The sequence below is a fragment of the Varroa jacobsoni genome, unplaced genomic scaffold, assembly GCF_002532875.2.
Source record: "Varroa jacobsoni isolate VJ856 unplaced genomic scaffold, vjacob_1.0 scaffold_908, whole genome shotgun sequence".
Taxonomy (NCBI): domain Eukaryota; kingdom Metazoa; phylum Arthropoda; class Arachnida; order Mesostigmata; family Varroidae; genus Varroa; species Varroa jacobsoni.
In genome coordinates, this window is record NW_019213810.1 from 77,412 (window position 1) to 149,500 (window position 72,089).

Sequence of the window (72,089 nt, forward strand, 5' to 3'; positions counted from 1 at the left end):
ACGTACTCTCTATGGGAAAAAAAATTCTGTTTTATGCGAAATTTCGGTTCAAGGCACCATGGAACCATTTTTCTATCATTTTACCATTCTTCTGGAAATGTACAAACAGTCAATAATGAACGGTACTGTGACAAGATAACCCAGTTTAAATATGCCTTAAATGAATAGGGTGAATCATGTGTTGCATCAAACAATATCACCATTTCCTGAAATATATTGTGAGCATGCGATGCTCCAATTAAGCAATCGAATTGCCTATCTAGATTGTGCGATATAATGCTTTCACACTTTTCAGTTATTTTTTTTAGGTACAAAATTCATGACGACGAGCCCAGAACCACTCAAGCCTTAACGAAGGGATAAGACGTTGAGTCACTGAAATTTCGCCACAACTATGACAAACCGAGATTCGAATTTTCTTAAAAAAAACGTAATATGCCAGCGAAACCAAAAAAAATAGTTATTAAATGTGAGTAAAGCTAAACCTGTAAACCAGACAATTGTAATTTGTTTAATTCAAAATTTAGGTATTAAATTAAAATGAAAAATTTTATTCCGAATTTGAATTTTTCACTATTGATGAGATACATAATATTTGCCAAGACTACTTCATGCATTTTTCTTATATAGTTGGTTTGAAGCTTTGCTCACTGAGTTAGTGCAAAACTCCTCTGCCTGTTGCGTGATTGTTCATGCCTTCCTATGTATATGTATCAGTCTTTTCTGTAAGCAGTCTTTTCGAGTTGGCCTGTGGCGCTACACTCGTTTGCAATATTTAAAGATAAGTAATATATTTACAAGATTTTTTCTGACTGTTTTGCAATTTGTTCCTACAATTTTCTGTCACATTTGTAATCTTACAGTGTCGTTGATTACCGATGTGTATTATTCAACAAAGAAATTTTTATATAGGATGTAGACCCAGTATCAAAAAGTTTTTGGATTGAATTAAATAAAGGGCCAAACTTTTCTACCTATTATATATTTTTATTAGACTAAAATCGGTTGTACTATTAGAAGGTTACTGATTTGAGGAACGTTGTGTTTTTCTCGTAATGACGTAAGTCTTTAGTGGGAATAAGATGCTCATGATTAAAATAAGAACACGCGAGAATGTTGGAAGAAAACGTAATTATATTTGAAGATGACTATTCAAATACATGATAATACCGCTTTAAAGATGTTGCTTTCGGTAAATAAATTATAATTTACCTGTCTGAGATGGCTTCCCAAATGAAGAATACATACCGATGTTTTTAATGGCCACGTCCGCGAAACCTGGAAATAAAAAAGCGTGAGAAATTCAATCAAGACGTTCTCGCCTGTCAAGGTCAGGCCAACGTACGCAACGTTTTTTAGGCTCTAATGGACTACAAAATGTCGTACTAGAATAATAAGAAACACAAAAAACAAGTCATTGCAGGCCTTTGAAATGGCCAAAGCTTTTTTTTTCATTTCAAAGGCAGGAATACCGTGGGACAGAAAAAAAAGCTAGAACAAATGCACAAATCTCGTAGTCAAATACCGCTATAACGTTAACCCGTGCAAAATCACAAAAAACACTACTTCGTTTATAATGCTGGCGCGATCAAAGTTTCTAGAGAGAGAATAAGGCCTTTTTCATCTATAAATACTCCCGCTCTCGATTTTTCGCTTATCGAGTTCACTGATGAACAAACCAGAACAACTGTGACAGTCGCTCAAATCCGAGTCGGTTCCAACGGGTACAGACAGGAACGATGCTGGCAGCTAGAATTACTGAGTTAAAAATCACAAACTGCGCGCGTTTCGGTGTGGCGGTGCACCTTCTCGAACACACAGGATGGCAGGTAGATAGATACCACCTGACAAGACTAACAGCCGCAGCATCTTCGCCATCTCGATCTCGAAAAACTAGGCGATTGCAACATATTCTTCACTCAGCTACCTGTGAATTCCTTGCTATTTGCTGAATACGTCTTCCTAATGAGCTTCGACTTATACTGGATTGTCCACCGCGTCAACAAAATGTGTTTACGTCTAGATCTATTTGTCTCCGAAATTCTCATGCTTTAAGTTAACCACGGAAGCGGACTGTCTTAAAAGCACAGAGAGTAACAATTCTATGCATATTAAAGATGGACATCCGCCTGTACTGTTAACCTTTTTCTCAAAAAAGGTAAGATATCTCCCATCGTTTAATCCCCGCCAAGCCAAATTTGGCAAGTGAACGGCACGTTGTCTTATTGGCAAGGATGATTACAGACCCATCCCTCTGGAACTAACTGGCACCAGCGATGGATAAACTGGTGGACGACGCCACTACGCCCTAGCCACCTTCGCAGACGCGAACACAGCAACAGCAGTATCGGCAGCTTCACACGCCGTAGTGAAGTCGCAGGTTTCTTCGCTTTCGAACACTGTGAACCCGCAGTACTACGTCCGCGGTTCGGCAGCAGCTCATTCAGTCAGCTGGTCAGGTCAACAGGACGCCGTAAATTGCAGTGGCGGGCGTCCACGCTTATCACGGCAGAACTCAACAGGGCCAGCTGTGCCAGGCGCAGGCTGTGCGCAAACAGCTCACCAAGATCAGCTTTCTTTTTCGCCAAGCAGCAAGCACACCGCGCTTTCATCACCACCACGATACCACGACCACAATCGCCACCATATAATTTTCAGGCTGAGCTGGCCTCTCTCCGCGCTTTTTCGTAGGCTTCACCACGTCACGCACCTCGGCGCCGCGTACGCTTGCACCACCAACACCACCGAAACACCACGGCAATGCCTACAATACAGCATTTCATCTTAATGCCATAGTCAAACCAAAGTTGTCAAAAATGTTGTGCTACTACCAAAACCTGTTCTGAAAAGTAGGTTGTAGTAGTAGCACAACATTGAAAAGTTTGTCTATTTTGGTATTTAGTATTTTCGACGTTTCTGTTTATACGTATACAGAAAAGGCATAACAGTGCAGACTAAGTCTAAACTAGGTTTTGCAATAGGCAGGTGGTACATGACAGTTATATATCACAAAGGCTCTCTGTCTGCAGTTTGGGTAATTAGTCACTAGAGTAGCACAGCTGAGAGAAAATGTCGATCTTGTTCACAAAAAGCGGAAGAAAGGCATAATATCTCCTAGAGATTACTTTTATCAGTTAATACTGAACTTCATAGCACTCAACGAATATCATACAAAAGTACCGACTTGTGCACCCAATCTTAAAAACCAATTCAATACGCCACCGGAACCCATCTTTGAAAAGTCGTAGTTCGACTATTGCTATCTTTATTGCTACAAAAGGTCGTCAGCTGCCACTGCAACCTTTAGGGTTAGTAGAGAAGATAAAGTGAACCATTAGCTTAACTCGTTCAAGCAATAAGTATTTTGAATCGCTTATGGTTGTCTACGACGTATTCTCAAAAAATGAACTGCCGTGTCCATCTAACAAGCATCTTAATAAGCTTACCATTTACGGCACTTCTGTCCAAGAAGCTTGTATGCTTGAAACTATCAGTGAACAATTACGGTCGAGAAATCTGCACATTTTGAGATCACTGTGAGGCAAACTGATCTCATCTTCAAATCGGTCGTTCCGTTTTCATTCACTGACACGTCTCCCGCTGTCTCTTTCCATTACTCTGCCATGCTGTCGACAACGCGTCAGCACCAGCTTCTTGCTTTCTTTTGAATACCATACCGTGCTGGCCGCTTTTTCTTTGATTTCGCAACGTGTCAGCTTGATATTATCTCATTTCAATTCACACCCGTTCATTACAGCCCTCCTCAAATTTTCCTTTTCCGTCTTACGGATGTCCGGGTTTTGCCCTCATTTTTTGGTCGTCATCAGAATATAATATATTCGAATGCTTTGGACTTCTTCGCGGATTTCAATCGTCTCTGTCGTCACGAGAGCCCTCAGGAGATCGGCTATGGTCTTCGTCGTCATCGTCGCCAGCGTCACCATTACGCTCCTCCGAATCCCGCTGTCCCTGTCTATCAATGGGTGACCTGCTTCTTTCTCTGGAATCGTCCCGATCTCTTTCCCGTGATTCATCATCGCGGTCCCTAGATCGATTATCCCGGTCCGTGTCACGGGTGGGCGATGTGTCATCCCGATCCCTTGACGCTTCTCGAGAGTGTGACCGATCATCGCGCTCCCTGTCGGCGGAGGCGTCTCGATCCTTTGATCGTGACCTGTTTCGATCTCTGTCGCCTGACCTTGAACGATCGCGGGACTTGTCTCGAGATGAACGGTCTCTTTCTTTCGATCGCGATCTGCGGTCGTTACGATCATCGTCCTTTGACGTGGAACGCTTACGAGAATCCGAACGCGATCGGCGCCGGTGCGAACGCGAGCGGGAACGTCTAGAAAACAGCGAGTAGGAATTGAAAGAGTGAGTATTTTAATGAAGATAGCTGATTACTAAGCTGGTGTTTATTCAATTTTAAGAATTCATACAAGGGTTTATTATTCCAAAGCACGACTCATGTTTGATTTGAACATTGAACTTTGACATTGCAATAGAACGCTTTTTTACCCAACTTTTGGAACTGTATCCGAATATAAATGGAATACTAAGAATGGAATCGTAGGAATTTTATATATATATATATATATATATAAGCAAATAGAAATCAACACCGCATTAAGTTAAAAAGCCTGTAAAACTGGAAAAATAATGTAACAATATCGATTTGCTCAACGTTTAATTTTGGTAGAACTTTGCCAGAAGAGAACATGTTCTCACCCAGCAAAGAAAAAATGTTCAACTTACACAACGCACCTCTCACACCTTAATGATAGCCATGGCAAAAAATTGCGGTTTAAGCTAATTGACTAATGATTTTACTTGTTTGATCTGGCTCTCGGCGATTTTTTTGTTTCGGAACAGGAAAATACGTTCGTAAAAGCATATTTTTACAGACTACGATACTATTTACTATTTGAATGAACTAGAGAGAACTGTGCATCATTGAAAAGGGTGAATATACCTACGAGTAGACTCCGTCAAACAGAAAACAGTAGAGAAGTAAAACAACATTTAACAAAGGAAAAAAAAAGACCGTTCTGTGTCATTGAAAACTCTTCAAACTGCCGACGTACATATAATATTTCAGCTTACCTGTCGCGAGAGCGGGAACGTGTTCGGCTTCGCCGCCGACTGCGGCGATCCCTTGAACGAGACCTCTCGCGGCCGCCGCGACCACCCGGCCGTGCGTACTTGGCCATAGCGATACGGAGCTCGCGACCGTCCAATCTGAAAAAAGGATCATGAACATATACAATAATGGTAATAAAGCTTACTAAAAAATCAGAGGAATGGAACTAAATAAGTGCAATACTCATTAAATCAAATAAAAGCGCGTTTCAAGAACATATCAGACAACGTTTTTTTAAGTCTAGGGAATGAGCGGCTAAAAACATCTCTTTACATCTATCTAAATCTCTGAATCAAACAAAAGCACTTCGTTTGTGGCCATTTATAGCTGAGCAAGACCAATAATCGCGCACATGGAACAGTACGGCCAGTAGTTGGAACTAGCTGCCGGAACAGTAAATATACAGCAGAGACTTAGATACGCAAAGAATTAGTCTCGATAAACTACACATTAGCACTGCAACAAACCCAATAAAGCAGTCCTTACGAAGAAACGTACCTGTATCCATCCAGACAATCCATCGCCTCTTCGGCATCTCGCCGGTCGTAAAACCTTACGAAGGCAAAGCCTCGCGACTCATTATTGCGCGGATTTCGTGGGATATAAACGTCTCCTACATCGCCATATTTTCTGTATCCGCAGCAACGTGTATAGCAAATGGTTATTTATCAGATAACACTATGTATATATATTCCTAGAAACCTGTTAGGTTGTATAGCAGTGTATTAATTATCTATAGCATGATTTTGTCCGAAACCTTTAAATGCTAATCCAAGTTAAATCATCGCACACGTTTCGAAGGACTTATGGGGCATGTACAGGCTTAAAAAAATCAAATCCACCATTATTGTTGGTAAACAATTATGTTTTTCATTTTCATCAGCTTTTTTAATCATCGTAGGTAAGATGCGCTCCGGGCAAATTCGGCACAATTAACTGCGGCAAATTCGTGGCAGCATCGTTTTTTTCTATATGCACATGCAGACAATGACAATATTTATTCAACTACATTGAATAAAAGCCTATTTAAAAATGTTATTGGTTCGTTAGCACACTAATTAGTTGAGCGACTCGCTGTATAGATATTTAGTTTTTCAGGTACGCACACAAAGCATTAAATTCCCGACACGAACCTAAATACACGTTTAAGGTCTTCGATCGTTGTCCGATAAGTTAGGTTATCCACTTTAAGGGACACCATTCCATGGATGTCAGGGGGACCTCGACCTCCTCGTGACATACTTTGCTTCTATCGTATTTTGAATACGAAGATCTTCGACCCGTATATGGTCAGCAGGAACTCACTCAGTCTATTGCCGAATTTGTTATCAATGAAGTATTCACTGCTTTGCCGTACTACACGAAATGCGCCAAGAATCAGAGAGTCAGCAGTATACGAGTCTGGTGAAGTCTGACTATGGCTAGCTTTTCTAATGTAAAGGACGCAGTCTTGCGTAGCGGCAACGCACTTGGAGAAGACCAACGCCACTACGACCACAACATAAACGCGGAGAATTGATTGACCCGGCGGGCACGCGACGGCGAGTCTGTTTGCGAGATGGGTAAGTGTGCATAACTAATTCAAAAGCGCGACGCATCAAAAGTTCGCTTGTCTGGGATTGCAAGCAGACGAACAGCTCGCACGCCCGGGTGGGCGCGCTTAAACCGAGAGCCTCTAGCAAGCGAGCCTATTGTAATAAAATGATACGAATCCTCAAGATCCTTAACGCATTTGTCTACAGATATATACTCGTGAAGCTGTATAGAAATGCATCGTAGTATGTGCATGCATACATCATATAAGTTGGTAATTGATTTGAAAAACGGAATCATATTTGCATTACAGTGCTCGATGTTCATCAAGCTTGTCTTCGAAATGTACAATTCAAGCATGTTTCTAGTTTTTCTTACGGAGGTTGTTACTTTAAAACGTGTTGCTACATTTCGTGTGGTGGACCCTGCCCACGAAGCCTCATCAACCGTCTAGCTAGCAAGCTTTTACGAGTATTCATGATGCCCGCTTTATTAGCATGAGTCGCGAAACATAAGCAATAGCTGAAGTGTCATGTATGGGAAATGGCCATCAAGCTGAACAAAATAATTCTTTCTTCTCAGGTTCGTGTATGTTAAGGCTTGTTTGGGTCGGGATGTTTATAAATGTGTGCTTTCAGCAAGTCCATACATTTAAATGTGGCAAGTAGAAATTAAAAATTGCGAATTAAGTTTTTCGCAATACTTCATCTATTTTTACCCGTCCACGTACAAGAAGTGCGGTCGGCGGTAACCTTTATCCGCTCTACAAATAAATCAATGTGTTAAGTATATAAATGTTTTCCATTTCTCTATTGTTGCCGCTGCTTGCTAATGTTATGGTCGTTGTGCTGTTGTTCAATTGATTAAAATATTTTTGTCGCTAATGAATGTGCCTACATTGATAACAAGATAGAAATTTTGCATGATTACAACTTTTTTCAAAAATTGTATAGTAACATTATTTATATTTTTTTTTTAGCTTAGAACCTACAAGCGTCATAATCAGGATAGTTCAAAATGGTTGAGATAAATGCAGACATTGACAACTGGATAGAACTTGCCAAACAGTGCAAATATCTACCCGAGGCAGACCTAAAGGTAAAAAAACTGGTTCAGGTTACCCGTGATTTGAGTGTTCAGGTGTTTTGCTTGTGTGGTGAACTTGGCATATTTGGTCAAACACTATTTAAAGCGTTACACTTAAAAAAAACATCGATCCACAATAATAGTGGACAGATGGACGGCGCCACACTGTAACTGCTCGTCTTCAGTAGCAATTATTCAATTATATGTGTTCTCATTAATTATCCAAGAATCGTTGTTTTTACATATATTCCTGTAAATAAACAATTTGGTTTAATTTTTGAGTTGAATTCAATCACATAGTCTTCACAAATAAAACGAGAAAATTTATTAGCGTGAAAATGTGAACCATATGATATTTGCCGAAATACACACATCAAAATGTTTTATCTAACGCGTTTTGCTGCTATTTTTTAGAAACTTTGCAATATGGTCTGTCAGATTCTGATTGAAGAGAACAATGTACAGCCAGTATCATCGCCAGTTACGGTTTGCGGGGATATTCATGGCCAGTTCTACGATCTTGAAGAGCTATTCCGATGTGGAGGACATGTTCCGGACACCAATTATGTATTTATGGGCGATTTTGTTGATCGAGGATATTACTCGCTGGAAACCTTCACCCGGCTTCTGACTCTTAAAGCGAAGTGAGTGCTGCGATTTGATTAAAAAAGGACAGCGTACCAAATTGTTTTTCTATGCTTTCTCTCGACGTTAGATAGCAATGCGTGTGCAAACGTGCGCAGCCAAGTCCAGAAAACTTTAAGCGAATTCTCCTCTCTCTTAAACATCTACCGCTATCATTTACTGATGATACTGAATAAATGTTATTGGAACTGTTTGAACTTTTCATTCACTAAACCTAGCTTTAGCAGAACCTTGCCATTGGTTATTCTTTAGGAGCCGTAACCCATTAGCATTTGAAGTTCATAGGTGGCGCTTCGTAAAACACAAAATTGGAAACTTTTCGTCCGAAATTAGAAGCCCATCCCAAAAACCACACACAGTATACGTAAATGTGGTCCAGTAGATGATGTTAAATATATTTCTATACTAATCTGAAATATCTAGGTATCCAAAAAAGATGACATTGCTTCGTGGAAATCACGAATCTCGTCAGATCACGCAAGTTTATGGATTTTACGATGAGTGCCAGCAAAAGTATGGAAACGCCAATGCATGGAAATACTGCTGTAAGGTTTTCGACTTACTGACACTAGCGGCGATCATCGACGGAGAAATATTTTGCGTTCATGGGGGACTTAGCCCAGAAATTAAGGCGCTTGATCAGGTTTGTACATCTTGAAAAATGGCAACAATTTTTGCATCCGTTAGTACAGTAAAAGCATGCAATCTAGAACGGAGTCAACAACTATCGTGATTCCTCATCATTCTTGGTTATGTTGGAGACATTCAGTAAGACAACTGTCATATAATTACATCAATATGTTTATTCCTGCGTCCACTTTGTTTTCCTTTTACAGATCCGCACAATTCAACGGAACCAGGAAATCCCACATAAAGGCGCGTTTTGTGATTTGGTGTGGTCGGATCCCGATGAAGTGGAGACGTGGAGCTGCTCTCCGCGGGGAGCCGGATGGTTATTCGGAGCAAAAGCAACTCATGAATTCATGACTTACAATTCTCTTAGTCTCATTTGTCGAGCTCACCAACTTGTCCACGAAGGGTACAAATATATGTTCGAAGATAAACTCGTTACTGTCTGGTCGGCACCTAACTACTGTTATAGGTAATAAGCTTTATGCAGACACCCGTCTAAAGTTTGCCAATAACCAATACATAAGTACGGTAGAGTTGCAATGAGATTCGATGCTTAAGCAGAAGCTAACGCTTCTGTACAACATCAATGAAAGTATTCGTTTAATGTTTATAGTTTGCTATTTACTGTGTTCCGTTCATTCTATTTTGTACTACAGATGTGGCAATGTGGCCGCCGTGCTGGAGATCTCGAACGATCAGAAGAAAAATCCAAAGATCTTTAATGCGGTTCCCGATCACGAACGGGTAATTCCAGAACGTCATATTGCGCCATATTTTTTGTAGATAGATAGGTATAAAAAGAAATTTAAGAAATTACGGCGACGGAGGGGATCAGGAAGCTGACAAGAAAATGAAACGATGAAAACTGATGAAGCTTATACACTCCTATAGTACGTATAGTGGGAAAGTAATTATTGCGCACCATATACCTGCTATAATTATTGAGCTCTAATTTGTATTTAGACCAAAATTAACATTTAGTAGAGAGTCGACAGAAGGAGCTGAGTCGTTGCAGTCGCTAACACTGTAAGAGGGATGCAGATTCACTCGTGTGTTCCATTAGAGTAGGTCTTGTAAAAAGCATGATCCCCAGCACACGCAGCGGTTCCAGATCTAGCCAAAGAACAGACGACTTTATTGAGTTCGAATGCGGGCGATGTTGTTGCTCATGTCTAAATGATAAACGATGTTAATAGGTGTCCTCGCAGGGGTACACACCTGTCCCCATACAAATAGTGTGATTAGATAGAGAGGGACGCAATTTTGCAGAGAATGAAATTTTTTATATTGATTTAAACTATTGAAAAATAAATGCTATGTTAACAATATTTACTCAAGCAGAAATTGACATAAAGTAATATTGACTCGGCGCTAGCAGACGACAGTTCCCTTTACAAACCCTGTAGAAATCTTAGCTTTGCTTTTACTTTGTATTAGTGTTGGTGTCGTTATTGCAGATAAGCCAAAAATGAATTTTGAAAAAGAAATATATGCATGATAGTTATAATAATAAGCGCTGGTACGCAAAAAAAATAGAAAATGAGCGCCAAGAAGCCTCTAATCGACAAAAGGAAGTACTCTAATCGAAGATGTACCCTATTCAAAGCACAATTATAGACAGACGGAAGTATTAAACAGTATCGTACTAACTCTCAGCAGACAATACAAAGCCGCATACTATCTATAGACACATTTCGTTAATGTAGAGTAGTACTATAGGGTGAAGAAATAGGTGCTGATTAGATCTGGAATACAGATACATAACACGAAAAACAAACAGGGGGTACAAAGCTTAGCAGATATCCATGTGGATAAGCAAAGGGTGGGTGATGGAGTCAGAATGGTATCAAAAGGTTCACAGAATAGCGCGAAAGCTCATCAGGAAGGCTGGTCACGTGTGTAGATTATTCTCCAATCTGTTAAATATTAATAATGATTATAATATTAGTGGTGTTCAAAGGCAGCCTTCAAAGGAGCTGAACTGAAGTCTGATGTGCGTGTATGTGTTTTACAATGGCGACGTACAAGCGTATATAAATTTTGAGTAGCATATTATATTGCATTAAATTAATGTTATTAGCAGCAATGGCCGTAAATCTGTAGAAAAAACACAATGTGCTATCGTTTGAGTTTGAACGTGAATATTGTGATAATTTAGAAATTAATTAATAACATTATGGTTATAAATAAAGAGAATAATGAGATAACTTTGTGGAATTCGATTTATCTAGATTCGACTACTATTCCTCTACACAAATTACACGGTTTTTACTCGCCGTTCCGTAGGCAAAATTGTACTACACAGGACTAAATTAAGTTAATAGTTCTTCGACTAACAAGAGTCTGTATTAACCTTTCGATTCATATGTAAGTAGAAAAATGGCTCTTCTTACATCCCGCATAACAGTGAACTGAACCCATTTTGTGTGAAATGTGTTTTCAGTGGTTTGGAAAAGGTAGTTACGATGTTAGTGAAAAAATTTTATATTGGTATATGCTCCAAGGCCCCACGGGAGGGTTGTTTGCCTACAGTGATGAGCGTAGAGCATCAAAAGTCGTTGAGTTGTTAAAAGCTGGAAAGGTAACAATTGAGCAGTACTGAACTGCTAGAAAACGATTTTGTCTTGTCAAACTTACCCATAGCAGTCCTAGACGTTTCAATATTGGCATCTATTTATCATAGTGACATGACAAAGGAGAACAAAAGAAACTCTTCTGCTATTAGCCAATTTTTCGCAATGGCTTCAAGTAACGACGGTCGGTTATAATCAGAAAAACACGCCCTTGCAATTATAAGAAATCAAACAAATTGTTTAAAAATGTACAATTTTAGCAGCAATTAGAAAATTACATCAGTCAATAAGTCAAAATAAAAAAGTAGAAGGCAAAAAGACAAAAAAGTAAATTTTATGCTAGGAGCTCGCAAATAGTGGAAATTAATACAATCTGTTAGTAGAAAGAGGGGATTTTTTTAGTTGAATAACAAATTAAGCAGCTGTAAGAAAGCGCTTTAAAAAGTAACTGATAGGTGTTCTATGGGTTAAGTCTTGTCAAGTCTCATGGATTACTCGTCTGTTACGGCCTCGTAATCTGGGTTTCATTGTGCGTTTTTCACCGTCAAATTACTAAATGAGAAAAAAAACAAACTTTCGCTAGGTTCAAACGACAATTTATTTTCAAAGGGTAACGAAACGTATCAATATAAATAAATAAGTACCTATGTAGGATTGATATAATTCTTATATATATATAATTTCTGCATGATTCACGATATCAGATAATTAACAATCATCAATAATCAGACAACGTTGTATACAAATCATTCAGTTTTTGTGTAAAAAAACGTACCATTTGAACTTTCTTATATAAAAAAAATATTGAATATATTGCTGTGGATATCTTCTGTTTTCATATATACGGCTTATTTCTATAAATACACTTATATCTACTTTGTTTCTGCCGTGAAGTAACAAAAGAAATAATAGCAAAAATCGTAACCATAACAAACAGAAATTTATCTATCTAACTTCCTGCATTTGTACGGAAATTAAGGACTTAAATTTCTTTCTTTCTTCTAATTTTGCTCTGAACAATTGCCTATATTATTTGTGCATTTTGCATACAGGCTGATTATTGCATTTTAAATCTAAAAAAAAGGCTTTCCATTATCTGTAGAGCTCAAAGACAACGTCTTCAACTAAAATATTAATATTTCAACTTAGCTAAGAATATATCCACACCTGATTCAAGGGTGTGCAAAAAAAGTTTACCAAACAATGACCATCGATAGCGTTTTCGCATTGGCCCCGCATTGGTAATTTCATCACAAATATTTTCCTAGAATTAGACTTGGTAGCATCAAATACGTTTTGAATAATAGTGTGTGTCTTTTAATTCGGATTTTTATATTACGACACAACTAAATCTTGCTACATCGCATTAAGTCTTTTCAAAATTAAATTCAATTTAAGTATGTAGGTTATTTGTTCTACGGCTCTTTACGTTTCAAAGTTTTTTGTATGAGGATGCCGGAAACCATGCTTCAGTGAGCCTTTTGTACCGATGGCATAATAGAAAAAGTTTCGGTTCCTTAGCGGATTAAAATTTTAGCATTTGGATTAAAAAATCTCAAATTATTAGCACAGTAGGCAAACACCTCTGGCGAGTATATGAATTTGTTATGTTACCACGCTTCACAAATAGAACACTTAAGTTTATTTCCAGTACACACGAATTTATTAATTTCAAAAAATATCATAAAATATTACCTAGTATATTTGTTTAAATTAACTATGGATGACTATGAACCCCGTTGTCATTTAAAGGTTTTTGACTTAAGTAACTGGTTAGCTCGTACTTGTTAATGCTGTCATAATCTAGTTATATCAGAGGTCATTTTTTGGTGGCTTTCTTCGGATCGGTTTCGCTTCGGCCGTTGAAATTGGTCATAGAACTGTTTATTAGAGTTGTCGCTAATATTTTCTTCGTCATTTGCTTCCGCTTGTCTCAGTCCAGTTGTGTTCCAGGCCGTTTGTTTAGTCACCGTATTACTCAGCGAAGCTATGTTTCCGCCACGTATACGTAGAGCTTTCGCACGACCCTCCATCCGCGCCGGCTGTGCCTGGTTTAGTCAGTATATATCGTAAGTATTGTCAGGGGAGCTTCTCGAATTGGTCTCCGGCGTAGCTCCTCCACACATAAAACTATTACTTCGAGTTTGTCGGTAGAGGATAGCAAGTAGCACAGTTACAGCGACAAGTAAGGCTAACGCGACGGTTAACATGGAGTAGGCCAGTGTTCGGTACACCGGATCAACCGATGTATGGCCTGAAAGGGCCACCTAAGACGCACACAGTTAGCATTTCTATAGTTTATTTCACCACTTTAACGAAGTTTATTGAAAACTATAAACCCAATTCATCTAATTAAATGGTGTTATATCTAGTCATTCCTTAGCAAGGGAAAATATAGAAATCACGCTAGAGGGCGCTTGATCTGCGATCTTTCAAAGAGATCAGATATTTTGTATGAAAAATTTGCATAACAATAGCAGATGGAAACAACAATGAGGATTTATATTTAAATAAAAATAAAATGCACACCGAAGTATATCTGTAATAGTAATAATCTTCGAATAATTATCATTATTTCTGGGTCGTTTGCATGTCATTTTCTGTATACGTTGATTCAATACAACGGTATGGTTGCACATATAATAAATATGACATTTGACTATTATTTTTTTTATATTCGAAACTAACTATTCAACTTAAAAAAAAGGTGTACATAAGCGCAATACGTTGGAAGCTGAGGAAGAACGTGTGTACCTAGTAACATAGACGAACAGAATGTTAGTGGGACATACAGCAAATAAACAGACATGAAGAATCACTCTACGTTTGATTCCAACTCACCTGTTCAACTTGTTTAGTGTTGTCCGTCATCTGGGGAAGCACTGACCTGAAGACAGCGTAAGGTGTTTTATTCGCTTTAGAGATTTATAGGCAAAGAATCTAAATTAGAGATTTATCGTTTTTGTAACGCATAGGTGTAGCAACAAGATAAACCAGAGGAATGACACAAAATACGGTTACACGAATGATACGAATGAACTAAACAATTTTTGATACTATTCTTTTTGAGAAAAATATAAGATTAAATACTATTTGGTTTAAAAGCTTTAACTTTGAAGCACAGATTCAGTGATTACGCATACATAGCAAACAATCGTGTTGCATAACATGAGCGTAATTAATGAGAATGTCATTCAGAAAGCCCAACCTAGGACACCATACTTTCCTATGTGTTGTTTAACCAACCTCCACAAAGCTACTGTGTCGGCCTCCTGGGGTTCGATAAAGTGAGGTCGAAGAGATCGGCCCAGTTGATAAATGGTAATATTTGAAGGGCTGGAAGGTGACCAGGGTAAGTATTCCCGGTCGGGGGACGGTACTGGAGCCCTATTATTGCCAAAGATTCATACAAGGTTAGTCGCAGATTAGGTAAGAGCTGTTTAAAATATTTAGTCTATTCGGTATTTTTTAAATCAGTGTAAGCTTTAACAGGCAGCTTTAAAACATGTTTATAAGTGGTGTTATGAAAGGCTGAGCATACAGGTAATCACACGATGCCTTTACGCCACATTTAGAAAAATCATCTCATCTAAGTAAACTGTTTTTGCGCGTGAGAAATAAATTCAAATGACTCATTCACGTTAGGTTTTATGAGCGACACTCGAGCGTTGCGAGTGACAAATTCAATATTTGAAAAAACAATAATAGAAAATTCGTTAAAATGTTAACTGCTCATTGAGGACTGCTTCAGAGTAGACGTGTACGCCCGTGAGAGATAATAACATAGCATTACTTACAGCAATATGTACATCACATAGAATCTGTCATTAAGCTGTCTTCTGATCAGTTGAAAATCTGTGTATCCACCTATATTCATGTCTAATCCGAGACAATATTCGCCAACGTCTACTATAGCATATGAGATGCAGGGTAAACAATGTTCCAAAAAGTAGTTACCCTCAGAATACAAAAGATACGCGGCGTGCTCTGTTCTCAAGCTCGAGAGCAAACGTATCGCCACATCGCACTTCGGAGGACGTGCGAAATTTACAGTCTTACTTATAAAAACGTTTTCATACATGTCGATACAGCTCCGTGTGAATACTTGTGCACAAACCATTACACAGGCTGTGTATGGGCTCTCATCTTTGGCGGATGAACTGGCCTGGTGTCTGTTGCTCGCTAAACTGTAAGATGGGTAATGTCTGTAATGGTTTACTTGTTATTCGTTTAAGGAAAAGCTTTGAGAAGTAGTCTCTTCGGATGATTCATCACAAAAACAACTGAATATTGCCGGTTATCGAGTCCAGGTAATACATATGACCGTATCGAGTCACAATTAATAGAAGCATCATTACAATTTTCCAGAGTATCGATAATAAAAATCTATAAGGCTCACAATATTAAGACGGATCAATCGTAATAGCTACGTACTTCAGCACAAGCACTGATTTCTCCAATACGACGCGTTACATTACACGGTCGCCCACAATGTCATTCGCTGTCGCCCTTGCCTTTTATTAGTGAACCAGTATTACACTCTTGGATGAGCTTTCGACCTGTCTATATCAAAAGTCTGCGTAATTCCCATAGATGCTTCCTTCAGGTTGTATCGGTCACTTTCGCTTAGTTTTCTTAACTTTTACCGTTTCACCGATTTTTGTTGTCTACTCCACCCAAAAGGACTAGTAGCAGCGTTTAATGTATCGCTTTTTTTGTAAATAGATGATGGATGCATAAACCCTGTCCTGTTGATACAGGGGCAAGTTGTTAGAGATTTATGAAGATATTCAGTTAACTGCGTAAGGCATACATGAACAATCTAATGAGTGAAAAATCTGGATTTAGTAGTTTCCTACCACTTTTTGAAAGCTTTAAGTTTCCATTGAAACGAAGGCTTCTCTGTTATAATCGACATGGATTACAGAGAGTGTGCCTCTTATATAGATTTATCACCGCCGATAGTTTTGTGCTAATCTAATTTCATGCAAAAAAGTAGCCTATAATCATTATTTGTTATTTCACTGACAACTTTATATCTCTGCATTATGTTTATAAATATATTATAATGAAACGAGTCTGAGAATACGACGTAAACGAAACTCAGAGACAGTACGAGAACAATAAAACTAATACGTCTTACTGTATTTCATAATACTGTATGTTGTGCACCTTTTATACCGAATATATATACTTTAACTTTTATACCGAAGCTTTTATAACTTATTTGGCATTGACTATTTTACGTGTGATCGCCGTACGTATCCTGATTACTCACATGAGGTTGATACTTATATTCCTGTCGTTAAAAATCAATAACTTTTAGTTTATTTGACACTTTAGTTTATTTGAACTTTTAGTTTGTGACACTTGTTTATTGTTTTTTCCGACATGAAAAACAGGGGAAAAAATCTAATGAATCACTACATTTCTCCGACTAAAAGATCGTGGTTTCAAAAATAGGTATTATCAAGTTATCACCATTCTTGAAATATGTATGGTTTAAAAAGCTGATGCAGCTGAGGTTATCTGTGACTAAGTTTCAAAAAATGGGACCACTTACCTCAACTAGGTATCATCTTCTATGAAACTACAAAAAAAGTAAACTGGCTAATTTCCACAGTCTTGTCTATTCCACACTGAAGGGGTATGTAAGTTACTGCAATATATTGCTTGACTATTCTGGAAGCAATATATATAAGGGTGAGATAAAATTATATAGGCCATTGTATAAAACAGGATGTCGTAGGTTGCTTATTTGATCGAAACATTAAACAACAAACCTGCCTCAAAAACAATGCAACCTAGTTAGCGCATACACATGAACACTTTATTGGTCCAAAAGTCTGCGTCAGAAATTCAATGCCTCGGAATACAAGGCAAAAGCGAATGTTTGTGCGTGTCCTTATTCTCGTTTCATCTCAACCCGCACCTTTGACCTTCACTACGCACGGAAAGCAACGTCAGCCAAACCTCCCCCTAGGGACCGTTGGCATGACCTCATTTGTTTCACGCAACATGACTTTGCATATTTTGCAACCGATTTTATCGAGTACTTCATGAACGCAATATTGCAGATTATCGTCTTTACTATTACTAGGATTTCTATTGGGGGATACGACTATGTTTTTATCCAGGATAAGGAGTCTCTCAGATCCTGAATTACTTTCGACACAAAAAACGGAAAGGAATTAGATTATTGGCGCGGAGTGGTCGTTCTGTGTTATTATTTCGCTCCTAGGCTAGCCGATTTGGAAACGTAATTCCAAGGAAATTGCTTATTTCCTCTCGGTGCGACAAATTGCCCTAGTTTTTCGATACCAAAGGACCGATAACTACGATCCGTAGGAAAGTTCGCAACATTCCACCATGGCTCTTGCCATCCATGTGCCACCACGGCCATTCCATCGTCATATTCGAACGAAAAAAGCCTAATAACGCGTCCGCTTCACAAACTACACACACATGACGGTCTTGAGTCTGTAATTGTTGAATCCATTGTATCCTTTGAGGATGGAGATGCAAGTTTTGCCTTAAATGCGTTTCCCCTTCGATGGACTATATGAGGAGCACGAGGTCGCATTGAAGTCCTTGGATCGGTATCCACGACAGATTTCATTTGCCTGGCCTCAGTTTAGCTATACTACCCTTTTCATATCCTTTGATCGCTCGCCTCAGTGTTACCCCATCAATAAAGGAGTGCTCTGCATTGCACTGTGTAGAGTAATGGATTTCTCAATTCTATACGTAATTTTTACGAAAACCGAACGGTGTTCCAAGGTGTATTGCAAACACAGAAAAGAGGGACAAAGTCCTGTAAGGACTTTGGGGCCGCTTTCTATATTAATTAATCGTGTACTCGTGCCTGCTCTGCCCATGTCTACGTTGGTTTTTGAAACAAACTATGAAGACTTCGGCTATATTGTCAAGACTAACCGGTATTGCTGACAAACACCCTACGTTTGAGGCGATCTTTATTATGAACCATATTTAATTATGGGCAATTGTATAATACCATAATGAGGATTAACTAAGACTCGGCTGCGCGGGCTTCAGTCTGCGGCTTTGTAACGCAGCGTAGGATTGAAATGGCTTTGGAAAGTGGCGCACGCATTACTTCGATGTGCCTGTACTTTTCGTACAAAATACAACCTGTGGAGATGCTAGTATTTTTATGGAGAGCAATTTAAAACCAGACATTGCCTCTTAAATGTTTATAAGGATCCACAATATTCCAGCACTGTATCCTTACCTACCTTACGTACGCTACCTTGTGCACAATGTAGGTAACTTATGGCCACTATATTACCATGAATACCTAAAATAGACGAATCATGGTGCTTTGCTAGCATGGATAAAGTAATTAAAACACCGCTTTCCCTAACCAGGGTCAAAAACAAGAATTTTTCCTACAATTTATAGACTTATTTGCACAAAATGGTTAGTGGCTCGTGAATCACTGTTGGCCTATGTGACTTGTCGACGGTAGGGCGATACGGCCTAAACCCAGATTTTTTTACTTTTGCTACCTTAGGGTTATAGGGTCGGAAAACATTGGGCAAAGAAAATACGTACATCTTTCTTTTGGCGACAGTAGTCCTTAACATGCACGTTAAATAATTTTTGATCTGTGGCGTGCTGTTCTTATGATAACGCAGTATCTAGTGTGTTAATTTAAAAACATTTGGTGGTCCATGTTCGAATGGTTCCTAATCAGAGTCAGCTATCAAGACAAAACCCCTAAAGTACCAGACGTAAAAAAGCATCTTTTGGTTTACATAGCTCAGCTCAGCTTGGCATGCCTAACTGAACATGACAAATTGATAGGATAAAATTTAAAAAAAAAGCTGATTTGTGAACAACAATGAAAATCCAATGAAAAATACAATGTGAAAGATAATAATACATTAGAACATAAGTTGTCCATAACTTTATTGTTAAGCTCATAAAGCAATCGTTATGGAAAGGGCTTATTGTGAATGCGTTTCTAGAATAGCAAACGCTCTTTCCGCATTTTTTCTAGTAATCCAGTGAAAGTGTTTAGCTCTTGTTCAATGGACATCATGTTATAAGTGAAAATAGCCTATGTATTCTAGGCCAAAGGAAAATAGAGAGTTCGTTTTTAAATAGGATAGGCTAAAAATAATCGTACTGATTTTGGCTTATTCATCGATGTGTTTATCAGTTGTATATGTATTTAACAAGAATCGAAAGCAACTCATAAAAGCTAGCATATTTACTCGATGTACTGCAGACTTATGCAAACGTCCAGTGTTTTCAAAATTACACGGAAACTTTGAAGTACTTCGAATTAATCATCCCCTGTGTATGGTATAATACTGTTTGCCGACATACATGTGGCGCTTTTATATGTTTCGTACATATTCCATCGACATCGGATAGGCCTTCATGGAGGTTGAAATGGATGAATTACGCAGACCTATCTGAGCCCTCAGAGTGTTACGCTATCTGGCAATATTTGTGTCTGCAAGAGAAACGAGTCTTAACGGTAACAAGCGTATTATAATAGTAGTAGAAGCCATAGGTACGGAAGGACAGAGAAGTGAATGCAGAACGGTGGCTACTGGACGAGAAATGCACAACTGGTAATAAAATACAACGGCTGAAGCGGCAAGGCCGGCAACAGTGGGGTTATTGAAGGCGCAGCAAAAGGGGATCGGGTTGAACATATACGACGCCGGGGACGAACCGACGAAGCAGCCGATGGATCCTTCCAGGTAACCGTTAAAGAAACCTTGAAAGGGTCACCGAGACGAATTCGACGGAGGCTGCACAAACGCTTGCCATTGACGCGTTTGCACATTGAAAAAAAGTGGAGAGAAAACGGAAGAAAGGAAAAAAAGGGCAAATAGGTGAATATGGAAAACTCTGAGACAAGAGCGAAAACAAACGATGAACACGTTACTGATTGAAAGAGGAATTAAGCTGACTGTTATTAAATGAAATTGGTTTACGTAACCAATTTTTTTCTTCTATATTCCCCTTCCGGCTTATCGTCTGGCAGGGTTGACAACGATGATATCTTCTTAATGGTGTTATGCTAATGAAAATATAAATATGATATGTTTGATCGATTATGTTGCGAAAGTTTAGTGTAGCGGCATGATGTCGTCTTTTACAATGTTCCCAAAATATACATGAATATAATTAAAGCCATCGTGTAACTGCAACTGAATTAAAAACTGGGCAGTACGTCTGCTTGCATCATATATGCGAAAAGATGCTCTACACGATGATACGTGGGTTCTGACCTGACACGCGGTCTGCTCGCCGCACCGAGAATAGCTTTGTGATGAAGACGTAGATTTTTATGAGTTCGGCAACCGGGGATACTCGTTTATCTTACTTTTATGAGTTTTAACTATCTTTAGGCTGAGATGGAGCTCTCATTGATGGACCAACTAGCTGGGAATATGGATAGCCTCATGGGGGAAAAAATCTATATGGTACAGTTCTCCTTCTACTTTTATGTATGGTGCGTATATTCATTGCTTGGACAGAAATTAAAGTTTATTGCTGCACTGCAAGCACAAAGTACAAGATCGACTAATCTCGGTTTTCTGCTTTAAAGGCCGACTAGTACTACATCTGCAGTAGTGCTAAGGCGTATCAATCGTTTCTGTTAGTCTTCCGATCGAAAATTTTTCTGCACGTTATCCGCTTAAGTGAATGCGGTCACTTCCAAAATAGAATGAAGCATTTCGATTGTAAAATAAAAATATAATTTAATCACCGATTGAATTCGGTTCCGTTGTATAAGCTGATGTATAACGGTGGAACGCGATCCAACTAGGAAGAGCTACCCCCGCAAAAATCGACCTAGCTTTAGGCTACACCACTGACAATTACAACAAGCATTCCAGCCTTATTCGTTGACCCGATATAATTATGATCTGATAAATTAGAGCTGCATGAATTGCAACGGGACCTGACATACGTACGTATGTCTAGTTGGTACCGCTACATGCTTGAAATTCTGTTACCTTCTAGTCACTAAGTGTTCGAGGTTTTATACGTTGGTGATAAACGATGGGCGTAAGATTCACTATATTTCATCTATATATCAGACTTTATATCACCTAATAAATAGTCAGCCAGATTTTTCACACGTCAGTGAAAACAAGGGATACTTATTCTATCTTTAGTTGACCTTATTAGGCCTTTAATTGAATTTTGGTGTGTATATGCGGTAGCAGTGCGAAGGGATGTGATCATGCGCTGGGACGCTCGTAGCTTCGAAGTCCTCGCTACATGGAAGTCCTCGATATGCTTATTTTAAGATAGGCATACTGGGCGTATGCTGTCCTTATGATTTCTATGAACTTCTAATAGAGATTTATATATAGCGTTTGCCGCATCTATTTTATCATGTTTAGATGTTACTATGGGGAAAAATGAGGCGTCTTTTCATTGTCACTGCAGTGGCCCTTGATACAGATGTTTACAGAATATTTGCTCGCAGACTGCACTTTCTCTTGATTGGTGTGAATTTATTTAATTTTCTATTCGTATGTACTTTTAAGGGGGTTTCAAGCTGAGATAAGATGTCGACTTAGCATCGCATGAAAGTAAACCATATGGATAGAACACAATTTGAAGAAAACACTGTATATTCCGCGAATGTAGGTTATTTTCATTGCTATACAGGCAGATAGTTTATTACAGGTCGTTTCTGTTCTAGCTTTCTTTTCTCTGACGAATCTGACGCTAAGAGTGCAAGGGGCTATTAGTTTATAATGGCAGATTCTTGTGAGCGCACTTGTTAAGCGACAAGGTTAGGTGTTATAGGCAACATTATTATTATTATTACTACTTGAGTGAGTAGCCGGGGCCTGGGCTTTTCAATCAATGTATACTTTTAAAGCTGAATCGTTATCGTCTTCCATGTTTACATATGTACTATCGTACGGTTAGATAGCTATTGTGGTTGATAATATTAAGAAAATGTTTCAGGCGTATACATTTACTTTGCTGCGCCAATCTTGTATACAGTATGAATATATACAATAAAATTTTAGTTATCGGGAATTTACCCGATAATTTTCCGTGTACGTGCGAATAATTAATTTAATTAGGTAATTTAATTAGCAGCGAGGCCGGTAGGTCGGCAGTTAGATCAGGATAATCAAGCATTACGAAAGTAAGTACTGCTGTTTTAATTTTAGGATTGCGACTTCCTTATGGGCAGTGGTAAAGTACTAGGAACAATCCTACATACTCTGATGAACAGCAAAGGTACGCTCGTCTGAGACTATTTGTGACACCATTTGAAATACTTGCACTGCACACAAGCTTCAGGGCATTAACAGTGTTTGGTAGAGTAACAACTACTGAAATTGAAATATGCATCGACGCCATAACCCTACCTGTCAGAGGGCACAGATATTGCATTAGATCGCACACTGTTGGTGATCCGTACAAATAGTACGCATGATTCTTTTTATTTCTTCGTCTCGCAGCATTTCCTCTCAGCTAAATATGTAAAAACAGCATAGGTCTTGGAACTAAGTAAGGTCACGCTTCGTTTAAGTTCAAATTGAGGAAGACTTTTGTTTGATCTTGAAAAAAATCTCCTAGACACTGCTAAAATCATCTATAACCGAAATTACAGACATAAGGAGAGTTAAACACAGGTGGTCTCGCTCAACGCGCATCCCGATGAAGACGATTATTTCTAGCACATAAGATGCATCTCTTGACTAAAGTATTCCATTGCCCATGCAGGATCTCCTGCAGCTCCCCAATGTAACAGGAAAATCACAGACTAGAAAATTATGACAGCGTCATTGTTTTTGTGTCGTTTATTATCATTGTCATTGCTGATAACGGCAGTTCTATCCGATTGTTATTGTTGTTGCGCTGTAATCACTATACGCGAAGATGGCATGCAGCCACTGCCATTGTCACAGCGTTGAAAGGTGCGTGAACATATTTAAGACAAGCGTTAGTTTGCATTGGAACTTAGCTCAGCTTGTGTACAGCATTATGAAACTTGGTAATATCGTCACCACATAGTAATCCAAAGCAAAAAAAGTGTAGCATAAAAAATTATACATGTAAATACGCAGTATGCATATACTTCGGCTGAATCGTGTTAGAGCTACATCATCCGTTCCATCTTTATATAGCTCCGCAAACTTAATATGCTCACTTTTATTGTTAACTCACTTATTTCCTATGTCATTGCCGACATATAATTATAGAAACACGATAATGTTGTTTTCTTAACTATATAGTCGATCTAGTAACAGCGTGAAGCAGTATTCACTTTGGATCATTTCACAGAGACTGGTTAATGTGGTGAGCCTAGAAATACATTCATTACAACAGGAATCAGCAACTGCCAATTTTTAATTTTGCTTAAAAATTTATTCTCAACTCACCCCACTCGGGAAAAATCACTCCACATTTTTATCATCCGTCGTGAAACCATTTCATCAACAAGGTTCGTCGAGGGCCGAAGACCGCTTCCGATCACCTAATGAGGAATATTTAAGTGAAGCCAACAAACGCGAGTGCTACACTATACGAGTTAACGTAAACATACGTATTTGGAAGAGCTAAACGTCAGCGCCTCGAGGAAAACAGCAAGATTATAAATGGATAGGAAAACACGTTTCAGAAAAATGTACTGAAATAAATTATTTGAAGAATCCGAATCAGATAGAAAAAAAAACTGCTTCGCCATTGGAGAACAGAAGTTTCTTTGCTATAAGAGCTACTATAAGGACTCAGACGTACCTGGAACAGATAGAGGAGCTCGTCTCCATGAGCGGGCCCTAAATTTACTCGACGGGAAGCACTGCAAAATTTGTAAAAAAATATTATAGTATAAGTAATATACTAATCAGTTTTGTAAAAATTTATTATTTCATTCGCAACTGTTGTTTCACCTCTTTTCCCTTCATTGCCGTTGCCCTCAACGACCGTCTGAACTTGATATATACGTGAATGCATGTTGAAAGCCCGGCCATTGCAGTATAGATAGATAGTAAGATGGAATTTTTATGAGATTGTCAGTAGAAAGGAGAAGATATTTAGTTTGTATTGTGCCCAAAAAGAATGGAGACTCCGCATTTGCTATGCTGCTAAACAGCCAAAGAAGAAACGCAATAGATGTTTTTTATACTGGTTCTTTTTTTTTTTTTCATAAATATTCTTCATCACTAATGCGGTCTGGACTGTACCCGATAATGATTACTGGAATCTGACGCAAATGTGCGAGTCTGTGTGATGCTATCCAGTAGATAGTTTCAATGATATATTTCGGCCTAAAATTAACATGTTATCCTTAGCGAGTACTTTACGAATCAGCATAACGACATGACAAAGTTATTCCTATGTGCTATACCACTACATACTACATATTTATGTAGCAAAACAACTTAGTAAAGAAAACGTGTTTGTCCACCTTTGGCCTAGCTTTGAGTCAAGCATACTGATGTCGCCACGATACGAAAAGGAGTAGACAAATGTCGAAGGAGATGATCTGGCCAGCAGCACAACTGTCTCAAGGATGGGAACAACAAAGAGCGCTGATGTTGACATCTGCAAATATGAAAATGCTTGGAAACTGTATAATTCTGCCAAATATGGTTCATATTTCTGTATCACATGCCTTTAGCCGAAGTTTTATTTTGTATTTTCCCATTATGTAACTATATCTTGCCCGTTGTCATATATGAGTCATCGTTATTTGTATGACAAAGTTCTAAGGGGGGAACCTAATTTTCGGTGCGGAGTTCTCTTATCTCAATATGTCGAGTTCTCGGTATCCAGAACCAACGCAGGCCTAGCACTAGGGCACTTTAGAAATTTAGACACTAGATATCTCGCTAATCATTACGGGATTAGCGTTACAGACAATCACGCCAGTGGACCGTATAATAGGGCCTCTTAGATGAATACAACACATTCCTAAGGCTTGTCCCTTAATCCCACTGTTCTAGAAGATTTGCTTGGCAAACAGCTATAGGTCAATAATGAGACCAGGAGAGAATTTATGTAGCTATTCCCACGCAGCATCTCAGGCTTCACGGTAACTAGTAAACAACTTGGGTGCTTAAAACGATCGGGACCAGTAACTGTAGCTATGACGTTGTTACCCCTCTATTTCAGCGCTGAACTTTGCGCCGTTCTTCATCTGGCGTATCGTGACCCCGCTGTACAAAGCTGTACAAAACCAAGTACCTACAGTCGGCAGTGGTTACTTCGAAAGGGCATACATCCGATAGAGAAAACATTGTTGTGTGGAAAATGTTTTCTTTACGGGAAATACGTTATTCGTTTAAACATGCTTCATGCCAGGGGTCTCATGAGATGTTCTTTTCACCCAGAACTACAGTAGAACTTGCACATTCGCGAGGTGCGCTACCGTAGTTTATCTATAAAACCTGCGTCACCAAATGCTGCAAGGGACGCTGTAGACGGAACAAAGGGAACCATTCAGATATATATTAATTTTTTATGCCAATAAGTTTCAGATCGACATCGCGCTTATTAGATTAGATAGCTTGAAGCCTTAATATAAGATAAATCAGAGCAGTATTTCCTATTGATGGAGGCATTACCTCATCGATTTCCCTTACCACTGGTAATATCCATAGTCCGAATAATATCGATTTTGGTAGACTGTAGGTGTAGTACTATGATTTTACGACGGCTGACAAGAAACCGAAACCTCGGGAGAGCGAAACTAGCAAAATTAGTGGAATTTGATTTTAAGCAAATATCCTCAGTGTGTCTAGAGGGTGCCTGATGGCGTGCCGATTGACAGACCTGTAGTCATTCCCTCGTTGTTTGACCGAAACCTAAACTTAAGTCGATTTCCTCACTGCTAAAGATTTCCCTTCCCAAAACAAATCATAGCATTAATAAACAAATAGAAAAGCGATTTTTATTGTTATTTTAAGTTAGATTCAATACCTAAATGGCCATCTGCAGGCACAAAGCTTACATTCACAAACGCCTGAATGATACCATCATGATCCTTATAGTTGGTCCCAGAAAAGTAGCTGAAACAAATATTTACGAAAATATATTTCAGTTACATGAAATCATGTTTGTATTTATTAACAATGTAAAAATGGAGTCACGCAACAGTTGTTACTACTAGTAGCTGATTCACTATGAGCTGTTCTTTGTTACACGCTAACACAGGTTTTTTTCGGTTTATGTCGTTGGAAGTATGAATTATTTCACATTAGTGCGGCGACCTGTGCGTAACTACATACATCTATGTATTTGTAGCGGTAATATTTGTTTTATATATCAAATGCTAGTCAATGGACGCTTTTCTTGCAACTACTATCAACTCGTTTAAGAGATTAACCAGCATCGCTTCACTTCTATGACAGTATAACAAAGTGTTTTCATCATACTCACTTTTCATAAACGTCATCGAGTGTCTCCTTAGAGAAATCGCGAATATTGAGCGCTGTCCGGAAAAATTTTGGCAGGAGGATATTTCTTACATAATCTTGGTCATCCCCGAGTTCACTTCGAAGTAAAGCTAGAAGTTCAGGATACAATACCGCTGTCTCATCTCTGTTATAACTATAAACACATAGATAGCAGAACAGATGGTATGATCACTTTATATACAACTACATAACAATCATAATTTCCGTCTTTCTTTCTAAACCCTCAAAGATCATGACTGTCAACGGTTTAATGCATTACGGTTCCCTAGTTTAACGATAGATAGTTTCTTGAAGACATTTTTGTATGCAAAATTTCTTCTTTATTTTTTCCAGGCATGCCCGTATCAATTGCTTCGATGCCTGCATATATGATCTCTGAGTTGACTAAACTGTCGGACCGGACACTTCGGTTTATTTGCGACAGCAAGCGTCGTTTGCAGCACTGCGTGTTTCAGAAACGTGTGTGCTATTGAGAACGGCTTGTAGAAAAACGTTAGGGTTCATTGCTTTTCCATCAATTGGATTTCTATGATGATTCCCCGTAGACGTGAGACATAGTCCAAGTATATAAGGAACGTACCCAATTATTATGGGCACCTTGGCAAAGTTTCCCGAAGCAAGAAGCGCTGTTGGGCTGGTGGGGAGCATGGGCTCATGAGAGTCGGGGTCGATGCGCGGAGTAAATTTCAACGGGTAGTCGCCAAGTATCTGTGGAGTAGAGGGGCACGAAATCAGTATTTCTCAATAACATCAGGTAACGCATTTTCCACTCAGTAGAACGCACACGAATCCGCCTACATGTACCCGATGGAGACAAAGAAAAGTTTAATACTATGTATGCACAGTCAAATGCTGAGCGCAATTAAAAAATATGAAAAATAATGGGTTTTTAAAAATTCGGAGAATGCGGTACGTTTTACAAAACATCATAAGTCAGTAATCCTCTTGTGTCCTCATCCTATATAATATATTTAGTAATACATAAGAAAGTCTTCTTGGCAACTACTTTTTCGCGGCCATTGTCGTATGCTCTATTAAACAAGCGTACCCCGCGTTAGTTTGCTGGCTAAACTTGTGCGTCGGCAGGACGCGTAGCCTTCGCTGATGTCAGTTAGTTGAGAATGTTTGTTAAGGTCAACACAGTAGTCTCACTGTAAATATTAGGTACAATGTACAATGAACAAGGCTTAGCTTGAAAATGCATTTCTTTGCCCTAGATTTAAAATTGTAAAATAATTTACCATAATTTCTTTTAATTAGTAATAATCTAATAATTTATGCTCGGCATAATTTGATTGACGCGGAAAATATAGCCATTGAGCTCTTTGCGGCAGATGGCAAATATACCGTTATATATATATAACGGAAAATCACGGGTTCACATAGCTGCGTGTAGAACAGTTTTCCGAAAGAACTACGTAATTAATGACTGACAATGGCTTTATTCTTTTATTAAATATGTGCCCATTCAGAAATGCTTGATGTCAATTTGTTACAAAAAAAAAACAACTTTTTTGAAGTACCATGCCATTTTAAGCAGCTATAAGTTTCTTTAAGGACCTATTTGGAAAAATCTTAATGTTTCTGTCTACCTTGCCTTCCTGCTGTGTACGTAGCAATTCGTGAACTGGTATATTGTATAAACAGTCCCGCACGTCATGGCTCGAAATCACTGACGAACATCCCAGGCTTAGGGCCGCCGATTGGGTTGCTTCTCGGACAGACATGTGAAGCGACCCCTCCGAAAGGGGAGTACCTGTAAGGATAGATAATGCACTGCTATTGATGTTGTCTCACGCAGGAGTGCATCGAAGGCATCTCATCTCTTTTCTATCGCCGTATTTATATGAATGTTTAAATAAAAAAGTTTAACGTGAAATGATCAGTAATTGTCTCTTATGACATCCACGGATGTTGTTCCTGGCTAAAATGGAATCTGCATAGAGAACGCCGTCTATTAGAAGTCTAATGGCCCATTTGACGTAATGAACATAATAATTATAATTTGTATATACGTTCCGATAACGGACCGTTTTAGATCGAGTATTTCAAAAAAAAATAGCACTTTATAAATATCTGTGTCAAACAATAACTATTAGAAATCTAAAACAAAAATGCTAAAAAATCAATTATCAATTATTATTGAAATGATTATCCAAGCTGACAAGTTGACGATAGTACGTTGAAACCTGTTTGAGTCTGCTGTTGAATTTTATAAGTGTTATATTAAGTAGCCGAATCCCGATTTCCATATATGTGCGTGGCTATTTACGCTATTAGGTGTCCTTTTGTACCTTCCAATGTGGTACGATTAATATTCTTATACGATAAGAGATCAAAAATATACTTTGTTTCGCATTAGGGAAAAGAGTCAGCCGTTTAAGCCAGTTGTTTATGGCAGTATCTGGCGTAGGGATCGAAATATTATTGAACTTGACTGGCCAAACCAGAGTTCCGAGATATTTGAATTTTAGACAAAAATTCATTGTCCTCTTAAATTTTTAGAAATCGCGGCAAGGACGTTAGAAAGTAAAAACTATGTTAGTGTACCGTCAGGAACACACAATTTGTCCGACAAGTCAATATGAACGTGGGCTTTATTTAAAAAAAAATGTTGCCTCTTTTACCACGGCTATGTTTCCAGTGAGAAACTTTCCGATTGAATGTTCCCGGATAATAATATCCATTCAATTTTCAAAAGTTTTCTAGATAAACCAAAAATTCTTATATGCGAATTTGAAAAAGCTAAAGGTCAAATAATGAATAAAGGGTTAGATGTAAAATGAATTTTAAAAAACTCTGCGAATCCTTCAGTCTTCGTAAGTATGCATCAATATTGGGCGAGTCTGGTCATAAATGTAATACACAGATGGACTGTTTGTACTTATTGTGCTGTACGATGAGAGCATACCTATCAGTATGTTATTTGAATGGCACAAACATAAAAACGTATATAAGAACAACTTTAGGAGAAAAAGTTGTCGAAATCGATTGCAATTTAGAGCCGGCGGTACATCTAAATATTATAGAATCTATCTAAAGGAATCATTAAATTTGTATAAACCACACGTATCCGAGAATGGTAAATAAGCATTCTAAGAAGGGTGACGCTAGTAAAGATGGCGAGCGGTCATACAAAAGCAGTGTGTTAACTACTGAGCGGATCTCATTTGCGCAATAGTTATCGCACAATACTATACCCTATCGCTTTTTATAGTTCAATCTATAATCTGACTACGCTTGTAATTATCTTGTTAGCTTTACTTTTCCATTTTAATTTTACCTACGTCGTTCTCTGACCCCTCTATTTTGTAAACTCCGTATGCTGCCTTATTCTATTACACAATCTGACAACATTGTGCCCGTGAGTAGCTTATCCAACTTCAAAGGTTCAGCTACCCTGATTCAGATATTTCAATATGGTGTCTTAGTTATCCTATTACCCTGAAGAAGGTGTCAAAAAACGCTCGTCCAAAATAGCCCGCGCTCGCAATGTGATTTAGTCGGCACGTTAACGTTGACCCGTAATTCTTTTTTGATTAGTGAAGTTGACTTAAACTTTGAAAACGATATAAAAATTTGAAGGGGGAGTCATTCCAGTCCATAGAAAAGGTTTTCGTATTTTTCTAGTATAGAACATATTTTTCCTAGTAATATTTTTCGCTCTGTCTCGATGAAAAAGCATTTTGATGACCAGTGCTTTTCTCGTTAGGACATAACTAAGCTAAAAAAATAGCCGAAACCGACGCAAACAAGTGCCTTTGAAAGGTTTCGCCGTTACCAGCCTTGAAAAGAAATGCCGTTTTTCCAGACGGCACGGCGGCTTGTAGGCGGTAACGTGTAAATCAATTTTTCTTCTATTCAAATAACTTATCAGAAATGGAGTCTATGTTAGAAATGGGGCTTTGTTTTGACGTATCGAACGTTAGTGTTTTCACACGTTTTACCCGCTGTCTAAGTGCCGATGCCGTACATCTGCTAACGAGGTAAGCTAGAAAGCGTTGAAATGCTATCGTGAACGTAGTCGTCGCTATATTGAACGTTGCAAGAGCTTCCATTATTCAAAGGGCCTTGCTTTCCAGAATAATACTTTGTCGTTGGCGTCTCGTTTACCTTATCTTGTACTAGAAAGAGAACCTTGATTAGCTTGATGAGAGAACACGAAAGGCGGATTCGTCAAAATCGACTTCTCGCTTTTTGTTGTAGACGGAGGTAGTCAAGGCTATCATTACGGAGTAACAGCTTCCGTAAGCACGAATTCACGGATGGTCAAACGCATACAGGAGACCATCGACCATATCCGGAAATGGCTACGGCAAACCAACGTGATATGAACATGCCGATGCTAATTGCTAGCATTGTTCAGACAATTTCTGTAACCGGGGGTGTCTGAGCAGCGGGAATTTCCGCCGCTGTGCTGCCCGTCCGCTAACATCCTGTGAACGCACTGTCTTTTGGTTCGTCATCCAGAAATATCTGTTTCGAGTAATAACTTGAGAGCGATAAAAAAATAACTGTGTCATTTGATTTGCCAGATTTTCGACAAGCGATAACACCAAACAAGACGACACAAATACATATATACACACACACCGAAACGTTTTTTATAGCCAATAAGGTGATATTGAAATACGTTCGTTACTGATACGATTTAATAATGCTGAGCGCTAGCAAGGAGAGTGCCGGTAAAGGGGTTTATTTTGAGAAATAAAATATGTTCCATAGCTTGTTCCTAATCTAGATACTGTTGAAAACAAACTTGTGCGCAAGGCGTATGGTTCGATCACACGAAGGTCAGAGGTTGATCGACTGGGCCAACAACAAAAACAAATTATAAAACTGTCATATTATTAACCAAAATGCAATAGAAAGAAACGACCCAGGAAGCCAAAGGGGAAACAGAAGCTGCATTGGCCGTTATTCATATACGATCAAATTGATGTACTTAAGCCACGAGAGTAAAGTAAAGTAAAGTAAATTAAACTTCAATTACGAATAACTTGGGCCCCTGTTAAATTATTGCTGGCTATTAGTTACTGGGCCAACGTGATTTAATAGGAGACGTTTACCTGTTTGGTGTGGATACACTGTAAGAGATATGTTAAAAGGATGATTATTTACTCACGTGGGTCTACGGAAATTGGATGGAAAGGAAATTTTAGTATTGTCTTGCAGTATAAGTATTCGTTCTTGCAGTCAGATAGATTTTAGCGTGCCGGCAAGCTATATTATCGCTTAGTGGCCACCGAATACGAGTCAAGCACAATAGCTATTATGAACAAAGTAACCTTAGTCAGATTTTCGGCGCGAATACCTATGTTCCTCTAATGATCTGCATATAATTTAGTACAAAAAGAGACGTTTTAGTGTTTTTCCATGATATAATGGGAGTAGATACGTGTGGATTTCTGATAGAGGTTACATAGGCTAGCAGTTTAATGACTGACATCGTAACATAAATAAGGCGACATATGTAAATATCTGGTAAGCATCGCTAGCCTTTGAGCTGTAGCACAGCGGAAACAGGGGTAGAGGTTTTCCTCAAGCAATGAGTATAGGTAGGGCAGAGAGCACTCAGCACTCCATACGACCGAGTCCGTTCTGGCTACTCCGTTGCACACAAAGCGCAAGTTTGTATTTCCTTCCCGTCTAATATTTCTGTTAGGTCATCCATCCACAAGGCTGCTAAATATATCGAGAGATAATTACGTTGCAGGATAAAGTTACGTATATAGCTTTGACATACCCAGGTGGTACTTGTTTCTAAGGGCATTCGTTTTACATGCATTAATTATCTCTTGTTATTACCATTTCCTTACCTTAATACGTTTTCACGAAAAATATAGAAAGCAGCTACATCTTTTTCACACTTTAGCATAGTAGGAGGTACGTTTAAATATTTGCTGCCAGGCGATGCATAGAAACTAAACAAGAAACAATGTAATGCTGATTACAGTTGTTACACTGCCTTTAAGCTTGAGCACGAATTACCTTGTCGTAATGTATAAAGCTAATGTTTTATATATACATATATGTATATAATGTGAAACTCACTTGAGCTAGGCATCTTAGCATGAAATATTCTACAATAAAATGTTTTTTCTATTTTTCAAAGGGGAAAACTTCGAGTTTCCTGTCGATTGGCAAAATTTCGTTGATGCCATCGGCTGGATCAGTTGATTCTTACTTACTCTGTAGACACTCGGAAAGATTATAGTAGAATGAATTCCTCGGTCGTGCTATATTTGTATAATGATCTGTCTCGTGCAAAACCCAATCGACACTCACCCGATTGTACCATTGCACGATGAAAAAGTCCCTTGCTTTGCGGAGATACGACATGGAGAAGGACACAGACGGCTCCTGAACCCTGACCCTGAAGAGTAACTCGATCCGGCTGCCCGCCAAATACAGCTGAAAGTAAAATCGTTAAATAGAGTCACAAAAATTCGAAATAACACTTGTACCTTCCTAGTGCGCTCCAGGTCAGTTCTCTCGTCTATTTCGAAATTTCTAGAATTCTGTGTTCTATTCACACTGAACCTTTCTATATAAAATCATTTACGTATATGTTAATAATATTAAGATTACATCATACTTTCTTATAAAACGTCTTTTTTTAGCAAATGACACCCGTTCCACTGCAATCGCAAGAAAATTGCTTTGAGATTTTTTCTTCATTTTCGGGTGATTTAATTCTTGCCACCTATGAAAACGATCGGTAACGACACTTTTTCCTATTCAACATGTCTTGAACTGGAACCAATTATAGAACATTCAACGATCGGTTTCCGTAACTGATCCATCAGTTACATAACATCAGTAATCCAACCAGGTGATTTGGTTTTAGAGAACCATTCTAGTGCAAACGTTGTTGTGTTTAAAACGGCGTGACCAGTGTTAAGTTCAGTCGAAATCATCATAACTAACGATAACATGAGTCTAATGTTGTTCGTTAAGGCAAAGCATGGCCGAATGTAAAGGCCGAATCACTGACAGCTAAAGATGAGCGTAAGTATGGCTCCAAATTTGACCGCGCAGAGAAAAGCACAGATCATGAACGGGAAAGGGAGCAGCAACCTATTCAGCCTAAGCAGCCTATTCATTATCATAGCTTACTTCCTCGAACGCTCGAGTTTCCGTCTATTTCATTGGTTACGTTCTGAATTTTCTCATTCTTTGCCCCGATATCGCGTCCCCATTTCGAAGTTTTATTTCATGTAAATCGCGACGAATGTTTGCATCAGAGCTGGTTTTACCAATACAAATGTCTGGGTACATAGGTAATACTTCTATTTATGATATGACCCAATGATTAACAAACTATATATTTATTCACGACGAGACTATGTGCAATAGTACGGGACGATTATCTTATTGACCTCATGGACTGATTTAGATAAAAACTGAACAATATGCTGGAATATCGAGATATTCTACGCTAAGGTGTGCGTAATTGCGAGATAATAATTACTATTGGTCGTCGGAGAGGCAGGATAAGTATTATTTGTTCATGGATGTATATTGTTTCTTACCGATATTATCACGAACCCATTGCAGGGCTAACAGCTGATCTCGAAGTCCAAGATTTCCTGGGAGGGCGTCATCCTCAGTAGAAGCGAAACCAAGCATTCCGAGACGGTAGTTAAGCGTCACGACAACTAAGTTTTGGTCAACCAACGCTTGAGGTCCAAACAAGTTACCACTTCCCGAGTCGAAATTACCCCCGTGCACAAAGACTACTACGGGAAAAGTATTTCCTTTCTGCTCTCCGGACCGTCCAATGAGAAAACGAAAGAAAAAAAATTTTTCTGTCATATTAATCACAGTATAAATTGTGAAAAATGTTCTGAAACACAGGCGTAATCGCACTTATTCAATTAAAACATTATTTTTTAATGAACGCCGATAGTGCAAATATCGTTCTAGCCATTCCCTTTCAAAAGCTATACCCAAATTATAACGAGATATCTTTAACGGCAGAACAAATGTAAATAACAGAGACTTTTAATATGAAAATAAAGTAACAAATACCATGTGATAATGTATAACCCGTACATTGTCACATGTTATTATATATATCAGGAATACAACTCGCTGAGACTGCTACCTTAATTCCGGGGGTGAAGACGTTAAGGAACAGGCAGTCCTCAGAGCCTATAGGTCTGCCACGATAATCGAGCTGCGGGCAAACTTCCCGCCAGTCAGTGGCGTCCCATACCGAACTCCAGCCAAGATGAGCTAGTGGAGGCTAAAATGCAGAACACCCCATCCTGGGTCTCAGTTACTATTTACTAATTTTAATTCATAAAAAGTAAATAGTAAATTGATACCCGTATCTATATTGTACTAGTCGCATACATTGTTAAAGCAATGAAACTGCAATCTTTGACTGCGTGGTAAATACCGACATAAACTTTCTCAAAATCTGCGGTTGTAATGTGCTGTTTGTCAGCAAAGACAATTTTCAGGATTTCTTAAGGACGCAACGGCCCTTATCCGCTATTCTACGCATTCATGTAGCGGTTTCTATTGTCTGGCAGGTAACTATTAATTTTTTCCTGACAATTTTTGCTCACCTAAAATCATAATTTACTACAATGACTTTCAGATGATTGTTAGACAATCTTGTGAACTACTGGTGATTCGGATGACCCTCAGATAACCCCTAAAACTCTTCTAGAGGGGAACCGCCATTTCAACAGGGTGTTCGAAAATTATTAGGATGCTCCCAAATGAAATAGGTTTCACCCCGAAGATGTGCAAATATGCGTCATTTCAGCCGAAAGCGAAACGGTCCCGTTTAACTTTCTTCTGCCGCCTCAATCTTTTTTTAAATAGAAATGTTTATCCTGTTGTATTTAATAATATATTTGAAAAAAAATCAGACTGCGTTTCTAATCAACGTAATTTTAGTGATATGACCACCAATTATGGCCAAGACATTTTGCATACAGTTTCGTATAGTTAAAAGAAATATAATATTTTAGAGCACTTCGATTGAGTTGTTGCTCGACTGCTTTAGCAATATCTTTTATTCGCCAAAAATGTCGCTTCCAATATTCATGAATGCGTCGGAGTACCTGCTTGATTATGCGTTCCTCATTCACCCGTTTGTTTACTGCGGACAGCATAGCAGACGAAGAAATTGAGGTTAATACCGGAAATGAGGACCTCCCGGATAATACAGTCGTGCTTTTCTATCACTTCTTGGCATTTTCGTATGGCCTAGGAAATATCGGAATTGCCAACAGCACGAATGGTTTTGCGGCGTCATCTCTTTCTCAAACACAATGTACACATCTTATTTGATGGGCGAAGTCGCGAGAAGTAATTGACTGTTGATTCAGTGGAAGAGTCTGAGGGAGGTACGAGACGTCAATCAGGAGAGATGGGGAACCAGAAGCTAAAAGGAAAAACAGTCATTTTGCTAGCGGAAAACAAAGACGTCTGTTACTGTTATTGATATGACGGTACCTCACTTCCGTCACCCGGGCGTTACTTTATATCGTGCTCCTTTGATGACTAAATTTTTGCCAGAAGAAAATGCGTAAATGCATGACGAAATCTAAGTTAGACATGAAAACGTTTTGAAATGTCGCTATATAATACGTTCTATGTCAACCCCTAAATACATATGGAAATATGCTTTATATATGGGTTACCTGCAGCAAAAATTTAATGCAGATTTTCTCATGATAGCAATTACTCTTGCTCATTTACTGGACGACCTAGGTATTGTGAAGAAAAGAGCCAAAAAAAAGGGTTACCGTGAATATGTAATCTGTTAATGTACGTAGGGTGTATTTGTGAGCAAGCAATTGCTAATGAACTATCGCTCGGACAACACAGCAATGCTTGCGGATAACAAGGGTAAAGCGCTATGATTTGGTGTAGCGTCCGCTTTTTTTTGCAAGAACCTACTATTGAAATAGGGAATCGATTACGACGACACTTGACAACTGCCGCACAGAACACGGGCGACATTTCTTGTTGACGGAGGCGATTGATCAAGAGCTTTGGGGAGACTGGTTCGCTCGCGTGTAAGGTGTGGCTAGGGGAATAACAAAGCGGACGAACAGGTTTTAACACCCCTGCAGCACCAAGTCGTGTAGGTGCCGACCCAATGGCCTCGATACGACGTCGTGCCAAGACAAAAAGCGATCTTCAAGCAAAATTTGCATCCTTATCCGTATAGAACATAATTCATTCAACAGTTAGAGATATAGGACTCTCAGAAGCGTCATCTATACGCGGAGCGTATAGTGTAGCGTAAACGTACCGTCGCACTAATGACCATGCTTTCTGTTTAGCTTTGTGGTGGACGCGGATATACACTGCTGCTCGGAAAGACTACGCGGATCGTTACAGGGATTAGCTTAACAGAATAGAGGAAATGTTTATAGTAATAAGTACTATATTTGGTAATCGATATTAAGGCGCGCATTGTGGGCTTTTGACTATGGCATTATAAGATATCCTAGACAAATTGCTAATAGATGGGTTGTTTTTTCAAATGTCGAAACATAGAGGTTTCATCCATCTCTAGACAACTTCATTGCACTGGTGGACGTCTTCTGAGGACATGGTCTTTTTTCCATTGGGAAATACGTTTTTCGTACTAGCTTTTTACTATAGCATCTTTCCTCTTTCAAGTCGGATCTTAAGCGAACGGTATTCTGAAACTTTTTTTATGATTCCAATAAAATCAGATTAGATGGCACTATCTTTTCGAATTCTGCTGCCACCAGTTAAAAAGTTACTTTCTAGATGATTTTTCGCATTGGAATTGTATTCCGCTCATCAGAGCAGCATTTTGCCTATAACATTTGGACGCCAAATAAAGAAAATTGTAATTGATTTATTTATCAAGTCTAGTCTACCGACACCCTGTGTATGTCTATTCCTACTAGATATCATAATGATAAGGATCACGATGATGAATCCCTAAAAAATTTTTGTCTGGTTTTCATAAGTAAGCATCGCTCTCAGCCAAATTATTGTTAAATAAATTAGTAGACAAACAATTTCCACAAAATAGGAAACACATTAATTTTGATTTCGTTTCAAATCGTAGATGAAAATTCTGCTTAAGTGAGACGTTGCAAAAAGTCCCGGACCAATCAAATTGACTGGTAGCGGTGAGCTTAGTGCTATCCGGTACTTGATTTGTATTAGGAGAAAGTAGATTTAAGAAGAAATGATTCCGAACTTCGTTAAAAAAGTATTCATCCCTATTAACACAACCTAATAACACAACAATCTCTTGATATGGCCATGCGCATGCATAAGGTACCTAACTGTTTACTCATGATTTGTTTCGTTTCATAAATGTTTGAAACTCGATTACCTGTATCATAAACATAATGGTGCCTGACCCTATTTAGGAAATGCCCTCATCGTATGACGAACGAGCTGAGTTTAGGGAACACTTAAGCCAATTAAGACTTCTAAGCCTCTAAGACTTAAATAGCTATAGTCGAAAATATTGCATTCGTGTCCTATATACCAGGTATCCTGCTGACGAAATACGCAGCGTCGTGATTGGCTTTGCACAGCAGTACTATGTGACCAACACAGGAGCTGCTCTCGCCTGTAGTCATCATCATCATTAGTAGTCGTACTATAATTATCATTGTTTTGTCAACACATAAAACCTTTCTTATGTTAGTTACTATCGTCTGTGAGACTGTGACAGATGAGGACGGAAGACATTTCCTGCAGCGTCACAGTATATAAAAACAAGTCAAGGCTTGATGTGGCGCTTCTTAAGTGTGGTGGAATAGATCAAAATCAACATTTTCAATCGAATGAATGCATTCGTTCAAGATTCGGCTTTTCTGTCTTAATTAAACAGCTAGCGGACTCCCGACGGCGTTTTCCTCAACAATATTGCTTTCAACTGAAAACGAGCAAAAAAATTTGTTGAGTACGAGGGTAGTTTTTGATGACGTGTATGTTAGCCGTGACAAAGGCCCCGTAGCCTTTTTAACTTAACGAATGTTTCGGTAGTAGATCGATGATAATTCGATGTTTGATGCATGCATGGATCTTATGTAGTGAAGCTAGGCATTATTACCAGAGTGGTGCTACTGAAAATGTTGGTCGTTTTCAAAAAACAATACGGTCGATACATGGTCTATTATTCTATTTAATAGCTTACAGCGAGACTGTTTACTCGGACGTTGTGGCAGACGTTACGGTTCATCTTGTGCGGTGTCTACACAGCTTCTCTTATAAGATCAACTGCGGTTGTCCGCTATGACCAAGCCGAATAGAAAAATTTTCTTATACTCGAGGTAAGAAGCATTAAAATATTCAATTACTCAAATATATAGCAAATTATATTATAAATCCTACAAACCTGATATACTGCAACTACCAAGAATTTTTCGTATTCGACATGTTAGTACTACTATACAAGATACTGATTAGATGTTTATAATACAACATGTTGCATGGTGATACTATTTGTGCAGTACACGAATGGACTTATCACACCTTAAATCTCATACTGGCGACCGGCGGGGCCGCGTAAGGTATTCCGAGAAAGGCAATCAGGCCCCGTTGCGACGGAGTTTCGACCAGTTTTCCTCTAATAGCTCCCTGGTCAAGGACAACACGGGTAGTTGACGTACGGGCAATATCCGGAGATACCTGTAATGCAATTATATTACAACTGGAAAGCTGATCTTCGTCGAAGTGACGAGAGAAGCTCGCCGCGCCTAAAATAGAAATATTAAGTTAAATACGATGGTACTTACCCTGGCTGTACCTGTAGCGTAATAAAGAAGGTAGTAAGAAATTACGTCGTTTGAAAGCAAACGCCAACGTTGCGTGAAATATACAAGAAAATGAAGCGTCACTTAAAAGACCAGCAAACGAATCACTGGATAGGTGGCCTATTAATCAAGCGAATAATATGCGCTTTTCTCACGTATAAAATACAATGCGTTTTATTTACGAGTTCATACATAAATATATACGCTAATTAAACGACTACTCTGCTTTTAAATACAGAAGAGCTTGGCAGACAAATACAAACGCTTAACCTCTATGGTTGTAACATACCGTCATTAGTGGAAGCCTTAAAGAACCATTTTATCAATCAGTTCTGTTTAATATGATAACGTTAACATAGAATCGGCTACTTTTAGAATTTGCGTCAATGTAAAGTATGCCTAACACTTACTTCTACAAGACGGCTTATGGACATTAATGTACCTGTATAGACTGGGCTGCGTTACCCGGTGGAGGAAATGGAATCCGTGGTATATCTTGCAGTCCTATAAAAAGAAATGATACACTAATCAGTATATGTATATGTTTTCTTGCTTTTGTAATGTCCTGTACCCTCGATGCATCACGACGCCAATCCATCATCTCAAGTTTTGTTTTATACCATCATAAATCGATGCTAATGTATGTCATTAGGCAAGTTTGGAAGCCTCGAAAAGCGCCCGGAAATTTAATTGTTACCGGATGCATCTTCGTTCACTCCAGTTGCCCTTTATTCTAATACCACTTGTCACTCCTCCTCATTTCTGAATAATTAATCAAAAAGTTGTAAGAAAACTATCGTATGGGCGCAAGGTAATTTCTGAGGACCACTAGCATGACTGTGGAACACGAGCAATCTCTAAATCATGGACGCAATCACAATAGTATTTTCCGTCTAAACAATGATACCCGAAGTTTTTTAAAACCCAAAATAAAAATTAAAGCGACCACAGCCGTCACATACTTCGATATTCGCTTTGCGATAAAACACATAGCATATTTTTAAAGGGCCTAGTCACCATCAAGGCAAAGCCTTTTTTGCGTATGTTGAGTCGTCTGGAGTAACTTCTAAGTAGTAAGTTCTCAATTATACAGTAAGGCCTACGTGAATACGTTTCGTATTTGGGAAAAATGTTTAATGTGTAGGCAATTTACTGAGAGTAAATCAGTAAGTAAACTTAAAGGCAAGTGAATATGTTACAGTAGAAATATGTCTGTTTTTTTAATCTAAGCACTTTCATTCAAAAGCATCGCATTACTTTTGTGCACACGTGTTAATTTGACCTATTCAGGACACTGACTAACGATAAAAATGTCTTATATTTAGAAATAGGTTTCTGTTTCAGAATGACATTATCGAAAATCTACCGCAGCACATCGTTTCCCGCAACGAATTTTGTTAGGTTAATATAATACCAACGTGTGCTACGTTGTTGCTAATGTTTAAGTACCACGTTGGTTAAATCTAGACAAGTTACCAAACTTTAGGCCTGCAATCAACCTAGGGCTTAAAGGTATGTCTATTGCGTTGTTGGTCACTGGCACAACAAATAATATTTATATATGGCTATGATTTATAATACCTTTCATTGTCGTACTTTTAGCTGTCCATTTATACCCAATTTTTGGATCAAAGGGTTTATTTATATCGACGTCTTACCGAAAGCAATCTGTCTACCTGACTGTGCGCAAAGTCTGCAGAACAGGGGGGAAGAGGACCCTCACTACAGGTTGCCCAGTTTAGCGCGTGTCGCGGCTCTTACAGTTATTCTTCGTTTTTTTTTTTTATATATTTTGATCCATGAATTCCTATCTCCACAAATGAACCGCTACAATCTACTACTATAATAGACGCTATTAGATAAAAGTGTTGAGAACCGAGGACATTGAGATAATGCTTCATAAAACGATTGTTGGTTTTATTTTCCTCGTGATAAAGACTTGCTTGACTTATTTAGATCTGTATTATCAAGTTCTTTTATCCTCCCTTTTCCCTGTACACAGTACAGGCTTGTCTGATTTACTAGATATTATTTTTAGCGCAGCTGTATGGATCCCAGTGTTCGTATACCTATTCTAGTAGAGAAACTACCTTGTGTCTCAAAACGTACGTCGTAGGGGAAGCGGACGTACCGTAAGCTTATCACAGCAAGCGTATTTTCCCTAGAAACCCACTCGGTTGCATGCTACATGTTGTGCTTTTGTGTTGCTTACATATGAGCCAAAACCGTGAAAACCTTTATTTTTACGCTTAGCTTGTTTAACGAAGCCGTAGAGACAGGGCATCGTTGGCTATTAAGCTTAACCATTTTAAGCACACGCTATGATCCCACTTCCAATCCCTCAAGCTTTGTACTGCACACATCTGACTATTGCATTGATTTTACATGCTGATTCCATGTACCTTGTAAAAGTACACATCATCTTCCGGAACCGAACATGTTCATAAACCCCCAGCTAAATAAAACTTAAGTTTAAGTTTAGCGTTGCTACGTTGCAATAACTGCTACACACTGACGTTACGATGATCTTTGGCCTTTCTGTGTGGTCAGATTTGCTCTTACCCTTTTAGGTCCGCCCTTACCTTTAGTGAAGCAAAACCGTCTCACGAACATTCGACAGCAAGATGTCAATAATATATGTAAAGTCAGTTTGCTGGCTTTTCAGAGAAAATCATTGGACTTTTCAAATGTGGAGAAAATTTTGCCGCGGTATTGAAAAGAACCTATTACTAGAGTTTGCATTATCTCCGTAGGATTGTAGTTCTCCTTCAGGAAAAACGTGAACGTCCAACTTACGAAGTGGCATCGTACATCATCAACTTGTAAATATCCGGCAGTATCACAGATTTGATTCCTGTACTTCTAAAAAAATGTATATTCAGCAACGTAACAGTTAAACAGCAAAGATGTCATGTAACAACAACGAAATCATAAACTACGAAGGAGCAGACTCGGCAGTTTTTGCGGTAGGCTCAGTACATCTCCAGCCAAGAAATTCCCTAATAGGCTAAGTAAGGCAGAGATAATGACTCCTTGGTTTGGTCGGAAGAAGGGTCTATATGATTGTCGCTTTGGACTCCAATCACCTGTGTGCTGGCATCCATTCGTAGAGCTTAACGATTATCTGTTCGGTATCATTTTGTCCCATTTAGAAAAAAGGATAAGATAACAATGTGAACACGGTTCACTCTTCCGTCATAGACTTCCAAGGCGAATCGGACGAAATCTGTTGCCGTTATATTTTTTGTAAGCTGTTCTTTTTATCTGATAGCTGTGTGTCTTTTTAGTGGATATCTGCCGACTCTTCTACTAGCAAAATAATACTACTTTGCAAAAAATATATATTATCGTCTTTTTCAGCTCACAATCGGTTTCAGTCAACGACTTGACACATAGCGTGGCTTGACAATTCTAACAAGGAAGGCTATTTCGAACGACTCTAACAGGCGGTGGAGGCCTTCTACGAACGGACGCCAAGTATATTTTAACTTTCGTCTCTGAAAGCACGAAGCCAGCTTTTTTGATAGTCTCGTTTTGGGAACATTTAATTAGTAGAACCACCAGAGATCAGTACATCAAGTTAGGGTAACTATTATACATTGATAATAACCATAGCTACTATCATTCCAATCTTGTAAGGCTTGTTATTCTGTGTGCTGAAGATCTGCTGTACCCCGTTGATTGGAAGATGGCGATGTAACTTGCTTAGATACCTGATAAATATGCATAATTGATTTCAATTCACAAGATTCGTTTCTAATTATTTTATTTTTCTAACACTTACTTATTTTTAATACTGTACTACGAAATGAAAGGACGTAAATAACCAGTTAACAGTACGTAGGTTCCTAGATTACGTTATTAGTAATTTATTACATTAGCAGTTCCGCGCTGTCGATGGCAACCAAGTACTTCTAGACTCTGTCAACAACTTCTGTAGCGTGTTTGTCTACTTAAAGGCTCATGCTAGCTTAGACACATTAGGTTTCGAGCAAAAAACCATACGTCTAAAGGAATGCTTAACGCTTAGCTTTAAGCTTTTTCAATGAAAAGTTTTGTTGTTCAAAGCATCTCGTTCACACGTTGAGGACGTCGTTGCATAATGCCCAAACGGATTTCCGGTTTTGTTTACATGTTTCAAAATATTCTATTTTTAAGGATGCAAACATTTCTTCCTATAGAGAGTTTCTCGATAGATCTTAAGCTATTGAAAATTCATTTCACCATTTTTTTTTTGCTTTAATCTTAATTCACAGGTCGAATTGGGTCGTTTTGTTGATGTCAGGACGACGTTCATGCCCTCGGTACCTCTTGTTCTGTAATATGCTGTAAAAGCTCGCTACACAAACACATATCCATGCACCACTGTCCTAATATCAGACCGCCGTATTATTTAGCTGATGCTGAAACTGGTGCTACTCTACTCTTCAATATCTTCAAAAACCGATTAAATCGTGTGTCATTTTTTGTTCGAAACAAAATCTTTTTAACAAACGTTAGTTAGTTACTTTCTAACAAACGTTAGTGAGTAAATAGGAGAGACAGCAATTTATACACCTAAGGCACAGCAGCCAAATGCTGAACTCAGGAAGTCCTGCGGAAAAATTTTGGGCCTTGCTAAAATGAAGGTACTAAATAAATTTTAGCATCAAGGATTTGCTTGTTAGTATGAGTGAATCGTTAGTGTCCGCATTGAGGGTGATGTTTATTATTTAAAACAAAGGAGGTCGTAGTCCCCCATAAAGGTCGTCAATTGTAGTAATCATTTATATCAGTGACAGAGTCAGATAAGGTAGCTTTTCTAAATTCAACATACTGTTCAGAAAGGGCTATAATTATAAATTGAGCTATACGAAAAACGCTATCTCTTTACATTCGGTAACACGCTCCGAGGAAATTCAAAGATAGGGATGAAACGAAGGGTCTGTAGCACAAGGATACATGATATTAGGCACTGCTTCGAACAGAACAGAGTTGTCGGTGCCAATGCTAAAGAACTATATCTATTATCTATCGACTTTTCTCGTGAAAACCGTAGCACCATGCAAGCTGGCGTAGTGTCAAAGTCTAATGGACGTTACAACGCGGCATGTCAGTTTGCTGAGAACCCCTCATGTGTTCTAGTTACAATACGAAACTAGACAAGAACGACAAAGAAAACGTTTCATTAAGAAATGCACCGGCTTTACCACATAGTGGTGTCAATCAGGGCAGTTGAGCTACGTAATAGGCACAGCGACCAACTGCCTATCGGGGATTGTCAAATTCAGAGGCTAGGAGATTCTTCTCTGTAAAAATATATCACCGAGTTAGAGTACATCGGAAACGATAGAATATTTTTTATAAACTAAATTTTAGAAGAAAACTGTTAGGAGCGAAGTGAGTTCTAGAATCTGAAAAATACGAATAAGCTAATTGTATGGCTTAGTAAATAGATACATAGGTCGCAGTTCTGTCTATGAAAGCAGAACGGAAGTCTTTCATGAAAATGTTGTTGAAGATTGCCGCAGACATGATGGCAGAACATCGAGGCATGGTATATAGGCAAGCAAAAGAAGTATTGGGTTTCAATACTGAGCAATTTGTGTGTAGTTCACAAATGTAAGCCTAGGGCAATCGGGGACTTTTTATGTTCTATAAGTTGAAATCAGTCATTCAAGCATTTTTAAAAAGGTTATCGATACTGAGAGTTGTTGGTCAAGTGTAGCAAGCGCCAGACGAAAGAATTAAACTACTGCTGTTTAGGGTTTTCATAAGGTTCAATATAGGACGTGGTTTTGCCGGTACGGTAGTAAGCCTACATGGCGTACCGTCACTGCCTCTTATAGTCAAAGACTAAAAAACGAGACTAACGGTTTTAGAATGTTAATATTATATATTAAGCCTAATAATAATATAACGAAGCACGTTAGTGTTCAAGGTCAATACGAAAGAGAGCCGAGCACGAGACTTGCAACATCGAGAAGAAAATCCAGTGCAAATTCCCATATTGTACAGACCAGGAGAGCTGTGGGCAAGCGCTTAGCAGTGTATTTAGCAAACTGAAAGGCAAGAGAGCAAGATGATTCCATACCATTGTAAATAGGGCAGCGCGTATCAATTTCTTTTTGAGAGAACAAGTTTCGGCTGGCAGAAGATTCTAAATGTCTTCCTGGGGAACAAAATTCCTTTCAACATTTTCATCAAGCGGCGTGCTGAGCAAAACTTATTCAGTTTGAATGAAGTCCTAAGCTTTAAATGTAGCTTAATAGCAAAACTCACTTAACGAAGGCCAAGTGGTAGATATGTTTTGCGCTCAACGTTGGGTGCACACGCGTCAGTATGAAAAATCTGAGAAATCAAAATCTGATTTGCCCAAAGCATAGTTTGTCACGTTCTGTAGTAATAGTTATATATACATATAGCGATGAGTACATTCACCGTGCCATTACATTTTCTGGCTATATATGTTTATTGCAAGCGACTTAACGCATGAGAGGGAAAAGTATCGAAAGTTCGTATGCGGCATCCTTTTAGCCGCATCCCTTGCTAGATAATTGTCCCTTATATCTAGCACGTGTAGATTTAAATGTTTTTCTTAAGCAACGTGCAGCTTGACAACTAATAAAGTAAACTATGGGATCGTTATTTAGAAATAAGGAAGCTTTATCACATCTCCTAGGCAATGGAGTATCTCAAAAACGTTTCTAGCTTCTCGTGTGTGCCTATTATTCTGCAAAAACACATGACGAAGAATGCTAAGATAGAGAATATTGGAAACAGATGATGGGTTCGTGGATTTTCATATCGATTTTTTAAATCGCTCTCTTGATGATTCTGGGTGATGCGGCTCATCGTCCCATAAAATACATAAATACGAGCAAATGGAAATATAAACTAGGATCGAATAGCTGCGTAATTGTAGTTAACACAATGAGGCAATACAATAGCGGTCTACCAACTGCGTGCGCTGATCAAGTTGAGGCCTGTGAGCTGCACGATTCTCTAGAGAAATGATTCCAGTGACATTGGCAATGGAAGCGACCACATAGAAGAAATGCTTTATAAAAAAAAAAAATCACTATGGAGCCACCTATCGGACAACGCTGATATTTCGTTTACGAACGAATTACGTTACATTAAAGCTATGATTATATTTTTGTCCAAAATATAATCCTAAAAAATCAGACTGAAAAAACTTTGTTTCGTTGTCGTAGTTAGTAGTGTATGGCTAGAGGCAGGTCATCAAAGCGCTTTCCAGTGTTACAGACTTATGATTTAAGAAAAAAGTAAAGTTGGCGGAACAGCTTATACTCACGATGTTGATGATACCCAAAAAAACGTCAACAATAGCGATTACAAATTGTCCCATGTTTTCAGGCACAAAAATGACGACTATCAGCCATAACGCTAGAAACGATCCATTTTTCGGTACCGGCAAAAACTGCTATGGTATGATTAATGGGGAAGTTTCTAGAGGTGTCTTGTCATTATCAGTGCAGGCAAGAACTGCTTGAATCTATTGACAAGAATCAAATCTATCGAGCAGTGATCGAGACGATAAACCTTACCATCTGGAAAATTAATTTACTTTTTTTGGCAATGATAATCACGTTTGTGCTTGATTTAAAAAGTAAAGCCCAATTTTTTTTTATCACTTGATACGTAACACGTTTATTGAAATTGTAAAAACACGCAACTGTTCATCCTTTCATTATATGATGGCCATTATTGTAGTCCTTAAAGATTCTTCGAGTTAGGCGAATAAAACAGTTCAATGTAAATTCACAGATATTGCAACAAACGATCTCTGACTATCGAAGGCTCAGCAAACGTACTTCTTACGGTTTCTGCTTTTTTTTTTTAAGATATTAAAGTAAAAAGTTGAGGTTGGCAGAAAGTTGAAAAGTCTTCCTTACATAAAGACCCATGCAAGTGATAATCCACACATTGACTGAATTGCTCATGCCCACATTAGTTTTGAGTAAGGCTTCAACGTTTTCTCAAAGTTTCATACGTTGCGCTCTTAGTAATTTTAGCTGTTGATGGCGCTTGGATGGACGGAATCCTTAAATTAGTTAGATTGCCAAGATTTTGTTTTTAAACTAGCTTAAATACGGTTATAGAAAGATTATATAGAAAGGTTATATAGAGAAAGAAACTTTACAGAAGTAGTTGTATGTGAACAGTCTGAGTATGTCTGGTGTCTAAAGTCAAAGGTTTGCAACTGGGAGTGTTTATAAAATTCTGAGTCATCAAGTGAACTGCTTAATTAATGCATAGGATCTCACTGTGGCAGTAATTATACTCATACAAGTTAGAGTGATTATCATGTAAACCTTGTTGAAGAAATCTCACTTAATTGGTATTCATTGTTTAAGTTTACATACATTATTAATATTATGATTTACATGTGCATTTTACCTCTTCGTTACTGCGCCACATGATGAAGGCACAAGATCAAATGCACGTTGTGAGAATGTACAACCAGTGTTGCGTGCCTTGCACGCACTCTGAATGACATTTCTCAAACCGGTATTAGGCAAACAGTAAAGATATACAAATATATCGATGTAGGTGAATCACGGTCGTCTGAATCTAGCATGATTACGCTTCTGAGGTTTGAAATGCTAAAGGCAATCTATACAATAGATATATGGTCTGGGACACAAATAACGCTAGCCGAGTTGCCAAGGCTAACAGAGCGACTACGTAAAGCAATATGTTGGTCGTCACAACACAGAACTGAATCTTCCAGCTGGAGCAGACCTGATCATGTCTTCAGCGTCACCTGCGTCTGTCATCCTCGTTACTACGTAACTGTTGCCGACATATCGTTATTATATAAACTAGTACAAACCTTTGAGCCGAACATGCGTTCGGCTCGAAGGGATTTTTTCACCAACGAAAGTTATAGATAAGTATCTGTACATGATAAGGCGCACAATGTAGAACGACGTTGACAATATTATAGCAATACAATAAGAAATGCACACTATTCACTGAAAATACGGAGTAACGTGTCCTGAAATTATAGCTTAACAGATTTACCTTATAATTCAGGTAAATAGAATTTTCCATGTCTCGCAGGGTTGCATCAGGCAACTGACGATAAGCTACAGCCTGGCAGCTTTGTATTTGTGGATCCGTCGATGGGATGAATTGTATTTTTGGCACTTTTTATATAATTTGGAGAATAATTTAAATAGTTTTCAGAGATTTACGCTGTACTCGAAAAGTCATGCAATACTACAAAATTCTAGTAGTAAAGATATGAACTACAACGTTGGAGTATTGGGCACGGCCAGAAGAAATATGGCGCGACGTACAAGGTACCCATATTAACCGTAATAGATACTGCAATGCCAAAGCTAAAATTAACTGAACTTCCATTTCAGTACAATAGCCGTCCCGCGTTTAAAACTGCTATTATGATATGCGTTACTTTCTATGCATTCTGCTCGAGTTGAATTGGTTCTAGTTTGGTATAATTTATGGGACTTTGTTAATTCATTTCCATACTGCTATGAACAACCTTTGTGCTGCAGCGTTTTAAACCTCTTCTAGACCTAACATCTACGCCTTGCAAATAACCACTTTTTAGAAATAGTACAATTGCTCAATGATCGACCTTTGCAGGCCCCATGAACAATAGTTACGTTTACTAAAAATCGTCCACCTTTGTAGCAATAATATTTTTCATCTATACGATCAAAAACGCTTTTAAACATATAGATAATATTTTAAAGCTAGTAGAAATATCGACTTCATTCACGAAATGCTACTTCATTGCTTTTGGCCTCAACGGGGTTCAGTAATTACCCTTGGAAGCCGCTTTTCTTTAATATTAATAAGTATGTTCCATTTTGATCGACCAACAGTAGATGAAACAGTATTGTTTCTATAAGATGTAATTATTAAGCATCTACGCCCTTTTAGCTATGGGTCTGATAAGCCTTAAGTGACGGACAAGCACGACAAACGGCCCTTAGCTTGAAAGAGCGATAGTAAGTTACCTTTTTAAAGCAGGTAGGTCACGTTTTTTTTTTCTTTTTAATGTGTGATTTGGTCATCTCATCGGCTTATCACGAAAGAAGAATACGATGATACTTACACTGTTAAAACATGTACACGGTGAACTTATACGGATGGCATAAATATCTTTAGAATCCTGAGGCGGCAATCGAATCTGGATGCAGATGGATGTAGCCATCCCCCTATTGCGCCAGTTTTGCAATTATATAGCAATGTCGTCCTCAACAGCTTTGGAAAAGACAAAGTCGTAGCGCAAGTTGATCAATAACTCGCACTACTTTAGAGGGCAACCTAAAAAACCTACTAAGTCAATTGCAGTTCTTTTTAAGATAAGAAAGTTTTAAAGCTCTCTTTACTGGAAAAGATCGATCTATCGAGTTTACAATAATGGCATCTAGTACTTTGTATCCAAAGTGCAGTACAGAGTATTCATAAGCTAAAAGAATCCTCTAATAGGTTGATCAGGATCTAATACCTTCATATATGTTATATTTTGTGCACATCTAGATGATCTAGCGTGTAGAAATCATCAAACTATCGTTAGAATCTCGAACTGCTAGTTGAACTTTAGACATATGTTACCTTTTTTTTTTTTTATCATGGTTTTTGTCCCCAATTTTCGTTTAAAAATACACATTTTTTTTTGTGAAAATTGTGATATGAACCAAAAATTTGATGTCTTAAACTGTTACGAGCAAAGTCGTCATGCCTCAATTAGCATTTGATAGAGCTAAGCATATTGAAACGTCCAACAGTTAAATACTGATTCAATTTTCTAGCGACGAAGCCTTTGGACTTTCTTATCAATGAGTCTGATACGTCACTTATTATATTTATTTGATGCTGTACAAGAGTAAACACGGAATGTCTTGCTTTAGCCAAACAAATCAGAACAGATTATTCACGAATTCAGCTGAATTACCAATTGGTGAATATCTCGAAGCGAAAAGGAAAAAAAAAATACGTGTTAAAGTGTTTACGTTGTTTCTTGTTTTTCATTCTCCTTTATTGATCAGTTGATTCCTGTCAATCTGTATGACATTGAATCTAAAAGAAAACATTTCTATTATCTAGTTGTTCTTAATGTCCATCCGTAAGGCACTTGTTTGCACCCTGTCACCATATATTGTCGAGTACCGCTCTAGCACTCAAACCTGATGGAACTTTGCAAAATGTCAGTGTCTGAAACTGTAAACATCCAAAAACTTCTACCTGGAACTCGATCCGTCTACCGATTAGAATACGATAGCTAAAATGATACTGCAAGTTTTCATATGATACCTTACATGTAAGTGGATGTTGTATAAAGCAACTAAAGTTAGACAAATATGTAATATAATTACTTAACACTTACTAAATAGGATGGAGCTGGGTTGGGGCGATAACTGGGCGCACACTTGCACCGACCATAGCACTACTGTCCATAAGGAAAGAATGCTTGCCGAACACAGCCTCAGTGGGATTTCTCTAGGCATATTGGTAACAGGGAAACGAACACGTTAAACATAGAAAAGTTTACAATTTTTCCGTAGAGTTAGGGCACAACGACAACTCTATCCATTAGTACACCTGTGTCAGTTTCCATGTTTTTTACGCACGTATTCATCAACATGAATAAATTTCGCCTGTGGGTATAAATCACAATGAATGTGCCCAGTTACAAACAGTTTTCTACCTGTGAAAATTTCTACGTAGCACTGTCCATCATTATACGTAGGTTACGTTGTGTCTTAATTTTTTTTGCATTGTCAGTCTACTTGTTCTCAAATCATAGGCTATGTGCTACATTCTGAGTTTTTGAACGGCGTCCATACATGAACCCAGAAATAAACAATACTAATTATTCAGGTTAAAATTACCGAAATGCGTATCAGTTCACGTTATTCAGTCTGCTTTCTTCTCTTGCCTACAAATACACATTCTGTTTATAAATGCGGGCATCCTTGCATTGTGGCTTGCATGACCTAGAGGTGCTGAATTGGGAGCGAAGCTATGATTTAAAACAGTTGCAGCACCAGTCGTTCGTTTGTTCGTAAGCACTGCCAACGACAAATTAATGCAAGCAGGCGCGCGGGCTTACTTTTCAAGCTCTTACAGTGGTACCGATGTAATTTGTCGTCATAGCTGTCGTTCCAGCGTTACGGCAGGACACTCCAACGTTGGCTGCTGGTGACGCGCGGATACGGGGGAGCTCTGGTCGAAGCTTCCCTTTCCTTCCGGTCTGCTTTGTTCAAACCTTCTGCTGCGCCGATGTTCATAGCGCCAGCTCTCTGCGTGGATCGCTTGCTCTCCTCGACGACGACGTAGGCGTGGACGGTAGTAACAACCGAGAGCTGCCATGGGCCATAGAAACGGTAAGCCTTCTGCACAATGCTGATGGCACAGTGCCTTGCCAAAACTAACGGAGCCCTTTGCTTCATACGGCTGCTGTCACAACGCTCGGTAAAAGATGCCTAATTCAACAGAGAGCAGGTGGATGATTGTCCCACTATATGAATAGATTACGAATCTGTTTATTTGCGATTACTACAATGGTAGTAATCCTAATAGCAGCTAATCTCATTATGGGTGTGTCATTTGTCCGCGAAGAGACGAACTTTCCTACTATAGTAACTGCTATTACGAACGATACTACTATTAGTCGTTATATATTTACCGCCTCTTTTTAATGTGCAAATGTATATGATGTATCGGTATCATGTTGTGTTCAAAATTCTACCTATAATCTTGTAACTCCGTTAAAACATGCTTATGTTGCAACAACGGTTTCCTGCCGGCACGTAAGCACCTTAGTAGAAAATATATATCTGTTTCCTATAGAGAGAGTTTGTAGCTTCTGAAAGTCGTGTTAGGCGCTTTTACGTACGACAATGTCACAACGTACACCCTGTAGTCGTTAGCCGAACTGCTCGCGGCAATGCTATTTGGCGTGTCTAACTTACAATAGAGGCAACTTTATGGAGTTAGTTGCCGTTTAAAACGGTCAGGACATACTCTGTATCCTAAGTTTGCTTTATAACAAGCCTTCAATCGTTCTGTGGGTTCCAATGCAAGCCACTTATGATTCACGGATGGCTAGCATATATGATGCTATGTGTACGTCAGAAAGGAGTCACAAAGAGCTCGTCTCAAAACTAGTCATAGATCCTGTAACCTATTCCTTCAGAATGACCGACTGAGATACCACTCTAATTCCTCAGCTCGTCGCAGTACGCTTAAAGATTCAACAATCCGCGAGACGCAACACGAATCAAAGTGTGTATAAGGCAGTACAGTAGCTCTAAGATAATAAAATACATTAATGTTTTAAATTAATCTTTGACTTTGTTATCTTGTACAGTATATATATATATATATACGAAAAACATCAATGCGTATCGCTCAATTAATTATATCAGCTTGTGCGATAATCACTGAGGTCATCGACGATAAATGACCGCTCAGAAACAAACTGAACGCGTTATAAATTAAATGGGTTCTAGCTTCCTTAAGATGCTGAACGGGAAAAGCAACAGCCCATGAAAAAAGGATCAGACCCACAGTTGTCCACCGTGATCTCAGTTTTCCATATCGGCCAGCGTGCACTTTCTGACATCATGTTCAGAAAAACAGGAAACGATCAGAGACATGGGTTTCACGTTAAAACCTCGCTTTTGAACTGTGAAGTACGTTCGTTTCGATCAGATATATCTTCACTGAAAAGTGACAAAACTTCCTGCAAGGGCTTTGTTTTCTACATTTGTTCTTAAATGTTTTTTTATGATGTGGTAATTAAAAACATAAAAAGCCAATGTAAGTCATACTCGCGAGCTGGCATTTTGGTTCTTCATCGATAGGTAATCATTAGAAGGCGAACTGTAAACCCTTTTCAATATAAGCACGAAACTCGAACTGAAATAGAGCTGATAGCTTTGGAAGCTTGTCCTTTTTTTAATAACAACTTCTGCACGATTTTGCGATTAAGAAAATAGTTATTCCGTAAGGTGCGCAAATGTTTTCTACTTAGATATTTTAATGTCTAATTTCAGTTATCTTAAGGAAAGATATGATTTTTCTGGTTACACTTGTCATCTCCGAAATATGTCACTGCTCCATATAATTTGCCTAATAAGCCTCTTCAAATCAAATATTTATTTTTATTCTGCCAAAAGAGTGCACATACGTTTTCGTATTAATATTATCAAATTTTGCTCACCTTTACCAATAGTTGTCAAGAGCCTAATATATACAAATCAGTATCATACTACACCAATATCAGACCGAGCATATAAAATCATGAATCATATAAGTTCATCAAGAGTCATGTAAGTCATTAATTTATATAACGAATTTGAGAGACTTGCCAGATGTCCTAAAGGTTGCACTAGGAGGTAACGAGCGATATGATATCTATTACAATTTTCTTCATATCATATATCGTTGGGCTCTAGTTTTTTGGAAAGTCAATGATGAGACCGATGTACGGCGCAGCGACTGACAACATGTCTATTTGGCTGACTTGGTTTTACACTCGTTGCTCCTCATTGTATCTAAGCTCAGAGTGATAACTTGCGTTCTAGGACAACAGTGGCAAGTCAGCTAGGAGATATGCAAGGCGATTTCGGATCACTATGTGTAGTTCAGTATCCTTTTAAGGCTGAGACGTTTCAACGCGACTTAGTTCTTCGAAGTTCTCCCCTGTAAAACCTTCTTAAATGATGAGTGTCGCATACATTGCTACCAGAGCTACTTACAGGTCGAGCAAGTTGAAAGGGCGAGTGATAAGACGATTTGGTCGCCCTTGCGGCCTGCGTTGCCTTGCTGCATCTTTGGATGCCATACGCAGTGAAACTCGTGCCGTTCGCAAAAAGGGCCACTCTGTGTTGATTCCTATGTTTATATTTATAGGAATATTAACAATACATAAGGATGTTACAGTGTTATGCAGTGCGTTGTTGACAGTATTCTGTGATCGCAATGTAGACTAAAATCGGCTGATATACATTATATGTGGCAGATGAACGCATAAAGAATTCTAGATAAGGAGCTTAGAAGGCTAGCTTGTCCAAAGTATATAGAATTGCTAAAATAAATAAGATATGCCAATAGTGTTAAACTTATATAAAGACCCAATATACCCTCCAAATTGTCTAGCTAGTAATTGAAACGTAGATACACTTATCTCTTGAGTTACGTGTCGTTCTTTGGCATCGACGAACCTGTCGCGTCTAGTCTGGTCGGTTACGCATGCTAAAATTTGCCCACATTTGCCAATCAGAGCCCCTGGAGGGCTTTACTGTGTCGAGCTTATACTACGCAGTGCGATTCTACGTAAAATCGTTCTCTGAACCTTCCCAGCAGTCTCGACGTGTTCTTCTAGGTACTACAGCTAGACTGTCAATACAGAAATTTAATTTAAACAAAACCAAGTTGAATTAAAAAAGAATAAGGTAAAATTTTGGACCTTTTATTATATGAAATAACTTAGTAAAATGTAAGACAATAAGATTACAGATCGAACTGAATTAGTAATGTGCATTTTAATATGACAGCGTCACAAGTCATGGCCTCATAAAATCGACGACTGTAATTCGTGCAGCACTCGCGTTATATAAATGAAAATTATTTTCGCACTGGAATATTTTCCTTTTCTTCATATATATTAGTTGTTGATATTTAATTGTTTGATTAATTTTTCCATGTTATACATATTTAAGCACTATTCAGCTAGCTATGCAATCGGTAGCACAGGTGTCGACCGTTGTGGAGGCATCCGTGCCTGTAGCTACTGTAAAGAGATTTTTTTAGAATAAGAAATGCACGCTCGAAAAGATCTCTTCGTAAAAGTTAGCTTGACATTTGCTTACCTTTATCAGTTGTACTCGACAATCTTCTATGTATCATGAGCTGTCAGGCCTATGCACAACTCATCGTAAGCAATAAACCTCGGCTGACAAGAATGTGTAGGATAGCGGCCAAACAATCATCAAAACAAAATGCTATAACGTTACATTGGATCCGTTCTACGTACCTTTATATGCAGTGGCTGACCGACATACGCTATACACTGTGGGAATGTACACTAGAGTACGTAGCCTCAAAGGCTTCTTCAGCGTCAGTTTTACAAAATCAACATAGACAAAATGACACTCAGTCCAGTATGTTATGATCTTCCAGGTTATATTTGCGTCAAAACTTAACAATGCTACATAATTACCTCTTTATTTGCCTATGTGTCACACTGTACGATAATAAATCTAAAAATGACTTGAAAAAAATAAGTGTTCAATACATAACATAAAATCGCGAAACTACCATAGGGTAACAAACCTTTTAAGTTAGTTCTCGCACTGTGGCCATGCCCCCCCAGACAGGCAAAAGTTCGTCGAAGTTGTCTTTGCTAGGTGACGAAACTCAACTTCCAGCGATAAAATTCAATACGTCCTTTGTTTAAGTTGATCAGGGATAGTCCTCCAGAGGGCAACCCGAAGGGAGATAATGAGTAAAGTTCGATTAGACGAATCACGCTGTATTCGAAATGGCCGAAATCGGTGCTTTATCAGTCGATTACAATTGTTCAACGGATTAGGGACGTGAGAAATGATTCGTAAAAAGTAGAATGTAATACAACTTGGTCAGGGCTCATCATATCTTGCCAACACGGACTTAATACAGACTTAGTTTTTCTTGGAAATTTTATAAGGGATTCGATTAATTAAGCTCCCTATGCAAATGCAATCAGTAGAATCAGACAAACCTTAAAAATAACTATTAACAATTGCATTACATTTGCCGATGAAAACACACTGGAATGGAACTCGATCAACATGAACATTTTCAAACTTTGTTTGTTACGAGATCAGATTGAATAAGGTGCACGTTCAGCGAGGTGACACGCCTGACTCGATTAGGGACACACAAAAGCACAAACAGCTTCTTTCTAGGTTCGTTTAAATACCAGCAAAGAACGTCGAACGTAAATATTCGAAAGTATTCCTCGTCGATCTAAGTGGTAGGAAACAGGTTTACATTTATCGCATATTACCGATCGCATAATTTGATCTGCTTAAATAAATCTCTGTCAGATTTTCTCGTACGTGCACGTTTTCCTAAGTCAAATTCCGTAGCATAAGTGACGAGCTAAGTAGTCAATGGCAAACGCTTAGACGTTAAGCTACTTGTTATTCTTCTATAATTTTCGGCATAATGCTCTGTATTGATAAATCTTCATTCACGACATGCACAAGAACGACGTGTGATACGAATACGAAACGTTACATGCATATCGAGAGTCGACTACGCCAGGTGTCGCTCTGTCGTATTGATGCGGATCGTTCGGGGCTATGTAATTACCGAAGTGTTTACAACTCGTACATGATATGACATCTCGTTTAGTTTAAAAAATAATTGAAATAGGTAATTGCAATCTATGCATACGCGAAACTTATTTGCAGTAAATTATACAGAATAAGGGACAATTGCTGTAAATCTCGCAGACATAATCAGTCACCTTCTACAGTGCTCGAATCACAGCAAATCGGATCTGCGGTCATATGCCGAAATGCTGAGATATGATTTCTACGTTGCTACACCTCAGCACTGATAAGTACGAGAGAATATTTTAACAGTATTACAGCGCAGTAGGACACCTTGATGAAACGGCTTTGGGCGCGTTATTGGAGTAAAATATACATATCTTTGATAGAACTGAGACCGGTCGTCACCCGAAAATAAGTGATGGTTCACTCAGTGAAATATATAGGTGAGTCGTGCCTAATGATGACTTCCTCATCCAGGTCACTTCTGGAGTTATTTAACGATCTAATACATGAGATTGTATCTTTGAAAACAGGTATAGAGCGGTGTACTTAGAAGGTAAATATTTTCTGTTTATCCTGCTTCTAAGATGAGAGAAGAGTTTCGTGCATTCAAGGTTCCTTGTCTCATTGTATAGCATGAAAGATAGACCGTGTTCTAGCTAACGTAATCGAAGTCCGATGTTTGGCGCTGGATTTGAAATGCACTAAGTGACCCAAGTAGTATTAAGGGACTTTAGAAGGGCGGTGACTCAGACTGGACAAACCGTCGCCAACTTAAGCACTAACTGTGCTATCGGAAAAATGGACCCAGCACCTGGCGCAGACGCAATGCCCTGTTCTGAAGGCAACTATTTTCCCGTGGAGGATGCTGTGAGACACCTTATCGGAGGCACGAAAGTGATCTTAATATGTGGTACATAAGAAAATATCCGCCACAGTAAAATATTTCGTGTACCTGCGTTATCGTCGTTGACTTCGGTTGAACGGTCCCGTTTTTTACGGTCAAAACAACTAGCTACATAGCGTATACTTCAACGACGTAAACCGAGCTTTACTTATTTGCTTGAGCTTTGCCCAACCTTAGCCTTTTCGGCTGGAACCACCGTTCAATAGGTTCGTAGTTTTTTGAAAGATAGAAAGGGGAAGATTCGAGATACAAATTCCGAGAGCCGCAGTTTACTGGATACAGGAAACCGAGCGGTCACGTACGTACAGATAGGATCATTCACCTTTAATGTTACCTATTGGCATAGTGAAAAAATTTCTTAACACCACACATACGGGGACGTTCTTTTCCCATACTACAAAGTCTTGTCAATTCTCGGTAAACAGCATTGATGAAACGATAATAGCAAGAAGCAGATGGACTCGAGAAAGTAAGTGCCGAATAATGCATTCGTTGAATGAGCTGATCCTTGGGATAAAGAACAGCATCCTTGAATGTATTCTACTGAGTAAATCAGTATCGCTAATGCCTTACACTAGGTCTCAGCTTCAGAACTATAGATTCAGCGAAAGAAAGGACGAGTACAGCAAGGCCGAAATCATTTACATTTAGGTTCGAATTTTTCAATGCTTTTGGCTATTTTTTCCTGTGCAAACAGGTCTGCAAAATCGTTTCTGTGAAATTACATCAAAGACCTGTTTTCACTAAAGGATCTGGCCGGCGTAGGTTTTGCTATACTTATCAGACCTATTAATGGAAAATGCTGTATAGTAACGTCGAGTAATGTGTTCTTATCATCTGTTAAGTGTACGTCCAGAACGGCATTACCATATGGGCATGTGCTAACACTATGGAAGTTAGGAAAGACGATGCAAAATACAAAATAAGGTAAAAAATGCGCCTCTTTCACTTCGAAACAACACAGATTGTTATTTTTCTATTGTTAAATGCCACTCGCAATCAGGCTTGCTGTCGTCTCTTGTGACAAACGTTATTTATAGGAGAGTTGGGATAAAGTAGGAACAATTACAAACTCGTAAAAGAAGGCAAGGATCTTGTTGCCATTTTTCCTTGTCCTGAACGTGGTGCTGTCCTTTTATGGTATGTTTTGAGACCTTTGTTTATGAACAACGTATTTGATCGATATCGGCTATATATATACACAATGCCAGGAGCATGTGATGGTGTTTTCGATTGACGAGCACACGTTCCACTCGATCCTCGAACCCCTTACAAAGAGACCGTGCTTGTTTCGTCTACAACAGATAGCGCTTGTATCATCTGTTGTAGACGAAATCTATATCGTTTTCTACATTTGTTCTTATCGGTGCCTTTGCTGTTGTTGTCCCTGAATCATCATGTGAGCATCTATCGTAAATGAACTCTTTAAATGCAGAGAATTATTTTGCTACATTATCGATTGACTTTTGGATACGGAGAAAGCGTGCACAGTGTGAAATTTTACAATATTGCTGTTAAATTATTTATATTGTATTATTATAATAGTAGTTCGGATCGATGGTGGCTCTTGTATAATTACTGGATACAGCCTATTACAATCTAAATCAGGTCTAAGGGTAGTTGTTTCCACGGAAATGCCAGATCGCATAGCTTTGTCATATGTACTGCCCAACACATCTTATACAGACTGGGTTTATATAAAATGTATAGAATGGGTTACGCCAACAAATGTTGCTCGGTATGATGAGGAAAGCCCATATTCGAACTAACATTTGCAAAGCTAACAAAATACTTCGACGAGCAGACTGCTATAGGCAAGCTACGTTGTCAGTCTGGTAGATCAACTTGATCTACTTTAACCTGTAACTCCATTTGTCTTTCTAGGAATTAACAAGGACGGAAAAAAACTATCTCTGTGAACAGGTATGGGATTATACTTGTATTTTATAAATTATCGGCCGTTTAGCTTCGCCGGTATCGTAATTCGAGCTATATCACGTAAGTAATGAACAAATGTTAGCATTGGGTACGTCACAGAAAGCCCCTTTAGGAATGTCCCTGTATCTCGATGCCAATCGTAACTGCAACTGGCAATCGCATAGCAGCTAAATAACTTAACGAAGGTGACAATGGAGCTTTTCGGCGGCCTCTCGCAATAAAAAAAAACAGGTAATAGCACGGCATTGTTTGTACCCAATACAATAACACTTAAAACGACCGTAGATGAAAAAACAACAAAATATACTTCTGCTCTGAGTAGCTGCCGTAAATACAAAAGCAATCGTTTTGAGATAAAAAGAAATTGATTTTGTATTAGGTACGTAATTAAATTGATAAACATGCCTTAGGAAGATATTGATTCAACCTTGTCAGAAAATCTGGTCGGATCTAATACAACATGGTGGGTTGTCTCAGTGAATTAGAAATGTCTCTGATACGTGCTTTGCTCTAGTAGATGAAGATCTAAAAAGTGTCAGGATAATGTTTCTTCGGGTCGGAACTATTACCGGGAAGAAACTTGCCTACAATGGTTGCATTAGTGATTCTAATGATTTTTTCGGTTGCTTCGTTCGAGTATTTTAATCTAAGTATTTTTTTGTTCTATACAAGCGTTATATATATACAAGCGTTTGAGTCGGAGTATCTTTGGACTCGCTATCGAGATGAGGCTTCCTAGCGAATTGAGCCAATGTCACTCTAAGCTTGAGACACGTTGACTTTTGTTGCACTACCTTTCGCGTTTTGTCCGCGTTTGCTCGTTCTGTACCTTTGATTTTTTTACTTTTTACATGCCGGCTCAATAACACTCTTCGCTAACAATCTTATTTTACACAGCATAGCAGTAAGATAATGAACAGCTATATCGCGTATTACCTAGACTGGGCTATTAGTAGAATTTGGCAGTAAAATTGAAAAAAATACGATTTTTAGCAGCCCTTTAAACCATAATTGCCACTTACCGGCTATTTTAGCAACTGAGCGGCTATGTCTGGTTACATCGAATATATTACTCCTGTTTATATTTCGCCGGGACTATTTACATGAGCGATATAAAATTAATTTGTGAAGGTTTTGTTAGCTGTTCGCAGTCTAGATAACAAACTATAAATTGCCTAAATGAAATTCGAAAACACAGCAAATATAGTAAACATTCAAGTATAAAATAGTCTTGACTACTATCTGGTGAACAAATCATTGTGAATATAAGCCTAAAACCGACATTTAAGCACAAAATTTCAAGATGCGACTTCTGTGCACCCTACAGATAACCAGGATGAAGATGGCGCCCACGTCTGGTAAAATGGTTAGGCATTTTTGATTGGATATGTTAACAAACAAGACGACACTTCGCTGATTTCCAGGACCGATGAAGGAAGCTTTTTTTCCGTGCTCATTGATACTAGCTTCAACCGTTCACTTTCGTTAAAACGGACACTGGTTTCGACGTGAGTCTTTCTTAGAAAGGGTTCAATCACAGTGTATGATAATGTCCTGATCGAAATTCTGTTCGACATCTGTTTGGGCAGTCGTTATCAAGCTGCACTTTAACAAAGCGTTCCCAAATAATAAGCTTCTTTCTGGCCAGCTAGAGACACCGGTCGGTTTTCCGCTATAATATTCAAGTCAATACATACAAATGATACACTGAATGAAGAAATACATATATTTAAAACTAATTAAAAGAAGACAAAACACTTGGTTAGGAACAGCTATTATATCATACGACAATGTACATTAAGTGTCAAGTTTACTGAAATATTTGAATTTTTACCATCATTATGTTATTATTAAGAAACAATTAAGCGCAGTTTATAAGGTGACAGTTATAATAATAGCCAGGTGGACTTTTAAAGAGGATTAGCGTAAAACAATACAAATGCTGTTGAGAAAGAACCACGTATAAACCGGTACTGAATAAACGTCGAGCGGCAAACATCGAAGATGGTTAGACAGTACGAAGAAACAGAAAATTTGGCCAGATATGACAATAACGGAAAGCCGACAAGGAGTGCAGCGCGCATTTGTAGCAACGACAGAAAAAGCTGACTGTTGGCATTCTGGCACCGGTACCTGTGGGGGTGTTACACACAAGCGATTGCTGTCGCTCTAAAACTGCCATACAAGTATACCTTTTCTAGCGCGACATTCAACCACAAACAATGGAATATATGTTACTAGAATGTGACATAGTTTACCTTTGTGAGGTAACATGTTTACGACGATTCGAACTTCCAAGAGATCAAATTGGCAGCTTACCAGGTGTTTACCTCGTATCGGTAAATAGAAAAGCGCGCGAAAACACTTGCTTCTCCAAAATACATTGGGCTTTATTGACTAGTACGCTCTTGGGCAAACGATGCGATATTTTACTTACACTTTATTTATCTAGATAGCAATTTTCTAAGAGTCTATGTACCCATACCACAGCAAACTGACCTCTAAAGATGACCTCCTTATGGAAGCCTGGGAGATATGTATTATCTTAGGTGCATGAGCTCGTGCTTCACATAGGACATACGGCAGCAGTAGGACGACTTAAAATACGTGTCCAATATTTCGGGTAGCTTGCTTCCGCACTGTATCGGTTGTGCGCGAGGACTCATAATACGTGTATAACAAATCTTTGTTGTGTACTAGAAGCTATCATTATGCCTTTTGCGGGGCATGAGATGGGAGTCAGCCTTCGAGCTTCATGCAAGCCACCATCATTTTAGTAAACCCGGTACTATGGTCGTTATATGATTTACTGCATTATTATTATTATTATATACTGCATAATCAGTACTGTTTTTTGCAAGGAACAGTACTGATTGCATATGCCTTAGCCGCGCTCGAACTAGCGGTTGTCTATTTTTACAGGCCTGAGAGTAACACTCAGCCATCGTTATCAGCCATGCGTCCATGTAGCATTCGAATGTGCGACGTGCGGCTGCGCATGTCCTAACTCGGCATGCTATCCATGCGACCCATCGACTTGTCAATGGCCCCGAATAGTTGTTTTCTTCTTTACGTGCTCCGAACGTCAAAGTATTTGTGAGTCAAATAATCGTAATGGTGACCGCTACGACGACCCCCCGGGGAGATGGCAGCTTACATCAAGGGCGTTACAGTTACGTCACGGATCGATCGCAGAATACCTTACAGGACCGAACCCCAGTGGAACGCTCGAGGTGGGTCTATAGGGCTCTAAAACCTTAGCGCTTCTCGCACCTACAGTTTAAGGGTGTCGATACATTTATGCTGGCCGAAACATGGACCACTAGCTCACCTGATCTTCACGATTTTTCGGTCGTGAATTGCTTAATTCGAAAGAGTAGTCACACAACTGGAGTCGCTTTTGTGTTCTAAAACAACAAATGATCGCTCCATATTTTTGGAGTGTGACTGCTCGTCGTATCTACAAACGACTGCTTTTTGTTTTTCCATTGTAAACAATATTTTATCAATCAGCGTATTACACAATCCTGATTTGGTCAACTACGAGCACAAACCACTTCGGGGTGGTACTGTGTCTAATTAAAATTGTCCGGTGAAAGTCATATTATTGTTTATTGCAGAGTCTGTGCTACAATAAATATATATAACACAAAATATTAAGGTGTCCAGCTGAATGACATAATCTAAACTCGGTATCGATGTTTAAGGGGTACGCCAGCAGCTTGGTTGTTGACGTGTTTGCGACATGCATTAACCTGAAATAAAGCTCAAGTCCTGGAAAAAATAACTTTTTCATGGGCACACATCCCTATTAGGGGTACGGAGAGCAAACATACGAAGTCATACCAATACGTTGTGACACCTACTATGTATAGCACCTATTCAGAAAATTCGGAAAAATTAACGGTTATATGTCGCAGTACTATATGTTATAGCTATCACCTAGCAGTTTGTGCCGTTGAAAGTTCTCACCTATCATTTTTTTTTATAGAGTTCGTTTGATGCCAAACCCGAACGCCTTCGTGCGCTTCGAACTACCGAAAAGAACTGCAACAACTTTTCACCAACGCAAGGGATTTTCACACACCATTGTAGTAAGGGCCAAAGTGCATCGCTATTTATCTTCAGAGCTGCGCAAGCATTACCGATATAGCTTGTTTTTTTACGTTTAGCTGTGGTTTCTAAGAAAACTTCGTCTCCAAATTAAGCGTTGAATATCAAGAGAGAAAGAAAACCCCGTTTGCTGCTGCGAGAAGCAGTCGATATTTTCGACTGTTGTTATAATAAGTATAGCAGAACGCACTCCTGATATATATGTCTATACATATATTTTTGTCGGGCATTGGAAACGGTTTGACCAGACCGTACGCACTTGTCAAATGTGGATCGCAAATTAGGAATATGTCGACAAATACAGGTAAAAAAAATTATGTTTATAATGATTTGTACGGCCACGGCGTTGCAATGAAGGAATATGAAACACGTATCTCCAAAAATACGTCTTCCCAATTTTTCTCGCGTGATTGCTAACAGGTCCTATTGGGGTTGCCTAAAATGAGCTTAATCCGGTTCTAGTTTACTGTACTGCTTCATCCGCTTTTTAGTAGCTTCATAGATGTGATGACATAGCCATCTTTCTATGTTTCTCAGAGCTTACTTGGTAGATTTCGCAGCTTTGAACCGGTTTGGTCTTCTGCCTGCCGTAGGTGGGCGTAAGTATTCACAGAAAACGCTCTATGATATTATGCTATAAGTTTTAAAGTTGTCCTCTCCTTATCAATCATTTCTCTTTTAGCAGGATTAGTAATTTCTACTTACACGATTCTATTTAATAAAAATGCAATTGCGAAATACTTTTATATTATACAGAAGAACTTGTGCCGCCTTCTGCCAGCATCATTAGTTCTGTGGTAGCCGATTTTCGTCTGCTTGCTGTTTACGTTATTCGCGAAAAATCAGGATGTAGTCAGGTCCACAAAATCACAGGCTAAATAAGAAGGTCAGAAATCCATTATTTGACATGAAACGTACTAAAGTGAGATGTCGAACTGTACGATAAAAATAAATAGTAAATCTGTAGGCACACGGCTGTTTCTAGGGGAATAATCTATAATCACAAATGCTATAAAAACAATTTAGGTTGTCCCTATATTAGCGCACCATTGGCCACTGATTCAGTATCGTTGAAAGCTGCTGGATTATGACATACGCTCATATACAATGCATAACAATAGGCACCGGGCAGAATTGCTGTTTCTTTCAAATACAGAAAGAAGTATTTTTCTTAACTGTTTTGTCTGCGTGAAAACTGCACAATTAACTTCACTAAAAGAGTAAATTGCAAACACAATCATATGTTTTTATCGATAGCCTAATGACTCACGTAGCTCCTAAAATTAACGGATTAAACGAAATTTTGTTATTAATTTCAGAGTGAAATAAATATTTTGTCGATTTAAAAAAATACCGTAACAACTTACGGTCTGTTCCAAAAGATCAGCATCTGCAAGAAGAGTCAGTAATTTGCTTTCCATGATTTTGTTTTATTGCATGTTTGAAATCCGCTATCGTATATTTTATATAGAAGCAGAAAATTATCGCTTTAGCGTGCAACGTCAATGGAAGTCGAACTGAAACAGTACTTCAATACGCCGATTAGGCGCGTTCGCCACCTTTCAGCTGAATGAAATTTTGTCACGATCATTACCTGGTCATCGTACGGTACGTAACTTTGTCGTGCTAATTACGGATACGACAATTTAGTTTTATTTACAACGAGCCATTCTGAATGCATAATGAGAGTTGAGTCAGACTTCGAACGAATTAAGCCACCAAACCAATGCCCAACAGGCGAATGTTTCAAGCCAAACACAGAAAGGAAACGTGCCCTGTTATAATGGCTTAATATCGGTACATAGTTTTTTTTTTTTTGTTGTAACACAAGTACATGTAACTTATTCCAGTCAGCTAAACGGATGTTCTGAGATTTATGTTCAGGATGACCATTACGAATTGTTTCAGGGTGAGCTTTAATCGATCAACGGGACTCCATGTGAAGCAAAGCAAATGCATAAGAAACTATTTGTCATAGTTGCTGAGAGAAACGTTGACGAAACGAACTTGAGAACTAGAAGGAAGAAGAAAAACTTAGGATGATGGTTTTTCCTTCAAAATCTTCGAGACAATCTGGACAATTCAGGATGAAACGCATTTAGCCGCCATATTTTTTTTTTGAGTGTTCAACAAAAAGTACCAAAGCATGAAGGCCAAGCCTCATCCTGATGGACAAATTGTTTCTTTCTAAATATAGTGTCCTAACATGCCAACACATTTCTATTCGGATTTATTGTATATACTGTTGTCTGGAGGATCAGGAGCGAATCCACCCGAAAATGCATCAGTGATCTATTCTATTGATTAGAAATTAAGTGTAATCTCGGCTAAGAATTATGGCCTTAACTGCCTTGCGAAGGCAAAATCAAAAATGTGTGCCTCTGGTAGCAAGGAAAACGAAGAGGTACTTATTTTTCTCTGTGAGAGCAATGAAAACGGGAAAATAAATCTTACAGCTTAACATTACAAAACTCGGACAATTATAACGGTATTTCATAATAAGTGAGTGAGCAAGCGTAAGTTTAATAGAGAATGTTCTTTTGAAATTTGGCGTTAAAGATTAGGTCTGGGCCGTTGGTACGTACCACATGATTCGGCATTAAACGAATAGGTGTTTAATGGAGTTTCTATCGCTCGGTAAAGTCTAGGCCGCCTTGTGCAATGTAAGTCCGCCAGCGTCAGGTGCCGATTGGTTCTGATCTAGTTAGGAAAAAGGAAATTAACGAACGGCCTATACACGTAAATATTAATACGCTTATGCATACATCTGTATGGCACGAAAAGCAACAATACTGCCTTGTTTGTGTCCTAAAGGAATGAATTAAGGTATCGTGTATATGGAATTTGGCTTAGCTCACCAACCGTTTCGAGCGGTATCCTCAATATTATACCCTATAACGCTTTGCTACGATTATTGAATTTCCGCTCCGTGACAACGAGGGAGCATCACATCTGGTTCCGAACCTGGACTACCGTTCGTGTTACTGTTCTCAAGGTACCGACCGTACCAACACAAATCGGTACACGAATACATCGTATTAGATCTTTTACATAGTTTAGCTTGGCTGGACAAAATGCTTGTGTTTTGGAACAGATACCTGTACCTGAGACACAGACCGAAGGACTGCATTCTGAAATTAATTAAATACTTAATTGTTCGAGTTCATATGCTACTGTTACTTCTCCAATTGAAGCCGACTTTTATACATGCTGTAACTACAATCGAATAATTATGATGGCTTAGGAATCGTTCGTTCTGAGGAAGATTTTATGCTCACTACATCTAGGATAACGGTCACGACACACTTAAGCGCATTCAGTAAAAAGAACGTGAGAGGAGGCCCTAGCGATAGCATGCTTTATAAGCGCAACTGTCCATGCGGCACTTTTATAGAAGCCGCTTGTTTTTGGCTTCCTTCGGGGAAAAATTTTCTGAAAATACTGCCGTTTTAGAGTGACTAATTTCCAACAAGGAGATCATGATGCATAGAAGAAATCATGTCATAGAATTAATCAAGTGCATATTGTTTTTTCTAAAATTTCAAGACTGGTTTTTAGAAGTGTCCTGAAATTTAGGATGCTATTGTATTTGTACCATGAGCAAACGTATAAACAGGGGCTTGGTGTTAAGCGACATTTGCATTCGTAATTAATCGGTTTCATCTCGCAAAGGAGCAGTTAAGTTCGCAAGGAATAGATTTTTTCAGGTTACGGTAAAGCCTTACCATACGGCTTCCTCCCCACTGGAGCTGCAGCGGGAAAATGCTAAGTGATTATATTAGTCTAAAATTGCCACCTTTGTTGGTTATAATAATGACGCCAATGTATATATTTATTATTGGAATACTGACGCAATAATTATCGAATAAATGAGAATAATATGCGAAAACAGGACAGCATTATTTCGAGAAAGGCATCTGTAATACAAAGTCTCCCTGGTAAGGCCTGGCTGGCCTGAACAGTTTCTACCAACAACAAGGAATAGAATATGTAAGACGCATAAGCGTTGTGAGTATTACGAGTTATCGCCTCATACTCACTTCCACGCTATCTCAAACGCGATACGGAAATGACAAAGAGCCTGCATAGACCGGGACTGGGCTTGCTTCTAAAGTTGAAACACCAATCTGTTATTAGTTTACCACACCATATTATTACATTTGTACCTAGGTGTAATTACAATCTGCCTTTGAATACTCGGCAGGGGGCAAGGATGAGGAACAGATAGCTAGTCAGCGAGGTACAGTGTTGCCTCAAACATCCTTGAAAGATATTTTTCCGGTTCAAGGTCATATATAATGGGCTTACAGTTAATGATAATTGATGAAAAACGATTCCTATCCTGACTTTCTTCATATATAGTTTAGGGGAAACACAGGCCACAGTTGGGTATGGGCTAATGTATATATATATATATGTAATCCGGCAGATTAAAAACTAGTAACAAATAGGCTTCCAATTAAGAACAGCGCGGCTATCATGCTTCAACCATAAGTTTATTTGTTTCCTCCTCGTAAACAACGGTATTTTCCAGCTGTAGACTTATGTCCTCTTCTAACCTAGGCCTGGTTTCTTTGTATTATATTTTTAGGCGAAAAGCTAATATACTCTTCTGTGGGAAAAGGTGGGTGTCCCAAAAAAGCATTCAATAGAACATCGTACACCTTTAAATTTATTTTATAGTTACTTCGATTGAACGTAAATCGGAGTCGTACAACATCAGCCGACCAGAGAAGCCCGAACAGCCTTAGCCGATATCCTAAAGTTAGGCCAGTGCAATACTGACAGCTTGTGCGTGCATCTTTATATAGGCTCTGTAATTGCCATCCAACATGTATGCAACTATTGCTACTTAAAAGGTCGGTAGCAGAAGTCGCCGTTGTTGATGGCACCGTCAGATGAAATCTACAGGACGCCATCCATATTCATTGTCAGTTTTTGCAATGACAGCCCACTGTCAATGAGTCAGCGAGTTTATAAAGCTACTGCAAGTTGACCCATTAAAGTCATGCAACGTAGTTATAACCGATTATAGTTCGTACAATGTTCAGAATGTATAGATAGTTTGGAACATCTGTGAACTCATTGTGATTGTTATCATTGTAATTAATAGTGCGACGCCGCCCTGTCTCACACACATAGAACGCCTGCTATATAGTCCATCGCTCTCTGCTGTCTTGCCATCAGAGTACAAATCGAATCCATTGGACATATGGAATAATAAAGGATCGTTTGATCTGGTCTTACGTATATCAATATTCTTCGCATTACCCTGTTATATTGAGTACCAGATCATCGTAAGTTATGTTTATCATATTATAATAACTTTCCTACTAAATACTAAAAGCTAGTCATAATATAATATGCTCATAGTTATACTTTGCAAGTTATATTTTGCAAGTCGAACAAGTGCCACTTTCTACACCTAGCCCATTTCGGTTTCGATTACTGAAAAATAAACAGCTGTCTTCCCAGTTCACCGATAACTGCCACGGGCTTCTGACTAAAAAAAAATCTGTCACCTTATAATAACCCAGAGACGATGAGAGAGCTATCTGATCGCTCGCAAAAGGACAAAAACAATACTATAATGTTACCGGTGATAACTATTACCCATTCAATGTTGCAGTAGGAGCGTAAACAATGTTTGGTAGCTCTAAGTTTTCGCAGAATCCCGCTTTTTACTGATGTCGTTCCCACTCACAGTGTTACGCGCTTTGATAAATTCGAAGGGATTCAACATAAAAATTAAAGTTCTAATGAAGTTTTCACATCGCAGATTGCTACGAGGACAATGGTATCATGTACAAAATCTTCCTATGGATCTTATTGCTGAGACGCGATAGCTTCAAATACAAAGGACAAATGTCGCAATACGCGTAGCCTAATTGCAAGCGAACATTGCACCTCAGATGTATGATTTAAAAACCTAGCGATAAAGATACAGCTCAGATGGTTCTGTTAATACATGAGTTAAATTCCGTCAAATATCCAGAACGACCGATTTTATTTGTCACTTAATAAATGGGTCCGAATATCACTTCGTACATATCTTTTAATGATTTCGCCAGTGTAATTAGAATGGAGAATATCTTTTTACGAAGCTGGTTTAAAAATTCGATAACTAATATTTGTACATGCTTCAATAATAACCGTATAGTAAAATTTTAAAGATCTATAAGATCATAGTTTGAAGTTCCGGTGCGACCCGGTGCGTTGTCCAAGTTGGCTCGTAGCCTAAAGCTATTCTGTGGTTCTATTATCTGTGGAGCATGGGAGCTTTCCAAAGTAGAGTGCAAGGATTATTTTATCAGGGAAGATGCAAAGGAACGTAAATACGGACGAAAACGGCGCATTCAAATTGAATAAGCTAAGTTTCAAGTCGAAGGAGACTGGGAAACCCATTATAACGTTATGCACTGTGGAAATTCAGCGGCCATTATTCAGTTCATCTGCTATACGAAGAAGGTAGTGCGGTCGTTGAGACGTTTCAGCCCGTCGCTTAATTGCTCTTCGTATGGATCTCATCACCAGAAAGACGACGACGTTATTGTTGTTGCTGTAGGACAAAGTACTGCAAGGACAGGGAAACAAATATATGCATACTTGGCAATGATGGTCCTAACGTCAAGTGAACAGTCTTGAGTGACTAAATGTGCTACATGCGGCCCCCATTTAGCCCACAAACCTAATCTTGAAGAAGGGCAACAGAACAAGTGGTGCATCGCTGCTAGACACGTTGTGGCTAGTCTAGGAGACGTTTATCGGGGCTGTATTTCTTAAAATGCACATTTCGGGTTTTAGGTTGAAATCTAAAACTAATAAAAAATAATATTATTAGGCTGTCATGGGCAAACGCGACGGATTTTGGAATAGAATAACCTTTAAACAAAGCGCCGCTAATAGACAGGTTGGCTGGCAAATACTCCAGTCTCATTATTGAAACTCATAGATGGGTACTGGTTTAACCCAGAAGAAATGAACTCAGAAGCATCACTTTTCTTAGGTTTGAAAATTAACGCTTAGTGGTCAGTTCTTTGTCTTTCGAAGGCTATAGCGATGCAGAAACCTTATCGAAGATCGGTGGAAAACATTAGACGAAAGTCCTTAAGCGTAAATAATGCAGATATTTCACGGTGGCAGACTGGAATGTTGAAAACCAGCGAAGAGATGCGCAGGTATCGGGGGTAATGTCAACCAAAACTGGCACAAGATCATAACACAAATAGTGAAAAAGCTAAATAAATATTGGTTCCTTGTAAATTGACTTCAGGGAAATACGTGTAGTGTGCTCCACGTGCAATTTGTGAGACTTCAGTAAAGAACCCACCTGGAGCACACGGTCGTCATAAAGAACGGTTCAATTTCTTCGGCTAGAGGAGAGGGGCCAGGCAAGAAAATGGCACCGTCCCGGGGAGGAAATTCAGTCCGATGGAATTGTCGAGTAGTAAAGTAAGGAAAGTTTTTGCAACGGACATTAGGGCTATTGGTTACAATACTGACCGAAAATGAACCAATGAATGCGGCCGTTATCTCGAGTTCTCAAGAGACTCGTCCACCACTACCACGATAATTGAAAGCACATACATTGGTCGCGTTGATGACAATGTCGAACCTCATCATCAGATCTCAGTTACCTTCTGGATCGAGCAAAGGAATATCCAATGTTGGCTTTAAGCTGCCTATTCTACTGATTTAAGTCCGTGTGGCTACGGAGCTTTCCATACTCGACAAAGGGCCACCGGTTGGCAACCATATTTCATTATGTACTTACTTCGAGAAGCCTTAGGTAGAGTAATTACATATAGGAACACGAATGCCAGGCACACGGCTCTGGAGAAGTTGCCAGGCCGCTGGGATAAGGTGTAGAAATAAAGCAGCTAGCCTCTAATATACATTAGGAATGATCATTCTAGCCCAACTAATTCAAAAGTTATTCAGTTTCAAAGTCCGCTAGGGTCGTTGATAGAGCCTAATATTTTCA

The 72,089-nt window shown here is 38.7% G+C and overlaps 3 protein-coding genes and 2 long non-coding RNA genes across 15 annotated transcripts; 3 read left to right on the forward strand and 2 right to left on the reverse strand.

The window, feature by feature from the left end:
- Positions 1–1,114: 1,114 nt before the first annotated feature.
- Positions 1,115–6,726, reverse strand: LOC111264870 (uncharacterized). Of its 2 annotated transcripts, XM_022841100.2 has the most exons (6): positions 6,274–6,726; positions 5,639–5,770; positions 5,104–5,238; positions 3,447–4,345; positions 2,564–2,764; positions 1,115–1,278 (listed from the first exon to the last, which is right to left on the reverse strand). In XM_022841100.2, exons 1-4 carry the CDS (start codon positions 6,378–6,380, stop codon positions 3,868–3,870), a joined length of 852 nt encoding a protein of 283 aa, XP_022696835.1. In that variant the 5' UTR covers positions 6,381–6,726; the 3' UTR covers positions 1,115–1,278; positions 2,564–2,764; positions 3,447–3,867. The 2 variants fall into 2 exon arrangements, with proteins under 2 accessions (XP_022696835.1, XP_022696834.1); XM_022841099.2 differs by lacking the exon at positions 2,564–2,764.
- Positions 6,727–7,065: 339 nt separating this feature from the next.
- Positions 7,066–13,756, forward strand: PpV (Protein phosphatase V). 5 transcript variants are annotated; one of them, XM_022841095.2, is made up of 7 exons: positions 7,066–7,255; positions 7,653–7,771; positions 8,174–8,403; positions 8,828–9,047; positions 9,241–9,506; positions 9,694–9,781; positions 13,548–13,755. In XM_022841095.2, the coding sequence occupies exons 2-7, from the start codon at positions 7,691–7,693 to the stop codon at positions 13,620–13,622; spliced, it is 960 nt and encodes a 319-aa protein (XP_022696830.1). In that variant the 5' UTR covers positions 7,066–7,255; positions 7,653–7,690; the 3' UTR covers positions 13,623–13,755. The 5 variants fall into 5 exon arrangements, with proteins under 5 accessions (XP_022696830.1, XP_086826357.1, XP_022696831.1 ...); XM_022841096.2 differs by having other exon boundaries at positions 7,251–7,333; positions 13,548–13,756; XM_022841097.2 differs by lacking the exon at positions 7,066–7,255 and adding an exon at positions 7,271–7,459 and having other exon boundaries at positions 13,548–13,756.
- On the reverse strand, positions 13,251–56,983 carry LOC111264867 (juvenile hormone esterase). 2 transcript variants are annotated; one of them, XM_022841092.2, is made up of 18 exons: positions 55,696–56,978; positions 54,583–55,222; positions 51,204–52,302; positions 40,278–40,339; positions 39,555–39,710; positions 35,164–35,304; positions 34,589–34,817; positions 33,342–33,467; positions 28,646–28,809; positions 27,634–27,761; positions 27,016–27,186; positions 26,588–26,645; positions 25,043–25,179; positions 24,373–24,433; positions 24,015–24,109; positions 14,857–14,997; positions 14,452–14,497; positions 13,251–13,877 (listed from the first exon to the last, which is right to left on the reverse strand). In XM_022841092.2, exons 3-18 carry the CDS (start codon positions 51,322–51,324, stop codon positions 13,668–13,670), a joined length of 2,046 nt encoding a protein of 681 aa, XP_022696827.1. In that variant the 5' UTR covers positions 51,325–52,302; positions 54,583–55,222; positions 55,696–56,978; the 3' UTR covers positions 13,251–13,667. The 2 variants fall into 2 exon arrangements, with proteins under 2 accessions (XP_022696827.1, XP_022696828.1); XM_022841093.2 differs by lacking the exons at positions 13,251–13,877; positions 14,452–14,497; positions 14,857–14,997 and adding an exon at positions 23,434–23,525 and having other exon boundaries at positions 55,696–56,983.
- On the forward strand, positions 38,551–39,858 carry LOC147752888 (uncharacterized). 4 transcript variants are annotated; one of them, XR_015312849.1, is made up of 3 exons: positions 38,605–39,061; positions 39,212–39,352; positions 39,533–39,858. It is a non-coding gene; the product is annotated as an uncharacterized LOC147752888 (long non-coding RNA). The 4 variants fall into 4 exon arrangements; XR_015312847.1 differs by having other exon boundaries at positions 38,614–39,007; XR_015312848.1 differs by having other exon boundaries at positions 38,614–38,990.
- A 4,275-nt stretch (positions 56,984–61,258) lies between the features above and the next one.
- On the forward strand, positions 61,259–66,575 carry LOC111264871 (uncharacterized). Of its 2 annotated transcripts, none has more exons than XR_002683123.2 (3): positions 61,259–61,500; positions 65,577–65,713; positions 66,014–66,575. It is a non-coding gene; the product is annotated as an uncharacterized LOC111264871 (long non-coding RNA). The 2 variants fall into 2 exon arrangements; XR_002683124.2 differs by lacking the exon at positions 61,259–61,500 and adding an exon at positions 62,923–63,225.
- The last annotated feature ends 5,514 nt before the right edge of the window (positions 66,576–72,089 follow it).

Excerpts from the sequence above, each read along its gene's own strand:
- LOC111264870 (XM_022841099.2), bottom strand. The coding sequence starts at position 6,380 with ATGTCACGAGGAGGTCGAGGTCCCCCTGACATCCATGGAATGGTGTCC. Across the intron at positions 5,771-6,273 it reads GACCTTAAACGTGTATTTAG|AAAATATGGCGATGTAGGAG; the intron begins GTTCGTGTCGGG and ends CTGCGGATACAG. Across the intron at positions 5,239-5,638 it reads GATTGTCTGGATGGATACAG|ATTGGACGGTCGCGAGCTCC; the intron begins GTACGTTTCTTC and ends TCCTTTTTTCAG.
- PpV (XM_022841095.2), top strand. The coding sequence starts at position 7,691 with ATGGTTGAGATAAATGCAGACATTGACAACTGGATAGAACTTGCCAAA. Across the intron at positions 9,507-9,693 it reads GCACCTAACTACTGTTATAG|ATGTGGCAATGTGGCCGCCG; the intron begins GTAATAAGCTTT and ends TTTGTACTACAG. Across the intron at positions 9,782-13,547 it reads CGGTTCCCGATCACGAACGG|TCCAGTTGTGTTCCAGGCCG; the intron begins GTAATTCCAGAA and ends CGCTTGTCTCAG.
- LOC111264867 (XM_022841092.2), bottom strand. The coding sequence starts at position 51,324 with ATGCCTAGAGAAATCCCACTGAGGCTGTGTTCGGCAAGCATTCTTTCC. Across the intron at positions 27,762-28,645 it reads GTACACAGCAGGAAGGCAAG|ATACTTGGCGACTACCCGTT; the intron begins GTAGACAGAAAC and ends TCTACTCCACAG. Across the intron at positions 25,180-26,587 it reads TCATTCAGGCGTTTGTGAAT|ATGTCAACATCAGCGCTCTT; the intron begins GTAAGCTTTGTG and ends TCATATTTGCAG.